General features: G+C 40.2%; 2 protein-coding genes across 2 annotated transcripts; both read left to right on the forward strand.

Moving 5' to 3' along the window:
• The first annotated feature begins 16,222 nt into the window (after positions 1 to 16,222).
• Positions 16,223 to 18,040, forward strand: LOC131474324 (uncharacterized). Its single transcript, XM_058652135.1, has 2 exons — positions 16,223 to 16,441; positions 16,802 to 18,040. The coding sequence occupies exon 2, from the start codon at positions 17,057 to 17,059 to the stop codon at positions 18,038 to 18,040; it is 984 nt and encodes a 327-aa protein (XP_058508118.1). The 5' UTR covers positions 16,223 to 16,441; positions 16,802 to 17,056.
• A 4,844-nt stretch (positions 18,041 to 22,884) lies between these two features.
• Positions 22,885 to 30,624, forward strand: LOC131474325 (uncharacterized). Its single transcript, XM_058652136.1, has 3 exons — positions 22,885 to 23,384; positions 23,757 to 23,887; positions 30,457 to 30,624. The coding sequence occupies exons 1-3, from the start codon at positions 23,057 to 23,059 to the stop codon at positions 30,622 to 30,624; spliced, it is 627 nt and encodes a 208-aa protein (XP_058508119.1). The 5' UTR covers positions 22,885 to 23,056.
• Positions 30,625 to 72,089: the final 41,465 nt, after the last annotated feature.

Raw genomic sequence — 72,089 nt, forward strand, 5'->3', positions numbered from 1 at the left:
GCATCTCCTCTTTTGTTCCCGTTTGATTAAAGGCACTGCGCAGAGAAAAGTCTTGATCCGTCGTTATACTGATGCTTGTGTGTGACTGTGTAGAAACAGAAAGGAATCTCTTCCGTCTACAGTGTCCACAAACACGGAATCTGCACACACGTACACACAGGTTTGCACAGCTGTTCTTTTTAGGACATTCTAAAGAAATTGCTCTTATTTTTTTATTTTTTTTGACTTAGAAGAAAAATAATATTGGCCACGAGTTTTACATCAGAGAAATAATGATCCTCAGAGGCCCTGGCAAACAGCTTAAAACCTCACTTGTCTGGCTTGTACTGCCTCAGGTTGCGGGCTGTCTTCACCTCATCCACACACTGGGATTCTGGGGTTTCTCACACATTGAAGAAGTTGAACAGTGGTCGGACCTTGAAGCAGCAATTATGATGTTGTCAAATGTCCCCAAACCAAAGTTATTCAGTTTTCATTTCTTTGTCATATGCTGTTGCCTGAACCTCTTTGATGACGTCAAGTTGGCAACGTGAGGCCATACATTTTGCTAGTTTTCTTGCAGTTTAACAAATCTTCATTCTTTTCGGAGACATTTTGGGTTTCGTACATAAGTATAAGAAGTTAAAATGATCCTTAAGTCCAGTTAAACGAGTCTTCTTTCTTGGAAGGTCAAGGGTTAGATTCCCTCTCTGGCACTGTATATGTGCTGCATGTATTTGTGAGTGAGTGGGTGTGAAAGGGTGAATGGCAAAACTGCAGTGTAAAGCAGCTTTGAGTGGTCATCAAGAGGAATGCTACATAAATTCAGACCATTTACCATTTATAACATAAATGCATTTACCATTTATATTGCATAATATATAATATATTATGCGATATACAGTTTATAAAATGTAAGTTTATGGAAATGTGTTAAAAGCCAAGTGGGTTTTTTATCTTCAATATTTTGTAATATGAAAAGGTAAGTGTGGAGTGGTGTGAGTAAATAAGCTTACATTTCATTTATTAGGGATGCAACTAAGATTATTTTCATAATCAATTAATATGTGCAATTAATTTCTTGATTAATTGAGTACTCGTTTGGTCCGTAAAATGTCAGAAAATGTTGGAATATGTCAGTGTTTACCAATCCTGGAAATGATGATTTTGCCAAATGTCCACAAACCACAGTTATTCAGTTTTTAATGATTTATTTGTTATATAGAGCAAAAACCACCAGAAAAGATTCACATTTAAGAAGCTGAAACATCTGAAAGCTTGTTGTAATTATTAAAAAAAACTCGAAACTAGATTAATAATTGACTTAACAAATGATCTTTGCAGTCATATAATTTATATGTTCTTCTGTCTTTGTATACATTGAATTAATATTGAAAGGAAAACTCAAACAATTACACAGTCAGCAAACCTGTTTGCGTGACCTGAGGACTTAGTCTTATATAAATGTCACTGTTATATGGACATTTAACTGTTAAGTGATTGTTAACCTCAGAGTGTTCATGTCAAATCCGTCTCAGCTGCCACATGTAAGAGCAGTCAACCACCTGAGCGACAATTGCTTACTCCTATTCTCATTATCTGTGTTATCCCACTATCTAGAGCAATGGATCAGGCATGACAAGATGTAATCTTACAGAAATGCATCACGGCAGCATGAGACGATCGACTCCTGACAACGGATTCTGCCACATTCATGGAGGTGTTGGTGCTGCTCCACTTACTCCTACATGGTTATACTTCTCATGCCACACTAGAGCTGAAATGATGTGTCGATGAACGCTGCTAGAGCAGCAGCAGCAACATCCCGTCAGCCAGACAGTATCAAGCTAACTCCAGCTCCCCTGCCAGCGTCTGCGATCATCCTGTTGAATAATGCAGAGCCCAGTCGGCTCCCTCCCTCCCTCCCCTTCACCCACTCTGTCATTCAGTCTGTGCGAGCACAGCTACAGCATCAAGCGCAGTGCGATGCCATCATCATGCTAATTGCATGCAGATAGGTCCTGCAATGGCAAATGGTATAAAGATAGGCCATCAGACAGTCACTGTTCATCGTTCATCATAAGCAGGTTATAGAGCTTAGGGGATTAATATAAGCGCCATGTGAGAATTTCCATCACTGTCACAATGAGCACGTTAATGGTACAGAACATTTACACAAGATCCCACACACGTGCTCATGCACATGCATGCCCACACACTCGCTCCTTCCTGAACCTTAGTTTTGAATCATAACTTGAGACCTGTTGGCACTGATGAGTCCTCCCCAAACAGACACACACACATTTTATTTTTTTATTTTATTCAACCTTTATTTAACCAGGTAAAAACCCATTGAGATCAAAACCTCTTTTCCAAGGGTGACCTGACCTGGTGACCTCTTTAGAAGCACACGTCACAATATATATCAGATAAGATATAGACAGGTTACAAACAATCATTTTGACACAAACAGTAATGTAACAGTGTACAATAGCATGCCATTAAAAGTGCAGGAGTTGAGACAAAGCTGAACACACTTTTCCCTAATTCTGTTCCAACAGTTGGAACAGAAAGATGGAGAACCTCACTAGAACATAGTGAATAGTGGCTTTTAGTTCTTTTGAATTAGAGTGTGCAGAGGAACAAAGCCAAGGAGAGCCTTATAGATTAATAACTGCCAGTGTGTATGTCTGCGTACACTCAGAGAAGGCCATTCAGATTAAATATAAAGTTCAACATTGATGAGTAAGTCGACCACAACAAGTTATAAATCTCAGGACACAGTGATACACAGTGTTCAAAGACTGTAAACATTTTGTCGGAGCACCCGTATACAGCACATTGCAATGATCTAGTAATGGCATAAAGGTTGCAGACACTAAAGGTTTTCTTGCTTTGAGTGAGAAGCAGGATTTATTTCTATAATAGAAACCAAGCTTTACCCTAAGCTTAGTTACCAATTTGGCAATATGTGCTTTGAAGGAGAGCTTACAGTCAATAAGAAAACTCAAGTACTTATAGTGTGAAAGTAGCTCTAAAGGTTTACCTTGGGAAGTTAAAATTGATGGGATGTTTTCTGGTAATTCACTCAAGTTAGAGACCACCATCAGTTTGGTTTTACCTGCATTTAAAAGTAGTTCTATTTTTTTGTAGACAAGTCTGCACAATGTTAAAAGCAGAGTGTAAAAACTCCAAAGCCTGACTAATAGATGACAAACAGCAATAAATAATGGTATTGTCTGCATAAAAGTGAAAAAAGGCATTTGTCAAGTTGTTACAGAGGTCGTTGATATGCAGAACCAAACCTTGGGGTACACCTTTAGACTTTCAAGAACAAAGAGGTGGTGCCAGCCACCTGAACACACTGTGTTCTATTAGTCAGGTAGTTGGTGAACCAGGGTGTAGATTGATTAGACATGCCCATTTGATAAAGAATATTTATCAACAACTAATGGTCAACTGTGTCAAATGCTTTTGACAGATCAATAAAAAGTGCCACACAATATTTTTTGCAATACAAAAAAACGTTAAAAACCTTGATGGCAGCTGTCACTGTGCTATGTTGTTTTCTAAAACCTGATTGTAGCGGAGATAAAATTTATTTGCTTCTAAATGTTCTTTGAATTGGTCACTCCTTTCTGGAATCCAAATTCTTTAACGCTTGTTGGACTTCAGAGGTAGACACAGGCATAAAATTAAAATTAAAAATGCAGTTAGTGCATTTTTTCGTCAAATCAGGGTTAAAAGGATCAAATAAAAATCCTGCTGAAATAAAATGCTCATTAAAACAGTTCAGTGTGTCTTCATTAAGAAGTTTGGAGTTCACGGTGCTAAAATGTCTTTTGTTGTTTCAGAGAGATATAACTCTGATTTGGTTTTATTAATTAAAGCAATGCATTTATTTCACAGAAATGTTAGCTCGTCTGTCTCCATTTTAGATGTTCTAGCCCTGGTCCATGCAGCATCTGTGTCTTTGGGGAGCATGTTTATCTATTTATCTTAAAAATTCATCATAGGAATATTTCAGGACACGTTCCACATTGCCAATGACAGATATTCTGCTCCTTTTAACGGAAGCTAAATCCCAAAGGAAAGACGCTCATGAAAATGTTTAAAATCTCTTTTCAAAAGAAGTGGAGGCTTAGATTTAGGAAGTTTTTTCTGATGGCTGAAATGGCATAATGATCGCTCATTTGCAAAAATACCAATGTCAGAATACTTATGAGGGGCATTTGTCAAGATTAAATCAAGCAAAGATGATCTTACAGGACGTTTAATTTTGGGACGAGTTGGAGCATTTATTAATTGGGTTCGATTAAAAGAGTCACAAACCAGTTTCAAGGTATCAGAAGCTGAAATCAACCAATCATGATTTAAATCTCAAACAAGAACAAGCTCATTTGAACTGAATCCTGTGATATAATTAGACAGAGAAGAAAGTGCTTTGTTACAGGCTGAGGGTTGTCTATAACAGCCCATAACTGTAAGGGACTGACCCTGAGGAAATCTGAGTTTCAGTGCAAGAGGTTCAAACTGTTTACTAATGGAAACACTGGTTAGGATGTCACATGAAACTTATTTTTAACATAGATAGCTATGCCTTCACCTTTCCTGAGTCAATCGCAGCAAGATATATTGTAACCTTTTATTTGAATGTTTCTGTCAGAGACTGCTTTAGTTTCTGACAACACGAGAATGATCGTAGTTGTCTGAATCCAAATTTTGACAGTCAAGTTTAGGGAGTAGGCTACAAACATTAGAGAATGATTCCAAGGCCTGACCTAACAGGAGAGTTAATGATGAGGGATATAAATAATTAATAATAAACAAAAAAGACTCAATATTGTGAACTGTCCAATATCTGACCACCACTGCACCTACTCTAGCTTCTGTTTCCAGCCTTGACAAGAGTTTTTGATCAATCCCAGGGCAGTTCACAGAGAAAGAGAGCTTCTATTGTAAAACTGAAACAAGGAAATGCTATAATAGAGTCAATCAAATAACACAAAATGGACTGCTATTTGTTTCTAGACTGCAATTTGTTCCAGGAATGAATGAGAAGAAAATTGCGTCAGACGATCTGTGATAAACTAGTCATATACTGTAGTTCATTGCATTTTTTAGTACACTTTTATTAATGCAATGAAACAAAAGTACATATTTGACCATTTATTTTATGGCAGAGCTTCCCCTTGCTGTCTTGAGCAATCACCTCTGGAACCCCTTTTCAGAAAGTTTGCTATTCTAGCATTGGTAACAAATCATTGAAGTACATGATTGATTCATTTTATTATAGTGTCATGCACCACAAAGGACGCGGGCGACATGGACTCCATTTAGCCCCAAAACTAAATATATGGTTATTAATGTAGATATGAGGTTTCATAACAGATAAATCTTATTGTTGAACTGGACAGCGAGAGTTACTGAAAGAGATCATTATTGTTCCCACACTTGCAAATGCATTTTGCAAATGACTAAGGAGACTTGGTTTTTATTTGTCATTTTACGACGCCGCACAGGCTCATAATTGAGAGTCCCGCATTCTGCCATTAAAGCACTTTGCACAGCCAGTGTCTCCAGCCAAGATAAAACATTCAGACTAGCCTGGCATTTAAATCTGCAGCAACTCCGCCAACAGGGTGATCATCGTGGTGCCAAAATCATGGGTCATTAACCATTTCATGCTGTGCAAACATCAGTGAGGAGGCACCTGCAGGGAGGTTGAGGTCCGGCCAGGATTGTGATTTTCTGTGGTTCTCTAGTCTGTTTTGGTATAAACCACAGTTTGAGGCCACTGCTAATATCACAGATTATATTTTTAACTTATTAGTCTTTTCTTGACAACAACACCAGTGAGGTCGGAGATCCCGCTATGGCCGAATAAAGAGGAGTCAGCTGTTTCTCTCCCAGTCATGGTGATGAATTATCCTTTCTACTGTGCAGGTTCCTAATGCTTTGGATATCTTTTCACTGGTGAGTTGTATTCAACAAAAAAGAGAATGAATGATCTGAGCTGTAGCTGTCAATGAGATGCTGATATATACTTGCAAATACGCCGGAAAAAAAGCAAATTCAAGAATTCACATGTTTACTCCGGCTGCCGTGAGCGCTTGTTGTGGATGTCAGTAAAAACACCACTGCTACTATGATCATTTTACACTTGACGGTCATCCTGCCCACTGGGGACGAGCTCAGCCGCATCCATTTCAGCTCTCTGTCTCCCTTTCAGGCCCAGAGTGGTGTGTCACCCTGCAGGAAGTTTTCTATACCAACCTTTTACGTAGCACTTCAGGGTCTAAGCCAGAAAAAAAAATCCTTTTCATAAAGGCAGAAATTTAATAGAGGGAATAACTGTGGTGAGCAAACAGAAAGTGGACGATTGGCTTTCTGACACAGTGAGCTGCAAATACACACCCGTAAAATACAGCAAAACCACTTGCAATAGAGACAGGCAGTAAACAGAGGCTTTGCAAAGACGGCCATATGGCAAAAAAATAAAACTGTCTTAGCAACAAGCTGGTGGAGAAGTAAGAAGCCACATGTTTTTCTCAGCAGTTGGTGGAAAACAAGCCGGAGAAAAAGAACATGGATTTTGGACATAAACATCTTCAGGTTTTTATGTTAAAATACAATAACAGCAGTGTGACAGCAAACTGTCGGGGCTGCATGTACGACGCCATTGGCGCTTGTTGACGTCGACAGAATAATGGCTTGATAACAAAATTGGCAGCAGGGTCTGTTGATGAGAGAAAACACTGTGTTTGGCTGTTAAGCTCCATCCAATCATGACATATGAAAACGCAAACAACTTCCCAGACTAGAAATCATCTAAGTTCATCCATCTGATTGATGACGGAGTGACAAGATACTGAAGAAATTGCTGGTTTTCGAAACAGGGAAGTTAATTTCAGGCTCAGTTATTTATACATAAAATCTGCCATCCGTTCCTTCTGTAGAAAATGCTCTGGAACCCTATTGTACCAGCAGTCTTTTCCAGGGATTTGGCCAATTCCTCTCAATGGCCAGCAGAGCAAGGTTGCTTAAACGGTGAGAAGCTCCTCTCTTCACCTGCTTGTTGTTGCTCCAATTGTTGCCACTTGTGACGACACAACTGAGACATTGCACTATCCAACTCCATGCTCCATCCAAACACCCGGAAATCACACAGCTTTCCCCTGTTGCCCTGCAAGTCATTTCAGTCTCCCTGAATCAAAGAAATTACCATAGGTTTTCAGGACACTTTGGAATTTCCTCCTTTGGAAACACTTGTCTCAGTCAAGCAAATTTTCCTGGATTGACTAATTCTAAGAAACACAGGCTTCCCAAATTTTTAAAGTGTTGCAGAATCTGGTCCATTAGATTGTTCAGGATGGCCATGCACAGATTTCTGTACTGCTCCTGGGGATCCTGCAGTTGCGACAAAAGGCATGTAGGGAATCAGTTCATTCAAGATGGAGCCAACATGCATCTTGAATGGAGACCACATGGCCCTGTGTTCTAAGAGACCAAGAGGGCCATAAAACTCAGCCCCTATCTTTCAGACATCAGTGTAAAACCCACCTCACTGGTCAGTTTCTGACATCTGACCCCACATGTCATCAACAATATAAAAGCCAGGCTGCCTTCCACCCCTTTGTTACCCTCTTCTCTGCCTAGGCCCTCTGGGTGGAGGAAGGAGACCAAGGTCCAGACATCGGCTCTTTAACTGAAGGCCCTTCAGTACAGAGCTAAACAAGCTCCCAGCAGCAAGACAACCCACTCTGCTGATCTTCAAGCAGGCTAGAAGCAGCCTGTAATCAGCACCCATCAGTTAGCTCCAACTAGCAAACCTTTTAAGGAGGAACCTGAGCAACAGACCCCAGAAACATGGTCAACCAACTCCAGTCTCTTTCAATGACTTGGTAACTTAACTGGTCCTAGCATAGCATCACACAGATTGACTGATTTACATAAATTAAATATTGTACTGAGCTTATGCGGTGCATAATGCGTGTTGTTGTTATGTGTAGATTTAGGTTAATATGATGTTAGTGAAGTGATTTTCTTAGCTTTCAGTTCTAGATGGGTATGCTACTAACCTCTCATCTAACCTGGCACCTCATCCCACAAAAGTGGCCTTAACAAAGAACAAAGATGATTGGTAGTCTAAAACACAGACATGTATTCATACACACACACACACACCAATTCATTATTAAATAAATCGGTAACTGACTAAATTCATGAGACTGAATCAGTGAATCTTTTAGGGGTGGTGCTCCAATTAACCTTATTAAGTAAAGTCATCAATATAATATTAATATGTTTAATGTTAATGTTATTATTATTAATCTTTGATAGTCAATAACTGATACAAAAGGCTCCATTTTATGGTGCCTCACTTGACACAAGGTAATGATCCCCCTACAGGCGCTTTTCTCACAGGCTCATCTCGAGGGTCTGATGTGAGATTTTGCTGCTTTTGCATAAACAGCTTGGGTAAACATCCTCTGTTACGGCCGCTGCTGGCTGCCATTTAGTGTATGTTCATTGTGTGTTCCCATGAGTGATTCTGCCAGGCATGCAAAGCAAGCTGTGTGATTCCCTGGTGAGGATTGGTCCTGCTGAAGCAGAGGCAGTCTACTTCCTGCTTCCTGTCCACCTGCATCTGTGATTGGTGTGGCTGTTTTCTACCAAATCTACCAATCGAGACTCTGCAATCAACCCCAGCTGCAACATAAATAGCTTGTGTGCCCTCAGTTCATGGCGGCTGTGAGTCAGTGATCAGTTCGCCGCGCTGTTGGTTGCCGTTCTGTGTTAAAACATCTTTCAATAGTGTGTTCATTTAGTTTTGCCTGGCTGGACCCTATCTGAGTGGTTTTAGCCAGTGTGCTGAATCTTTGTACAGTTATCTAGTTCAGAGAGTACCTTAATGGTCTCTCTCTTTCTTTTGTTCTGAGTTCTTTTTGCAGAATAGTTGCTTGTTTGTTTTGTGCTATTATGTGTGTAAAGCTTATGGGTGCTGACCTTATTTGGTGTTCCTTCTTTTTTTTTTTCAAGAGCTAAATAGCGGTTGATGTTACTTTTGTGTTTTAGTTATTTGTCAGCACCTGTATAGCCTCCTTCTGTTATGTTTCCTTGTGCATGTGCACCCTCCTTATTTAATTAAATGCCTGACTTTACCTTAAACCAGTCCAGTTGTCCCCTGAATGCAATAAGTCAGTTCAGGAAGGCCCTGTTTTGTTTTACTGTTTTCAATGTTTCATTATGTTTTGCCACATGAATGCGAACACTTTCATGTTCAACACTGACCCTGCCCAGACAACATGTACTCACATGTCCATTGCTCTTTTCATGCCTTTTGTGCGCCCTTTCAAAGTTAACCAGATCCCCGATCCCCACTTTTGTCCACACAATACATCACTGAGATGGTTTCGTGTTGTTAGTCACAGCACTTCCAGACAGCCAGCTCACTTTTTCATATCAGGAGAGCTGAAAATACCTGTTTCTTTTCCCCGACTTTTGAATCAAATCAATCTTGGGTGTGGATCTGCCCTGCTCTTTAATTCTAAGTCACTCAACATAAGGAAGACTCTCAAATGGCTTTGCCAAAATGTCCACAATATTAGTTTTGTCTGCCCCAAACTTAACCCATGTTGATAAAAAAAGAATGAAGATTTTTAACTATAAGGCAAACTTCTCCTTTAAAGATTTGCAACAGAAGAAAAACCTCAGGGCCTCAGCCAAGGTGAAGGCCACTTGCACAGATGCGATACTCGTGGACCCAGTGGTATACAAGGCCATTGATTAGAAGCAGGTTTTGGAAGGAGATGTTCAGCCTTTAAAAGATTCTGATAGATGTCAACAATGAGTGTCATCAGGGACACTTCACACCCACAGAATTAACCGTTCATATTGCTGAGGTCAGGCAGACACCTGTGCAGCCACGCGGCCAAAACTAAAAGATCTTTTCACAGACAGTTGCAGACTAATTTGCAATAAAATTCTCCTTATTTATCATCTTTAACCTTAATTTACCATTTCTACTATTCAATCCTTTTAGTATGTTTGCTCTGAATCCTCTATATCCTTGAAAATTCTTTGAGTGGACAGCTAAGAGAGTAGGTTAAACAAATCGTCTCTGAGCTCTGTATGCCAAGATGCAGCTGATTTACTGTGAGCAAGAAACAGACCTCGACAAATGTAACCTTCACTGCAATTATGCCTTCAAGATGGAAAACAAGGCCTTTATTAATCAAATGCAACAACTTATAAGGAAGTTCAAAAAGAGGGACCTGACCATCAAAGGGGTGGAGATGGTAGATTAAGACTGGATCTGAGAAGGTGAACATCAAGCTCCAAAAAATAAACATGAAAACATCCTCATGTAAGGAGCTGCAGTGGAAGCTGAATCTTAACGAGAGGGTTGAGGAGGAGAGAGATGTAATATGCACAAATATTATTATATTAACCTCACAATCTCAGAGCAGACAAAGCTCTGCACCGCCCATGTGATCCTTTGGACCCCAGTTTGGAAACCATGGACCTAGAGGTAGAGTGACCTGGGGCCTCATTTGTAAAACCTGAAAAGTTGGCAAATTGTAAAAAAACACAGGATTTGCTCATACAGGATTTGCAGCTGATGCTGGATCCAGTGTGGCACAGAGATCTAGCAGGATAACGCGTGGGAGTTGGAACTGGACCACAATCCATTCATCATCACTGGCCAACAGATCTGACTGTTCTCTGAAAATTCTCTCCCTCTGAAGCTTCCATTGGTCTGATCCTCATCCTCTAGCAGAGAGAAAGCAACTATTTTGCGTCATTGCACATTGTGATGATATTCCATTTTATTCCCTCCAATGTGATTGAATCCAACCCAATATCTGATGACTGTTGCAACATTCTTCACGTTAAAAAAAAAACTTTTATAACACAAGATTTAAATTAAACTCAAAACATAAATAAAAAAACATAATAAATTAAAAAAGAAACTCTGATTTTATCAGTTGAAGCACAGAAACCTAGATCCGTGAAAACATAATCTGTCCTCCTGTTTAACTTATTATCCCTGAGAATGCGTAATACCACTCATACCACTAAAGTGTTTAATAATTACAGCATTTATTGAAAAATGTATTTTGCAATAATGGATATCTTGTATTCATGTGTGTGTGTGTGTGTGTGTGTGTGTGTGTGTGTGTGTGTGTGTGTACGACAGGTGCGTGTTTAAGGGATTATCAGTCAAGCAGGTAATTGTTTATTTGTTTAAAAATATCTCGTCCATGTATTCAAATAAAATCTTGTTGTAAGCAGTAATATTTTTACACGGTGGTGTCAGTTTCTGGTTATTCATCCTTCTGCCTTCAGAGTCGCAGTTTCTCCTCTCTCCCATAAATGTGCGTACACTGGTGAAAGATTGTTTTTTATAAATCCCAAACTTTGCATGGAAAATGGCGTGCACTGTTTGTTGTGTGTCTTGTGTTTGTTGTTTCATCTTTATAAATGAGGCCCCAGGTGTCCCACTTTGTGCAGTACAGCACGGCATTTGCACCCCTTGTGATGTCAATTGGCTCTAAACTGATGATTATACATATGTTCCAATAGCTGTGAATATAGAAGGGGGACTTTCAGCACGGAGGTGCTAGGGTTATGTCAATAAACCTGTCAAACTCATGCACCACCTTTGTGTTGTCGCACTGGGAAAAGTCAAAGTCATTTGCAAATGATGTAGATAATTATGGAATCTACAGCAAAGTAAAGATGATACAGAAAAACAAAAGCTGCAAACATAGTTACACATACTTAATTACTTATTTATTTCTTGTTTGTTGTTATACTTTAATCAAAATTGTGGGGAAGGGTTCTTTATTTCTACTTTTTTGAAAAAGAAACCCAACAACCCTATACTGGTTCTGTTATAAGCCATAGCTTTTATGAAGTACCAGTAGCATATTTGATACACAGTCTATCAATATACAGTGTTTATTTTTTGAGTTAAGTAGACAATCTCTCATCATGTAACACTACCTCTCAGCACTGTTGGTAACAGGCATCCCACATTGTCCCTCATAAACATGATTTGTCCCTCCTTTAGTTTGTTGAGATCACCCTACCTAAGGATCACGGTATTGCCCGATGTGAACTTGTGAAACAGCTGTGCTCAAATGGAGTTGTGAGGACTGTAAATTATCTGACAGATGTTTTATCTTATCAAAACAAAGACCCCAACAAACTTCAAATCTATTCAGGCTGAAAGACTTCCTGCGTCTCCAGCTCTGTTACCATTTCTCTCCTCTGATATTTCTTTTAGTAGAGATAAAATAGCTGGCTTGTCTTGCAAGCATTGTACCTACTTGCTCACTGCAACTCTATAACTCTCTTGGGGCCCTGTGAAATATCTCCCTCATGTACCTCAAGCCATCTTTGGTCTACGTATGACCCTGAAACAAAAAAGTATACTGTATTTTTTGCAAGAGAAAAGAGGCAATGAGCGTCAGGGATGTCATTTCTCACTGTCCTCTAACATGCAATTTAAACAATGTGCCGGGCAGTGAACATAAAGTTTCTGTTTTCATGCATGCCGGTGTTCCAATCATGACTGAGGCTCCACCATAATGCTTGCCCTACTCTGTGTTTTTTTGCAGTCAAGACCGTACTTCTGCAATAATTGTACAATTTTCTGTCAAAGTGCTGCAGCATCCAGGTGCTGCTGCTTCAAAGGTTAAGGAAGCTTTCACATACTGTAATAACAGCAAAGTACCTTCTTCCTTGTGTCTTTCATTTTGTCTAATTATTGAGGTGCAGATCATTTCATGTACCTCACTTTCCTGGACCTCACAGTTGCCTTTGATGCAGTTGACCACAGTATCCTCCTCCATCGTCTCCAGCACAGAACTGGTTTCTCTGGCACTGCTCTGAATTGGTTCAGGACCTATCTCACAGATAGATGTTCCCCCTTGGGCTGGACTATTGTAACACACTCATTGTGATCCCTGGCAGGAGCCAAGGTTTTAACACATTCAAACAGTGCTACAAGGATCCTGATTAGGGTGCACAAGTATTAATTATTTACTTCAGTCCTCCAGACACTTCATTGTCTCCCCATCCAACTCTGTCTACTTGCCCGCCATAATACCCATCCAATGGCAGCGCACCACAATATCTCAAAGAATTCCTCATACCTCAATCGACAACAAGAAACCTCCGCTCTCGCTCCACAAACACCCACACCTTCTCTGTCCCCCCAGTGCAAAACCACAAAATGGAGGACAGAGATAAATTGGTGCAGGAACACGTTGCACAGTGGCTTCTGTGTGCGTTGGTGTTGCAGCCTGTTCCTGATCTACTGCAGTTTGGTGATGCTCTACATCCTCCTCCTCCTCCTCCTCCTCCTCACTGACTTCCTGCTGCTCCTCTGTCAGCTCCATCTTCCTAGTAGAGTTAAATTTCTTCTTAAAACAAGAGGATGTCTTTGGACTTTCTCTTTATCTGCAAATTCACCAGACACAGCAAAGTGACTAATCACAGCCAGGTACTGTAACTCAGTTAGCTGTTGTTAGCTAGCCGGTAACTCACCCGTCAAAAACACTGCAGTAAAGCATACCACCCTCTTTTTTTTACCTCCCCCACTTATGTGGGACACCGGGACGGTACAATGGGAGGAAGTGGACACACATTTTCCATCTTTATTCATCTATATTCATTAATGGTCCTGTGCACAAACTCTTACCTTCACACATATTTAAGTAATATTGTGCTATTAATGTATTTCTAACGGATTCTCTTGTCAGTGGAATGATAGAGACTGTAACATCAGAAGATTAAGCGATGTTTTGGAGTTAACAATCACACAGCTGTGATGTTTGCGTGTCTGTACACATGTGGCAATTATTCTCTCAAAAGCAGCCATTTTAAAATGGTTTTCTGTAACCTTTCTTGAGCAGCCATGTTAATAAGGATTTCCCTTGCAGAGATTAACAAAATATAATCACATGCTTTTTGCTTTGAAACAGTTTACCTCCTTCGTCTCATTTGGTCGAGGTTCTGCTTCCTGTCGCTGTGTCAGTCATCTTGATGGGCAGCCCTCTTCTCTGGGGTATCTAGCCTTAGGCAAAGGTAAGTTGTGCGGCTTTGAGAAAAGCAAATGAGAAAAGCAAAGCATGGACTGTGCAAGAAACCAAAAGTGATGCTTATGCCTGCTGCATATTTAACAGTAGCACCACTATAGAACAGTTGCCTCCGGCAAAACATCACAGGCATCACTGAAGAGCCAATTATGGCGCCATAAAATGGCAAAGACAAATAACATAATATTGAATTCATATTCCTGGTCCTTTAGTTATTTATTCCATACATCCATACTTGGATATCACAGGTGAAGTTAGGGAATGCTAGTTTGTACATGCAATCGTACAGCTGCTCTTGTGTAATTCCTGCTAGTGTTACTCGATTGATGTCCAAAAGAATCCCCTCCGTTCCATAGTGAACACCAGAAAAGAACAGCATTGTCTCAGAACTGTATACGTTTATGACTAAGGCCTCATACAGTCCCTTGCTATATGACAAACTGTGGAAGAAGGATTGGTGAAACATTTGGTCTAATTTAATTTCGTCATCTGGAAGTTCAAATCACCAAATGACACATTTATACTATATGCAAAAGACTGTCTGTACTTTGCATTTATTACGTCTGTTAGTATCGAGTCAATAGTCCAATCATTCAGGAAAATATGAACAACATCAGTCTCCCTCATCAGCAACACCAACGAGTAATATTCCCATTTCATGGAACGACTTATATTCAGTGGTCTTGTATTCCACTGCTTACGTTTTAGTCCATTTAGGATCAAACACAATAAAAGAACTTCTTCAATGGTCGCCATGTTAGCATACCTATAACTTGGTATTCGGCACTGCCCTCTAGAGGAAGTATTGGGTAAAGTCCATACAAACGCAAAAGTTGCACAGATGTATGTAGGGTAGTGTTGGAGATAATGTTTGGGACAAAAATTTAGTGTAGTATTGAGAACTAATCCTCAACGTAACTTTAGTCCAGACAATGAAATTGTCACTTCTATTCTGATGATTTTGGAAACATGTCTCAAAAATTGTGTCTCCTATCATTTAGAAAGCTATCCTTTACTCCTAGCAGGTGCTATTGCTGAATGATACCTCTTCCTTAGAGTTAAGCATAAACAGACGTCTCCTCTTGGTTGGTCTCACAGCTGCTAAAAGAATGCTAATTGGCCATTGGAAATCACCACACACACACACACAGGTGTGTCTGTGAACTGTGGCTCTCTTCCCACAGAGATCTTGCACAACTAGAGCTTTCCATAGGTTACACCAGGCCATGACACAATTATCTGCTCTTCAAAGCTATTAGAAGGAAAGTGAAGTGCCATCATGAATAACTGTGGCAAACTGCTTCATTCTACTGTGCTCTTATGTACCTGGTTGCTTACAAGTCGTGTCTGTTTATATATAAATATGATGCAGGTCTTTAACAGTTATACGATTATTGGGTAATGGGGGATAATGTTTGGATGAATGGTAGGTTATGTAACAGGATTTTCAATCCAACTTACTTTCAAGTTGTATTTTATTCACTAGATGTGTTAATGATAAGTTGAAACATATATTTAGTGTTTCTAACTGACCACTCTGTGACATGAAAGCATTGATTAGGCAACATTTGTTTGCCCTTATTGATTAAAGATCCCATAATAACTTCTTTGTATATTGTAAATGAAGTGATCTGAGAGAAAAAAAGACTTGGACTTGGCCTCGACAGCAGGCTTTGACCAATTAAAGGGACAGTTCAGAGCGGGAGAGGATGCTTCTACTGGCTGTTCTACAAAGCATCTGTGCTTACATGTCCCTTCGGTGGAGAGGACACTATCCCAGCATTGGTAGCAATTCAGTTAGCTTTAAAGCACTCTAAAAACAAGAAAGGATTATTAGACAAACAGAATAAAATGTGTAACTATCCAGCATAGCATTTTAGAGATGAGAGATTGACTTCATCAGTCATCAGTTGTGCATCAAGCGTTTGGACCTTGATCACAAATACGTGAGTATGTAATAAACCGTAGATGACACTCAGCAAAGGTAATCTACTATATTTCAGTAATCCAGCCTCATGAGGATTAAATCAGTTTCATTTCATTTATTTAGTAGTAGTTGTTTCGCCGATCTGCCGGGTATTGCCTACGAGCGGGTGCATGTGACGACGGGCTTGCAACTGCATGCGCGCAACAGCGAGCGCACGGCTCCGCAGCGCACGGCTCCGCAGCGCATCAACAGGTGATCACAATCGCACTCATTAGGAACGCACGGCAGAAACCCCGGAACAAAATAAGGAGTGAGCATTCAGTCAGTAGCTTGCAACGCAACAAACGGCAGCAGAAGAAACGAAAGCTGAATAACCACAGGAGTAAAACACGCATGGAAGCAGAAAGGATCAAGGAGGCTACCGGTAAGCTCGCAGCTCTTTTCCGGACAGAGATGGACTGATGTTGATGCGCTGTGCGCCTATTGTTTGTATAAAAAAGAAATAATTATGTTTATATTAAAATCGCCTGGATTGTTTTAATTTCGGTTAATGGTAATTGAAAATGTCATGATAAATATGTACAATAATCTTGGTTAAAATATAAAATGTCAGGTTGATTAAGGGCAATGGTTCTAAAAAGTGGAACTAGTTTATTTAATTTATTTATACAGTATTTGCCTAATTTAAATGTTTGAATTAAATGTGGGAATATTCATTTACTATTGTTTATTTAAATACTGTACTTCAATAGAACTTTATTTATTTAATGAAATTGTTTTAAAGGTTTTTCACCTACAACGACCACCACTTCGTTACTGGTCAATAAACTCAAGAAAGAGAGTGAAATCCTGAGTCTGGTCTATTTTCTTCCCTTATCAAGTGTGGGAAACCATGACGTTGAAATACACTTGCCAGTGAAAAACCGCCTGTGACCAGTGACCAGTGAAGACTCCACCTGCGGCCACAACCGAGAGGGAAAATACTCCACCTAGGGGCCTGGAGGATCGAGCCTGCTGTCTGTCAGCTGAAGGAAACAAAATGGCAAAGTCACTAGATGATCTGAAAGTGGAGAGGACCACAGCTAAGAGACTTTTCTCCCGTCTTGCTAACAGCATTACGAGGAACCACGCAGAGATGTCCATGGAGGAGTTAAAAGAAAACTTCAAGAAGCTCACATTGGAGAGCTCCAGAGTCATGGAGGCGAATGAAGAAATGGAGGCGGCCTACATAGCAGAGTCCGATGTAACTACTGCACAGGAGCTGAGCGACCCATTGAAAGCCGACCTGGAACAAACGGAGCAGCTTTGTGAGCAGAAGACGAAGGAAGTTAAACTCCTCATTCAAAAGACACTCTGGGATGTTTATGGAGAAAAAGAACTGTCCTTAGCTCTACATGTTGCTGAAGTTGAGTGCAAGAATGTCTCCTCCACCCAGCTAGATGTGACTTTGGAAGCATATGAGTTCATGCTGACTCACTTTGAAAAGTTGGTGCAGAAGGCAAAAGAAGCGCACCAAAACTGGAACCGCTGGGCTCCGTCTGCAGAGCAAAGAGACTTCAATGCCCGTCTAAGAGAGCTTGAGGTGCACCTTCCCCAGCTGGTGTCGTGGAAGGCCGCCTTCATCAAAGCAGCAAAGATAAAAGTGGACACTGAAGAGGAACCCCCAGGCCGCCGTGCAGTTGCAGCAATAAAGCTAAAAGCCACAGCCCTACCGAAGTTTGCTGGCAACCAGCGAAGCTACTACAGATGGAGGCAAGAATGGGAGGCTCTACAGAAGCAAGGTGAACCGACTGGCTCTAAAGAAGTGAAGAAATTTCAACTGCTTGATAGCCTCGATGAGAAGATGACCAAAGATCTATGCCTGTCAACATACAACTCATCAGACGATATCTTCCAAATCCTGGAGAACCGGTTTGGGAATCAAGCCAACATCGCTCTCGAGATTGTTGAAGAGCTTCAAGCAACCCCGTCAGCCAAGAAAGGTCATAGAGCTCATCCAAACTGTGGAAAAAGCCCTTTATGATCTAAGTGAACTGGACAATGCAGATGCCATAAAGAACCCGATGGTGACCAAATCCATTGAGGGCAAGCTCCCAGAGACTTTAAAAAAAGACTGGCTCACCTATGCTGCTGTTGAAGGAAATGGTGTTAACCGCCACAACCGCTTTGACAAGCTTATCACGTATCTGAAATCACAGAAGTCCATATATGAACAATTAGATCAGTTAAAAGATGTCGTCGAACCCGCCAAGGAGAAGACCAAGTTCCTAAAGCACGCCAGAACAAAAGCTACCAAGTCCAGCAATGAAACAGTAGGCTGCATCATTTGTGGTGACCCAAAGCACAGAAAGAAATTATACTTCTGCAGAAAGTTTAGGACCAACCTCAAGCCATCGGAGAAGAGGGACGCAGCACAACAACTTGGTGCTTGCAAGCGATGCCTTGAAGTCCACAACGACGACTACTGCAAGAAAACAACTTACCTGTGTGGGAATTCTGAGTGCAAAGACCAACACCATTACCTTCTCTGTCCAGTTGCCAGATCCCAGCTCCAACGAACACCCAAATCAAGTCCAGTGAGAGCCGAGGGCAAAAGATACACAGAGACTCAAGAAAAGTTCCTCTCCAAACTTACACCAGAGCTGGCGCAGCAGTGTCAAGACGCCTTCTGCAATATAGCGTCCAGGGCATACAACTCCACTGCAGCAGAGCGAGGCCTTCTGGAGGAGAACTTCTTAAGCGAGTACCCAGTAATCCTAATGCTCCTCGACGTCACTGCCAACGATGGACAAAAGATCGGGACCCTCATTGACCTGGCATCAGACACGAACTACATAACACACAAAGCTGCGAGCAAGCTGAACCTGAGAAATGAAGACGTGACGCTGGTGGTTTACGGTGTTGGAGGGATGAAGGTGTCGGTCGCAACAAAGCGCTACCTCCTCAGGATACGTGTCAGCACACCAAGAGGGACCCTCAAGTCACATCAACTAATCTGCTATGGACTTGATACAGTTGCTGAAGTTCACAGACATGTTCCAGCTGCCAAGTTGCAGAAAATCTTCCCAGATGTTGCTCTTCAAGACCTTGCAAGACCGAGGGAAATACAACTTCTGATCAGCCACAAAGAAGGGAAGCTGGTACCCCAGAAAGTTTGTTCAGTCGGTGACCTGGTGCTCTGGGACGGCCCGCTTGGCAAGACCGTTGGAGGCACGCACCCGGACCTCTTTGAAAAAGTCACCCTAATGGCCCATACGTCAAAGACGCACTTTGCAAGATCCATGAGAACTGCAGCAGTCAAATATACTGAATTCACCTTTAAGGATCCAGTCTCCTGTCAGTCTCCCAAACATCTGACCCAGTCCAATACAGCCACTAGCAGCAGAGACTTCCTGAAGTGGTGGAAATGGGAAAGCATTGGAGCCGCTTGTGAGCCGAGATGCGGAGGATGTCGTTGCGGAAATTGCCAACCCGGAGGGAAAGAAATGACGCTGGCGGAAGAAAGAGAGATGGAGATGGTGAGAGATGGCTTGACATACGTGAACGGAGACCATCACAGCTCTGAACCACACTGGCACACTAAGTATCCATGGACTGAAGATCCAGCATCTATACCGAACAATAAGAGAGCGGTCGAAGCCACATTCTACAGAATGGAGAAGCAGCTGGCGAAGGAACCAGAATGGAAGATGGCCTACGCTTCACAAGTCCATGAAATGCTGAATCGCAAAGCAGCAGTGAAGCTGTCCCAAGAAGTTCTGCAAAGCTGGACTGGGCCAGTGTGGTACATAAGTCACCTGGTCGCACCAAATCCACATTCAGTCTCCACCCCAGTGAGGCTAGTATGGAACAGCAGCCAGAAGTACAGAGGCCTGAGCTTGAACGATATGCTGATCAAAGGTCCCGACGTCCTGAATCCGATCAGAGGTGTCCTGCTGAGGTTCCGAACTGGTATCTTTGCTGCCCTTGGTGACATCCGCAAGATGTACAACTCTGTCTGGCTGGAGGAAAGAGAGGTCCACCTGCACCGGTTTCTGTGGCGTGACACTGAAGATGCTGAGATCGAAGATTTTGCCATAACAAGAGTCAACATTGGAGACAAGCCTGCTGGTTGTATAGCCCAAGTCGCCATGCGAGAGACCGCCAACTTGCCTTCGTTCAGCCATTTCAAAGAGGAGAAGTGTGCTGGAGGAAGACGCCTATGTCGATGATCTTCTGACTTCTCACAATGACCTCAACCACCTGAAGCGTCTCACATCCAACATTGAGCAGATCCTTAAAGCAGGAGGATTTTTCATGAAGCCCTGGGTCTACTCGGATCAAAGTGGGAGGAAAGGGAGAAGAGGTGAGAAAATGGAGTCAAAGACCATGATTCTGCCGAACCAGCTCACCGAGGAGGATAACAAAGCCCTAGGCCTCGGTTATACCATTGAAGACGACAAGCTACATGTCATGGTTGCAGTGAACTTCTCCAAGAGGAGGAGAAAAATGCGCCTCGGCCTGGACTTACTGAGAGAAGAAGTGAGAGAACAAACCCCAGACCCACTCACTAGAAGAGAACTGTTAAGCCAAGTCTCTGGTCTTTATGATCCACTCGGCCTTGTGGCTCCAGCAAAACAGAAGGGAGCCATCCTGATCCGAAGAGCTTTTCAAGAAGCAAAAGTGATGTACAACATAGAAGACACCTGGGATGCTGCCTTGTCCAAAGAACTCAGAGAAGATGCCATAAAGCTCCTCCAAGAGTATGCTGATCTGAGCCTACTCCGATTCACCAGAGCTCTCACGCCACCAGATCCAGGAGGAAGACCATGTGCCATCACATTCTCTGACGGCAGTGAGCATGCTTATGGCGCTGTGCTGTACCTAAGATGGAGTCGCAACCATGATGTCGTCGTGAGGCTAGTTGAGTCTAAGGCCAAGCTGACTCCTCTTGACCACAAGGGTGACCCTGTGAAGGCAGAGATGTGTGGAGCGGTCTTTGCAGCTCGGCTGAAGAACTACTTCCAGAAACACTGCCGAATCGATGTGGAGAGGTGGTACCATCTTGTCGACAGCCAAACCATCTTGGGCGCAATACAGCGAGAAAGTTATGGCTACCAGACCTTCTTCGCAAACCGAGTTGGCGAAATCCAGAGCAGCACTGACGTTCGAGATTGGTGGTGGATCCCAGGGTCGGTGAACATTGCAGACATCATCACCAGAGGGGCCAGTCCTGATGACCTAACTGAGGAATCCGAGTGGCAGTCGGGTCCGAAGTTCCTTCAGCTTCCTGAGAGTGAGTGGCCGAAAAAATCAGCAAGAGATGTTGCCGCACAAGCAAGAGACAATATCACAAAAATACAGAAGAAAACTTTTGTCGCAGCACTCACCCGAAGTCAACTGAAAGCACAAGATCAAATCACAATCCAGGAGACAGAGTCCAAGTCCAGAAGACCAACGGCAGTAGCAGCAGTCCAAAAGCTATTGGATGAAAAGCGCTTCAGCAGTCTAAGGCAGCTGGTCGGTGCAATAGCATGGACTTGGAGAGCAGTGGAGAGGTTCCTGTGTGCAAAGGTTGGAGATCAAGAAAAGTGGGAGGCAGAACATTCATCTGGCGTCATCATGGCCAAGGAAAGAGAAGATGTCTTCCGGACTCTATGCCTTGCAGCACAAGAGGGCGTACACTTTCCAAACACAACAACTGACAGACTGGTCGTTTACAAGGACCAAGCAAGCGGACTCCTGATGTGTGGTGGCAGGATCCAGACATTCAAAGAGGACGATAGAGCTGTTCCCCTGTTACCTTTCCAGGCCTGGATCTCCACTCTCCTAGCCCGAGAAGCACACAGTGAGGGGCATGAAGGAGTGGCAGGAACTTTGCTGCGGATGCGAAACAAAGCATGGGTCATCAGAGGAAGAATTATTGCCCAAAAAGTCGTTGACAAGTGTATCGTTTGCAAGAAAGCTAAAGCAAGAACCTGTCAGCAAATAATGGGGGACTTACCTGAAGAGAGGACGAATCCGGCTGCACCATTTCAATTCACGTCTGTCGACCTGTTCGGACCATACCTAGTAAAAGATGATGTCAAGAGGAGAGTGAGCATGAAAGTATGGGGCGTACTCTTCTGCTGTATGTCGAGTCGAGCTATCCATGTCGAACTGGCAAACACGCTATCAACAGAGAGCTTTCTTCTTGCTTACCAGAGGTTCACTTCTGTCCGAGGGCATCCTCAAAAGATCTGGTCCGATCCAGGTACGAACTTTATTGGAGCAAAACCTGTCCTGGAAGAGATGTATACTTACCTGAGACAACAAAACAACGACTCACTTGAAGAATATGCTGGCAAGAATGGTACAGACTGGACGTGGAGAATCCTTCCAGCCGATTCACCTCACCGAAATGGCGCTGCTGAAGCTGCTGTAAAGATCACTAAACGAGCTCTCCAAAGTCTTGGTAAAGGAGAAGGCCTTACCTTCAGTGAATTCCTGACAGTGCTCAAGCTAGCTGCCAACCTTGCCAACGAAAGGCCCATCGATGCCAGAGTCCAGAGCCGTGAAGACCGTGTACGATACATCACTCCGAACACCCTGTTGCTTGGTCGAGCCACACAGAGTGGAGATTTCAAGGCATTTGACTACACCACTTACCCCTTCAAAAGGCTACAAGAAATGCAAATGCAAGTGAGCCACTTTTGGAAGTCCTGGAGCCAACTTGCAGGTCCCAACCTGTTCATCCGCAACAAGTGGCATACTGAAAAAAGGAACGTTGCCATTGGAGACATCGTCTGGCTCTGCGACCAGAATGCACTGAGAGGGCAATTCAAGCTAGCAAGAGTCATCAGTGTGAATGCAGATCCCAAAGGCATCGTCCGGGATGTCTACGTGAAGGTCTCTCCGAGTGGGTGTGTCCAGGTAAAGACTCCGAAACCTGTGTCCGGATCGAAGGAAAAGGATTGCCAGGGTACCATACTGCATCGGGACGTGCGGCGTCTCATCGTCCTCATCCCAACAGAGGATCAAGTCGACTAGCACCAGCTCGCCTGAGAAGTGCGATCTTTCCATGTCACGCCATGACGCAAAGATCGAGCGGGAGGTGTTTCGCCGATCTGCCGGGTATTGCCTACGAGCGGGTGCATGTGACGACGGGCTCGCAACTGCATGCGCGCAACAGCGAGCGCACGGCTCCGCAGCGCACGGCTCCGCAGCGCATCAACAGGTGATCACAATCGCACTCATTAGGAACGCACGGCAGAAACCCCGGAACAAAATAAGGAGTGAGCATTCAGTCAGTAGCTTGCAACGCAACAAACGGCAGCAGAAGAAACGAAAGCTGAATAACCACAGGAGTAAAACACGCATGGAAGCAGAAAGGATCAAGGAGGCTACCGGTAAGCTCGCAGCTCTTTTCCGGACAGAGATGGACTGATGTTGATGCGCTGTGCGCCTATTGTTTGTATAAAAAAGAAATAATTATGTTTATATTAAAATCGCCTGGATTGTTTTAATTTCGGTTAATGGTAATTGAAAATGTCATGATAAATATGTACAATAATCTTGGTTAAAATATAAAATGTCAGGTTGATTAAGGGCAATGGTTCTAAAAAGTGGAACTAGTTTATTTAATTTATTTATACAGTATTTGCCTAATTTAAATGTTTGAATTAAATGTGGGAATATTCATTTGAATTGTTTATTTAAATACTGTACTTCAATAGAACTTTATTTATTTAATGAAATTGTTTTATTTTGTATGTTTAAAGGTTTTTCACCTACAACGACCACCACTTCGTTACTGGTCAATAAACTCAAGAAAGAGAGTGAAATCCTGAGTCTGGTCTATTTTCTTCCCTTATCAAGTGTGGGAAACCATGACGTTGAAATACACTTGCCAGTAGTTATATTTTAGCAATTAAATTTATAAGGAATGTGATGTTGAACAGCTGTTAAAAGTCGTCTTCTGTTTAGTAACAGGAATTTTGATACATCAATTCATTAATTTAAAGAATAACATCGTGCAGCAATCTTGTCAGGAGATTATGATAATTATATGATATGTCATTATAATGATAATGACAAATAATAATAAATAAAACAACCTAATTTCAAACAAAGGAAGACTATTGTACACTTGAAAAGTTTGTGCTGTACAATTAAATCTAGAACTGCTTAAGTCTATGATATTAGTCACTTTATCGCACAGTGACACGTGAGCTGCTGGTCTATTGCTAATTTTGTGTCAATTGGTTAAATCCAAATAAAGGATTTTAAACACAGACATTTACTGATGGAGGTAGAAGTGGATCAGACACATCTGTCTGTGTGCCATCATTCTAAATAGCTGATTCACTTTATTAACTTTGGTATGGGGAGGGAACGGCTTACAAAGTGAAAATAACATAATATATTCTTTTAATGCATGGAAAATGAAGAAAACAGAAAATGGACGTTAAAAAGGCTTTGCACGAGGAACGAAAAACCTTGGGGGCTTGTCAGAAGTTCCTCAGTAAAGTGAAACATTCAAACCACTGTAATAAAATTATATACATTAGCATTATATTTCCCCTGACATGGTTTTGCTGGATGTATTAGCAGTGGGTGTCGAGGAGATGCAGCTCCTTCGCCTGCATCACAGGTGGGATGAGTGAACAGAGGCCAAATCCCTGCTCTGTCATTTCAGAGCTGCTCAATTAATTTAGCATTAATTGTGATGATATTTTTTTCTTTTCAAAATCAATTAGGCTTGACTGAACAAGAAAGTGACATTTTTCATTTGGTGTGATTGATCTCAAACACATCAAATGCTCCCTATCCCCATTCAAAGATAATGAACCCATTTCAAGGCTCCCAAACACAGCTTTGGCTTCAGGCAAGAACAATTCACTACAAAGAAAATTTAAAAGCAGTGAAACTGTGTTTCCTTTGCTGAGAAACATCATTTTTATTCGCTTGCAGTGTGTGATTGTGTATGATTATTGTTGTGATTTTACATCAAGGAAGCATCATTAAAAATATCTGTAATCTTTGGCTCTGTGGTCACTCTGGGCTATTTTTTATTTTTTTTTTAGCTTCATCATAACAGAGGTTGCTGGAATTTAGGCTAGAATTTTATTGCATTCCAGTCCTCAACCAATAATCCATTTCAGATAACAACACCCATTGGTGTCATTTTGAAGCAACCAATAGTGTCGTTCAGAAGCCAGGTTTTCATATCCTGGTTTCTCACATACATCCAGCCTTCAGGAGGTTTAAGGAAATTACAGAATTCTAACTGAAAGAAAGGGGTAATTAGTTTTAAGTTGGTAGTAAATTGCCACATAGATTTCCAAGCATCTTATAGGGATAAATCAGCTTACAGATTGCTTTTTGTGTTGGTGTTGTACCGCTTTATACTCGTGAGGGTTCCAGGCGAAAGGCGGGGCCAAAACCAGGTCACCAGTCCATAGAGATGAACATTTGCTCAGATACTCTCACCTACGGGCAATTTAGAATATCCAGTTAACCTCTGCATGTGTTTGGACATGTGGGAGGAAACTTGAAAAAAAACACACAAAAACAATAACATGCAAGCTCCACCCAGAAGGGCCCAGACCGGGACACAAACCAGCAACCTCCTTGTATCAGGTTTTATTATCAGAAATGTTATGTACTACCCATATTTGACCTTTCAGCTTTTCCCCAATTGGCATATTTGATTTGGCAGATTTGTTTTATGCCAGATGCCCTTCCGGATCCAACCCTTCCATTTATTCAGGCTTGGGACTGGTACTAGGAGTACACTGGATCTGCCCAACAAACCAATTCAACCAATAAATGAAGGAGAACAACATATTGGTATGCAAAGGCCACTGCAGTTCCGTGTTTGTTCCAATCTCTCCATTAGATTCATATACTCTAAATGGCTGTTCAATCATACAGAGTTGATGTTGTTCAAGTCCACGAGCTGTACAGATGCTACTCATGGTGCAGCAGCTAAAGTTCTTAGGTTTTTTAAAAAAAACTGCTCCAAACCTGTGTAGAGGAGGAGTTGTATTTCTTCATATGTGAGCGGATGTCAGGCCCTGCTCACTATACACCACACACCGCTCTCATCCCCTGGGTAAAGCAATGCATAACAATGAGCGTGAGTGTGGTAAATTTATGAAGCAGCCAGCCTGGCTGTGCCTGAAGGCCTGGTGCAGATGACTTTCCTGTGCTCCTGGGAGGAATTACTCTGACGGGGCAAGAGAGTGATGCTGAATGGTGCACAAACAAACGGCAGGGGGAAGAGAAACAGAAACAGGGAGCTTTGGTGGTATTAGAATGACCTAATTTATGACAGTGACAGTTGACTTGTTCACTTCCAAACTTGTTCCACTTTGCAAAAAATGCTATTTGAGGATAAAAGTACAAGACAATTATTCTGTCTTTTTTTTTTTTACTGTGATAGTTTTATATGAATCAGCCTAAAGCAGTGATTTGTCTCAAACAGTGACTCAAGCTTCTGTGCTTAACATCTCAGAATCCTTCAGCTGTATCTTCGGTTTTGTAAGGGGCGAATTCTTAAGCCCGAAGTAGCTGCAATCATTTGGGATTTCAAATGGGTGTGTTTACAAACATACCGACATTATATGAGCAGGATACACAGCAGGCTTTGTTTTTTTTGTAGTCAGGAAACATTTTTTAACATTTTTAGCACTAAATCAGATTCATGACGTGATCCAATACAGAACCAAACTGTAATGTGAATTTATTTTTAATCAGTGGAAATATTTGAAACGACAGAACATTATGGTGTTTTCAGTTCGAGTCAGTGTTGTGCTTCACTCGATGTGTGCGTCGTGAATTCAAAGGTTGGCTTCACCCTTTACTCCTTGCATTCTGCTGTAAGATGAACCACGTGTCATTGCACTGGGAGGCTTAAAGGCAGAGCAACAGCTGTGGCTGCACAGTGGCTGGTCTGAGGAAGAAAGTACTGCTCTTTTACAGAAGAGGAACAAGGGCCACATTAAACAGCGACTGTCTGCAACACACAGAAACACTCTTTGTGTTTGTCTGCCAATCTATCTATATGATAGGAGAGGGTACTGCCTGACTGGACCCACAGTGCAGACAACTGAGGCAAAAATATGGCAACGAGGCAATGATCTATGATTTAATCTATCTACCTACATATCTACCTATTTGGGCAGTCAGTGGTGCCTCAGTGGTTATCCCTAAAAGGATAGATGTGATAGTGCACGTAGATCACTCACTCACCTTCTACTGCTTTATCCTCCACATGAGGGTCGTTGGTGCCAATCGCAGCTGACACAGGGCGAAAGGCGGGGTACACCCTGGGCAGGTTGCCAGTCCATCACAGGGCCACGCACAGGCAAACATTCACTCTCACACTCACACCTATGGTCAATTTTGAATGTCCAATTTGCCTCCTGACAGGCTCCACCCATGACAGTCAGCTGATTGGACGACAGAAAAAGTGCTAACCACTAAGTGGGATCAGTTTTGAGTAATTTGGATTTCCAGCAGTGCATCATTTGCACTATAACAGAAGATAGGATGAGTAGCTATTTGTTTTTAAAAATCAACCACGGCTGAAATTACTTTGGGGTTCCACATAACTCAACCACAATTTTGTTTGAACTTTATTTTTGAAACAACATCACAATGTCAGTGACACTGATTGGTCATAGCTACAGTGCCTCATGCGATTTTGAACCGTGAGTCGATGTTCCAATTTTTGACGCAAAATGCATCGCAACAAATTTGAATTGAATGCAATCTGTCCGGTGAGGGCAAACCTTAACCGAGGCCACTTAGTGTCCTACAGGGTCGATACACTCCCTGACAACTGATTTTTACTCTTTGAGTTATGCTGCTCGCTGACAAAAACATGACCTCTATGTGGTGGTGGTCGATAAATATCAAAGGCAATAAAAGCAGCGGATTATACGCTGAACAATAGCTATACAGAGATCATCTTGACCCCAGAACTAGGAAGGGATGTCCTTTCTGTAAGCAAAGGGGAGATGTGTTTAGAGTTCCTGCAGGAAAGTTCTGAGGGATACATTTTCTCTCCAATGTGTTTGGTTTGGGCCCAAATACACATCAAACAAAATAGTGACTTTGGTTCTCATTGACTTTCCTCATATACTTGGAAGACCAGAGAGAACGTGATGTTGACTCAGGGCTGGACTGGTATGGACCAGGGTTTGATGGGTTTAATGGCACTAGGTTTTCAACAACCTGAGGTCTGAAGGAGTCCAGACTATTGATCAAATAAGGTTAATGTGTGCTCACTGAGGAAAGATGGTGCAGTTTTCCCATAATATGTGAGTGTGTTTGCGAGACGGAGAGAGAAAGAAGGAGACCGGGCATGTGTGTAAATTATTCAATTGGGCTGCTTTAATGATGCTTGTTTTTCTATTTACTGTTAATCAAAGAGATGATAATGATTAATAGAGAAATATGTTGACATAATAAGTTATGCTAATGTAAAATGTCTCTCTTTCAGTCTTTTCTACTGAAGAATACCAGATAAGAAAAGATTTGTCTGTGACATGGAGACTGCATTCATTTCCAAGGGGCTCAGTCTCTCAGCTGTATATATGTAGGCCTGTGCTGTTCTCTTGAAATGGAGCAGAGATGTTCTGTTTAACTACACTGTTGTTTTAGGTGGAAAATCATTAATTAATTAATTAAAACCATTATTAACATTTACGTGATAGACATATTTTGACAATTTAGACAATTTGAAACAGTAGTCCATTGTTGATTGTTGTTTTTTTTTTTTATGAACAAAATAATATCCAATGCATCGAGTAATATAACTGACCCTTGGGGCCATTGAGCATGTAGTCTGGTCAGGAGGGGGCCGGTCAAGTGAAAAATAGTCCAACTCTTTGGGAGGAAGCAAGTGTTCAGCAGAGGCAGGTGATATGAGCTTAACATTACATAACATTATATTGCAATAGCAATTTTGTTATAATATTTCACAGAATTTAAATAAAAATTAAGTATTTTTTATATGGAACAATATATGGTTATAAATAAAAGTGATGATTATGATGAAAAATGAATCTATTAATAGAATAAAAACTTACATATTTTGCATACATATAGTTTCAGGGGTCACATGAATTCCATTTTAGGGCCACATGTGGCCCACGGACTGTGAGTTGAGACCTCTGACTTAATATTAACACATTTTATAAATTTCATCTCTTTTTATCTTTTTAATAATGACCATGGTATGGTCTGAATTAATGTAGTAACAATAATAATAATAATAATAATCCTTCCAGTTTCAATAGGGTTCTTGCAACCTTGTTGCTCGAACCCTAATAAAAGTAGACTTTTTTTTGTATAACACCAAGGATTGCAGCTGAAAGTGCTTCAAAATGAAAAGGAAAATAAAATTTAAAAAGCAAATACAACACAAAAAAAACACAATTTGAAAAAAAACACAACACAGGGTGGAAAGAAAAGGAAACGTCTAAAGTAAAACCAAAGATGCAAATAAAACAGAAAAATATATTGTATCATATTATATATATATATATATAATATCATATATCCATTATTTGAGTTTTGCATTTCAGTCCCCTCTGTGATTGAGTTTGATACCCTTGTTCTAATGCTACAAAAACTATAGTGTATAGTATTGTATTTAGAACAGCTGGTGAATGAGGCTCATTTTGTAAGTCAGAATGTGAGAGTTGTGACTTCCTCCAGGAGTCATTTGTCCTTGTAGCTCATTCTGTCATTCACTGCAAACACACCTGTATGTGAGGGTCACCCTGATTGTGATGCAGACAAGCATTCCACCATGAAGGACATGCTCGTCCTCCACTGTATCATTTTATTTGTATTATTTTTTTGTTTTGACATTTTTGTATTAATGAATTATCTTGTACACCACAGCAAATGTACTTTAACTCTGCACTACGTCATTCTCTGGAAATGTTTAATAGTAATGATTGTATAATTTATATATAAATGTAATAATCGGACAAAAATGTATTATTTATGATTGTTATTTATTCATTTGTATTTAACATCATTGTGTCTCTATCTTTTCTTTTTTTAATTATATACCAGTGGCAGTTGCTGGTCTCTAAGACAGGGGACCCTCATTTCAGGCCCTGTCATTTATACATAAATTCTTACATAAATGATGCAAAAGCACAACTAGAGCGAGGAAACGCTAATTATATAAAACTGAAATGCTAGCATAGGTGGAGGGTTTTATTTACAGTGTATACGTACAAACAAAAATGGTCTATATCACTGAGCAAATAACACATAACAACCAGCTATTTGTCAACATATTTCCTTCACAACATCCACACAAGAATGAGGCAGAAAAGGCTCCACTGTCATGTATGTTTCTGCAATGATGTCAATCAAATCTGGTTCCGCTGTTCAGACAGTTCCTCCAATCGTCACTGCTCCATTGACTACGAAGCCGTGTCCCATTTAAAGGGCTGGATCCTCCGGAATGTGTGGTTGACGGAGGACGCGACTCCATCGACTGCACGCTCCGAAGGACCCGGAAGTCAGGCGCTGCGAAATGAGACGGTCCAGTCTGCCCACCCCGCTGGTTACGTCACCAATCCTCCGGCTTCTTCTTCTAATTCCGGCAGGCCGTAGACGACACCTTGCCGGTTACGTCACCAATCGGCCTCTTGAAGCTCTACAGCTCCCTCAAGAGTTAACTAAAAGTATGGAAATCTTAATCATCCTACTTTTTTTGGCAACAGTCTGTTTTAGTTAGGTTTTGTGTTAGTTTTAATTTAGTTTACTGTTTGTTTATTTATTTCGATGGAGCCTTGAGATTTTGTAATATTTTTAATAATAATATATTATTACATATGAAGAACTTTCACCACAGAGACGTGGTGTGATGTTTCTCAGGCTGAAAGAAAAGCACGGACAGGTAAAATGAACATGGTTAAGTTCTGAACTCTTATATAGTAACCCTAATAAATCTGTCAGGACACTTTGCAGCCATACTACAAGACGCCCTGATGGTCACTGCTACAAGAACAAGAAACTGTTTGCATCGATTATCCTACAGGCAGTTTGTGACCATCAGGGCTGTTTGATTGACACCTACGTGGCCAGGGTAATCGTGCCTTCAAGAGGACAGTACAAGGTGTGGGAGTGCAGTCCATCATTCAGCTGGCACTTGGCATTGGTGTTATGTGATGCCTCTTTTTCCCATATACCCTTCCAGTATTGCCGGGTCTAAGCCCAAGGTGGCTCTGTGGTAATCTTACTGCCTTGCCACTGAGAGTAGACCTTGGATGGGTTGGTGGAGAATATCCTCTTTATTCTCCCGGCCTCTACCTCTCTCCGGTGGTAGGCTTGAGGCTGTGAGTCCCTCTGCAGCTCGGATGGTAGTCTGGAGGGTATTGCTCCTTATGGCTTCTGTTGTTCAGTTTGTAACCAAGCAAATCACGGACCACTGATGCTTGTGTATATTTGTATGTATTTATCTGTATATTGGTCTCGATAATGTCATTAGTTGGGTTTGTTAGCAGTGCTGTAGTAAAGATTCTGATGGTACCTTGTTATTTTGCCTCGTCAAGCGGGAGGAGTTCGCGTTCCTCCAGGTTACGATCTTCCCCTTGCTGTAGCATACTTGTACCATTGATGAGGCACATTGAACCTCGTCAATCTCTAACTGTGATAGGATAGTAGGTTCCTCTTCTGTACATTAGAACACTCAGCTATAGTAACTGTTTCTTTGTCAACTTGAAGAAGGAGCCTTGCCATCCTTCTCTCATCCCAATCCTCTGCCTCTCTCTGCAGCCTCATGTCTTCTACGAGGAGGTTAACAAGCTCATTCTCCCTTTCCCTCTTTTTTCGGCCACCTCCTCTGAGGTTCCAGTCCATGTTGGATTGCCCACATGGAGGGATGGAGGCGATAAGGACAAGTGGAGCTTCTGTCCAGCATCTCATCCTTGAGGACCTACCAAGGCCAAGTTGCAGCAGTGGGCTTCCCACTCACACCTTCCTCTATCCCCTGTACAACTGCAATCCTGAAACAGAGGAGCCATTCATGAAAGTCAACACAAACTACAATTAAATAATGTTTTAATTATTTTTATTATTGGTCATGATTATTATTATTTTTTAATAATAAAAAGGTCCATTCTTTCCAAAATAGTACTGATCAGAGACAAAACATCGCAAGGGAACTTGTATCAGTAGTTTTAACACAGGGGTTCAAATTACACATGGTGCTACCCGTTTAAATACAACACAGTACATATTTGATGAGATTTTAAAGGAAGCTGAGCTTCCCTTCCGGTCTTAGACCAACCTCGACTGATACTCGTCTCATGTATGTGTGTTTCTAATGTACTTTTTTATGACCAGTTTTATGCATATGCAAGCAATGACAACTTCCTGTATCTTGTATGCAAAAGAGAGACCATAAAGTATTTTTTTATTGTATTCTGTACTGAACTTTATTGTCCTTTGTATTACTGCTCCATATTTCACACTATATCTGCAAATAAAAACAAAAGAAGGAAAAGAAAATCATGCCAGCAACCACGAGGTACCTTTCACGTGTCCTGAATCAGAGTTTTAGACCTTTATTTTTATAGAAGCTATGAGAGAAAAGACAGAGGGAAATGTGAGGTCAGTGACGTTACAATTCTGTTACTGTTACATTTACGTTTTTTTTTACTTCTTGGTTTCATTTACACTGACATGATGTAATGGATTTCTAGCTAAGGCTGATTTTCAATCACGAGGCTCTTGTTGCTTGCTCTGAAACATGTGTAGACTTTTTTAATGTATGTCATAGTCAATGGTGTTTAAAATCCCTTTTAAGGTCTAAAATTACAGCTCTGACCACATTTTTTCATCTATTGCACTCTTTGTACTTTCAATGAGGTAACAGTTGGTGGAATAGCAAATAGTAAATATGTTCATTGCTCTCTAGATAACTTACTGCTTCTTCTGCAATAGCTTTTTATTCCCGAACCTTTGAAAAAACAATTAAAATATATAAATAGGGCAATAAATGCTCATTTGGTTTAGTGCTCCAGTATTAAACATTAGTGTGATAATAGCTGTTTTCCAGCTTTGTTGAATTTAGTAATTAAGGGTTTGATCAGAGAGGAGCTGTGTGTTTGAATAAGTGCAGCATCATCCAAAACACATCCTTTGAGTTGACTTTCTCTTGGTCTCCACACCTTTAATGAAAAAAACTAAACAAAAAAAATCATGGCTCATCCTAATGGCCTAACGCATCCCGTTGGGATCTGGGAACCCACAAATATGCCAAGTTGATGTTGATCAGTATATAATGTATGAGTTTTACGTTCTGCACAGGTCACAAGACGCAACTTAAAGCTTTGATATTTTCCTTCAGAATATTCTTAAAGACTGAGGACATTATGCATGACTGTGATTAAAATCCAAACATGATAAAATACCCAGTTGTGCTTTATGAACTGTTATAGAACACTTGCACATATTAAAGCACTGTGAACTTTATTTTTAGCAACACTGATTGAATGAGTGAGCCATTGGCCCCCATCTTCTAGACATTGCTAATAATGGTTTTCCCAATTACAGTATGATGACAAATTACCAGATTATTTTCAGAGTCAAAGTTTTCTCTCTTTTGTTCCGTGAATTAAAAACGACTTGTTGATAACAGCTGAGTCACCAACAGTTTTTTAGATGCTGAACACAGAGGTGAAGTATGGGTTCCTGCCCATCTGGGAAGAAGTGTGGTTTTGTGGCTGTAAGATTGAATACATGCAATATCAGCAAAAATAAACACAATATGTATTAATATATCCTCATCATTTGATTTCAATAAGCAAAATAGGTTGTTCCCTTCACAGTTTCTCATATACCTGGTTATAGCTGTCACGTCTGAAGTGTATGTATTTTACATGGGATTTTCTGTGTTTTGTGTTTATGTGTTTTTCCACATATAGTTAGTAGCAAGTTGCCATAGAAACCTAGACAAAATTTCCATTTGAAGCTAAAGTCTATAAGTCAGAAAATTATACAGTGTAAGTGCATGAGTAGTGTGCATGCAGGAAGGCAGACCTGCCGCCTAAGTGGTACAATTTTTTTATTTGATCCTCAAAGTGTAAGAAAGGTCACACAACATGTATCGATTTTGACCACATTTCCACCAAGCACCACAGTTTGGTTGAGTACATCATAGACTTATTTGTGTTTCCATTGTCCAATGTTGAGAAGAATACCAAAAAGCGTCTGACACCTTTCCGTTGGGGTAACAAGCGCAGTGGTGTGCTGACTAGTGGACAGAGAATCTTCACTTATGTCTGACACTGTGCAGCCTTCTCTCAAACAAACCTTGTCCTCTCCCGTTTAGAAACAGCCACATGCCAAGAAGAAAGACCCCGGCATGCTGGATGGCGCCCATTATTGCTCTTTGTTTACTGTGTCACGTTTGTCTTCTTTGTGGAGTTTATTGGCAAACTGTACTGCGCTGTGCTGATATGACGTCACGCTATTTACATAGGCGTAAATAGCTACATATGTTATCTAGCAGCCCACACACCCCACAGTGGAATCACAAGTCACATGAGGGTGTACCATTCAAAACCACTGTGTGGTGAGCTCACCTGCACTGTGTCGCTTGGTGGAAACAAGGTGTTTTTTGGGGTTTCAGGGTTGCAGTTGTCATGCAATCAAGTATGAGTTGGAGTTTATGTGGGTTGTATATTGTATGGACAGTATAGTCATAGTTTTGGTAAGTATGTTTTATCCGACAGTAATTATATATTGGTAACCATCGGATAAAACCTACTTAAAACCTACAGAAGTATAGAGTCTAAAACTGCAGATTCTTCTTCCTCTAATAATATCAGGCATGCTGTGCAGTGAGAGGCCCAGTGCTGCCCTCCACAGCTAAAAGCTCTTAAAGTTCAAGATTTCCACCACTCCTCTTCATCTTCTAATGAATTATTCAGCACCGTAGTTCTTCAGACTTACCTAAAAACACAGATGTAAAACTTGTTACCCAAACCATGTTGCATAAGGGCTTTTCCATGTTTCCCATTAGACTTTGCATTAAAGACTCCATCACAGGACTATTTACACTCTGAAGTTCCTGCTGGACTCAGCATGCCTTTAGAAGCCAAAGCCAAGTGGGTTTTCAGAAAAAGTTATCTCAACAAGAATTTGTTTTGAATTCATTACTACAAAGCTCCCACTGCTTTTTTTTTCTAAAACCCATCCGTCTGTCTTGTTTGCAGTTTTAGTGTCAATGCTAAACAATCGTGATTCTTCTGCATTTTATTTCATGAGCAGCAGTGCAAATAAACAATCCTATTTTCCTCTCTGAGTTTCTCACCCCGAACGCAGCCTTTTCGCTGCCTTCTCTCTCAACACATGAAGACTTTACATCGCGTGATTCAGTGGAGGCGGAGACACAGTCCCTCCAGCTCAGTCAGACCTGCCTGAAGGTGCTACTCCCATTTGTTTATGTCCATTGCCCCAAAGGAACAGTCTCCTGTTGTGTCCTGAGTGGCTGCCATCAACATCAACTCTGTCAGAAACAGTAAAACATACTGTTTAAAAAACCTACTAAATATCACAGGAGATGCCGTATTTCTACTTCTAAAAATATTAAAATGTATTTGAATGCAACACCTACCACCTACAGGTTTTCTGCAGTTTGGAACGTGTAAATTCAATCATATGTTTTTGGAACATGATAAGAAGCCTCCTGTATAAGGTAATTTTCCCATCTCTTAAGCATCTTGTTTAGCAGCTGGAAAGATCTTGGCTGTCCCAACCTCCCAAATTATACTAACTGATCCAAATGTATACCCCCTGAAGCAGCCTGAGTGCTGAAGTTTGCTGCCTTATTTAGGACGGTGGCAGTTTTATTTGAGTTGAATACAAAAGGCTGGGAAAGGTTTTCTTTCCTTTCCGATTTGTCTTGATAAAACTAAGAGAAATATGTGGCTCTGGACATTCACAAATGTTGCTCTCTAATATCCAATAAATCTGCCAGACCTGCGTTGATCATAGCTATACAATTGTCAATGTCAGGTCGCTATAGCAACCATTTTATTGAGCTACAGTAGTCAAAAAATAGATGGTAATAAATAATAGATGTAAACCCAGTTGCTATTTGGTTGCTCCTCATGGTCTGAAGTCTTGTGTTAGTCTTCAAAACTGTCTGGTTTAACAAGGCTGTGGTCGATGTCTCCCTAAAGACAGACAATACCCCTGGAGGGACTTTTATACATTACTGTTTGTGCGTGAGACAGAAAATTCACAGACACTGTTCTCAGGTGTGTTTCTGGCATCGCTTCCATTGACCCTTTGCCAATGTTGCCGGTTGTGCTCGGCTGAACATTAAATCTAGTGAAGGGCTGTGTTTATTTTCTTTGCTTTGAAAGGCCATATTTATCGTTTTCAATTATCTAAGATCCATAAAGGCCTGACCCCAGTTCCCCGCCACACTGTCTGAACTGCTGAACAGAGAAAGAGACCAAATGAAACGTCTAAACTGAAGCCTTTTCAGTTTTGAGTCTGTGTGCATAAATGCAGCCCTTTGAGCCCTGAAACTCATTTACTAATCTCAGACCTTGAAATCCAAACACACCATCTCTATTCTCCGCATATCTGCAAGTGCAACCCCGTTCTCTGAGCAGTGCTATAACATCAACACTCTTCTGATGTTAATAGTAAATTTATAACAGCCTTGATGTCAAACTCTCATTATCTCTTCATGAGACATGCTGTTGGCCTGAGGGCTTGCAGCTGATGACGGCTTCCTTTGAACAGGGTGTGTATCAGTGCCCCCCCCCAAAAAAAAAGAAATAAAACTTAAATAAGACTTACTTTCAGGGCTGAATGTAATCTCTTTATGTGGTTTGTCTTCACTTGTGAATAAGAGGTTTAACAACATGTCTTTATGGGGTTTAGATATCACTCATGTTGTGGGAACCTAAATCTGCCACGTGATGATGAATTTGTTTGTGTTGCAGGGACAGAATGTTTTTTCTCCATTATTTCAAACATATAACCTGAAGCTGAATACATGTTTGAGGGTAACATTAAATGTACGTAATGGTTAACCATAACCTCACGATCAACGACACACGATGGATCGTGGCGTCTCTTTGCTACGTGTGTCATACGTCGAGAGATCGTTCTAAGCGGTAGTTCAAGCTTCAAAGCAACACCAAATGGCCTAAACGGAGCTCTCACACAATGTGTTTTTAAACCATTGTCGATGTTTTTTGTCGGACAAAGTGCACCTAAAAATGGCAGACACAGGGGGGTCAGACGGACTCTGCTAACCTCTGATAATTGCCTCCAGCGTTTCACACATATAAGCCATGTATGTGGAACTGTTGCCTTTCTTAGAAGCTCAGACTGGGGACATGTATCTGAGGGTGTGCTTGAGACATAGGGGACAAACAAAACAATATGTTTGCTTCATGGTTGGTGTGACACACCATAAGGCTGGGACGATACATGCTATTAACTTTGCAATCATGTATTCATCATCGCTGCCTCATTTTTGATTTCCATGCCAACGCAAACAGATCCACGTTCAAATCGCAAGGGATTTGCAGAGGCAGCGCAGCAACGTGACATCTACTCTCCTTTACATTTACAATCTAAAAACACACATTTGAAAGTTGAATATTTACAGGAGGAAGTACTACACTTTGACTATAGACTATGCATTTAATCCAGAATAAATCCTGGGATTATGTGTAGCTGGAATGTTCTGGTTCTGTTCTTGATTCACAGGCTGAGACACAGCAAGACATTGACTAAAACAGTGGCAGATACACGTCCATATTTTTATCTCTGGCCTACAGTGACACTCATCCTCTCTGCGTGCAGTAGCTTTGGAAAGCAATCCAGCCTCCTCAATCTGTCAGAACGCAGTTTCCCATGCGCTCTGTCTTCCTCACTGTGTCACTGTCCCTGCTGGCTGTCAGCATCCGTCCCACGAGCAATCTGCAACAACACGACAGTTAAGCTGTTATGGGAGACTGGACCAATGGAGGGAATGACCAGTTATTTTCTCCTTACACTGTTTAATGCTATTTACTGTATATGTTCCTTTTTTGTTGTTGCTTGCCTGCAGGGAAAGGGATCCTGGGTAATTTGTGAGGGGTGTGTGTGTGAACCTCAGGGCAACAGTAACCTCTGCCAATTACCAAGTCCTGCTTAGTATCACCAAATACCCCCACCTACCATCATCCACCACGTTAACCCATCCTCTCTGCTGTCGCCATGGTTACCATTTCAGTAGCTGACAGATATAGCGGAGGCAGCACAAACTCAAGGATTACCATATGACAACAATGGCAGGTTCTTTTTTAATCCCAGGCAACCACCATGGAAGAAAAAAAAAAATACTTTTTTTCAAAGAAGGTCAGATTTTGTTCTCAAAGCAAAATTGTCACCGAGTTTATCTTTCTTAATCCTCACCAAAAACACAGGCGTTTATTTTGAATCAGCCTCCAAAGGTGGAATGGTGTCAACACAACAACAACTTATGCACAAAGGGTGAAAATACTGAAAAACAAGCTAAAAAAAATCAAAATACTGTAAAAAAAAAGAGGAAAATTAATTTCTTCTTGTCTAAAGATATTCAACAGTGTGAAACCCTAGTGCAATAAAAACAAAGTTAAAGACAGCCTTAAACCCACACCTCCCATTGGGATTCATAAAATGCTTTTTAAATAAAAATCAGAATCAGAATCAGAATCAGAATACTTTATTAATCCCGGGGGAAAATGTTTTTGTTCCAGATGCTCCATGCAAAGTGAAAAAGTGAACTCTGACCAATCAGTGGCCGGCAGTCTGACGACGTCACACATAGTATCGCCTCAGCTCACTTAGAATTTGCCAGAGCAGGTACTAAAAAAAGTTCCAGGTTCTATCGCTAACAGAAACGCAAAATAAAAAAGCAAAACAACCTTATTAGAGAAGGAGGGAAAATGATTTTAATTTAATGAAATGTATTCATTTATGAATTGACTAATGAGCATCTGCGGCATCCATAGTCCCAAGATCCAAAGCAACCCAAAACAGTGGCTGGCACTGTTGCCTTACAGCAAAAAGACCCAGGTTCACCTCCTGATCTGATCTGTATGGAGTTTGCATCGTGTAGATTTTACTCCGCTTTCCTCCAACAGTCTACAAACATCCAGAGGTTAATCGGTCACTCTAAAGAGTACGTAAGAGAGAACGGTTCGTCTCTGTGATGGACATGACGTCCTGTCCAGGGTGGACCCCGCCTTTCACCCTGTGTGAGCTGCGATTGGCTCCCTCCCCCACGACCCACATATGGAGGACGAAGGAGGTAGACACATGCCATAAACATAATCTATGGACCTTTGAAGTATGCCTTGTTATATATATAAGCATATATAGCATAAAAGTGATGGAAAACTAAATATCTTTCCTTGATGGTTTTTTTTTTTTCCCCACATCATATCTGCCCAACTCTCACCAGGCAGAGAAAGCCAGAGGCCCAAGTCATTACCACACCATCCCCAGAGACTCCGTCTGGGTAGTGTAACAAATGTCGTCAGGACTGGAAGGTCACACGTTACCTGCAGTAATATGGGATGGATGTCAGCTGGCAATCGAGCTCCACAAATCACCAATTCAGCTCCACAGCTCCACGCTCAAGGTCCCTTGAAAACCCAGGCAGAGCTTTCTCTTTTGCCTTGAAATTTTAAATACATACATGACGGAGCTTTAAATCGATGGCTCGTGTGTGCAGAGGCAGAAAATGTTTCCAATTTCTCAAGCTGTACCAGTGAGAGCACTATTGTGAGGCTTTGGGTGAGTGAGGGAGAAAATGTATGACATGTTCCAAACTTTGGTCAAAGTCAGTTTGTGGAAAATCTTAATGTTATCGGCCATCTGACAACCTTTACCTTTGCATGTGTTGTACGTGGATAATAACATTAATTAAGCCTGGGTACACAGCTTTTAGCATTTAATTAATTAGGTCAGGGAGAAAAAACATGACCACAACCTTCTATTATGAGATCATTTTGTGATGCAAGCAACATATTTGTCCTCTGACTCATAATGACCTATATTAGTGTTTTTCTTGTATTACTTCAAGAACAAATAGGATGCATTCTGAGATTCTTTTCGCTCACCGGGAAGAACCAGACGGCTGACGCATGGTCAGAATGTCAGGGTTGATATTTTGTTGTTGTTGTTGTTGTTGTGAGCTCAAGGCTCTGCTGGTGCTGACGTCTTTCATTTCCCATGCAGATGGTGCTGCTGATGGAATGTCAGAAGACCTTAGGAGAGTAAATAATAGGCAGCTGGACTTTCAGGATGTAACTAAAGTATAAAGAAATGTCGGGTTAATTCAAACCACTGTCAAATTAGTTCACACAGTGCCAGTTTGAAGTCTATCAGCTCCACACGACTGCGTTTTTCAGTATAGATGTCTTGTTACTCGGTGACATTCCTGTACTGCACACAGCAAGTGTATTTTATTATGTCAAAACAGACGGAGGCAACAGCATTGTGCTCATAAGGCAAGACAACTGTAAACCGGCTGGAGTTTGACTGAAATTACACAGAAGTGCACACAAAAAGTGTATTCTTCTGCTCAACAAAACAACACAAAAAAAAACACCCCTGTTGTAGGGGGGCAAGTGTAGAGGAAGCTTGGCCTCTCGAAGACGATAGGAATCATCTAAAATAATTTTTATTTTTCATGTCACAAACTGACCAGTAAGGTGAGTTTTACACTAATGTCTGGGGCTCTTGAGAGTTTTCATGGCCCTCTTGGCCATGTGGTCACTGCTGCTGCATATACACACAAACAATCCCTCAGTCAGGAGTCATGAACAACTCAAATCAAGAAACATTGTACACCGCAGATTTCACCTCTTTGGACTAAAAACTGTCAAGAAAGTTGTTATATTACACATTGCATGTTGTTCAGCTTTTGAAAAATGGCTTCATACAAATGACTCTCTCATGACCTTCATTTGAAAATGCCCCGGTGTTTTAGACAGAACAGAACTTTAAAAATACATCAGTCCATTTTCAGAACTCTGTGGCTTTTTATTTTTATTTTCTATTGTGAACGGAAATGGAGACGCAGTTGCCAGCATTTGCCTCCACAGTGACAGTAACTTTTCACCATTGTTGTTTCTAGTCAGCATGCTTACTGGCAACTGTAGAGATGAGGTGAGACCAGCGATGATGTATGGTCTAGAGACAGTGGCACTGAGGAAAAGACAGGAAGCAGAGCTGGAGGTAGTAGAGATGAAGATGTTGAAGTTCTCTTTGGGTTGGGAGTGACGAAGATGGATCGGATCAGGAATGAGTCAATCAGAGGAACAGCACATGTTAGATGTTTTGGAGATAAGGTCAGAGAGGCCAGAATGAGATGGTTTGGTCATGTACAGAGGAGGGATAGTGAGTATATTGGTAGAAGGATGCTGGGGTTGGAACTGCCAGGCAGGTGGTCCAGAGGAAGACCAAAGAGAAGGTTTATGGATGTAGTGAAAGAGGACATGAAGTTAGTTGGTGTGAGAGAGATGGATACAGAGAACAGGGTGAGATGGAGGAGGTTGATTCGCTGTGGCGACCCCTGAAGGGAGCAGCCGAAAGGAAAAGAAGAAGAAGATGCTTACTGGCAACTCATGGTGTAAGAGGTGAGTCTGAGCTTGAAGCCAATTTCACAAAATAAAGGACTGCAGTTATTTTGTTTTGTCCAAGCACTAACTCAGAAGCACTTATGACTAAAAAACACACTCAATAACATCTGTTCGAAGGCAAATCATATCACTAGTCCAAACTGTTTAATGTAAAATCTCCCAGTCATAATTATGAATAATATGTCTTGATTTCATTGTCTCCACAACTATGTAGCAACCTCCATATATGATCTTCTGACCTCAAGGTTGAGAATCACTGCTCCAATTTAGTGATAGCTGTTACAATATGAAGCTATTTTGCACATATTACACTAACAGCAAACCAGCAGCTTTATGTGTGGTTGTACATAATTACGGAAAATTGTTACTGATCTGTGAACCAATGTCTCAGTCCTTGCTGTGAGTGTTTGTACAGTACATTTGTGTTGCTGCCTCACCAGTGGCAGCAGTCAAGAATGGGTGGTGAATAACACACACTGTTACATACAAGTACTGCATTAGCGGGGGCCATTACCCCAATCTTTCCCTCTCCACTGAAAAGCAGAGAAAGACAACATTAACTGTGCTCTGCTGAGCTTTGGTGGCGGTTAATGCGACTGAAAAATGTGAGAACCTGCAGTGAAATCCTGGGAACCAGGGGTGAAGGTGTGGGGAACAGGAATTGTAGCATTGTGCTGGTTGAACGCATCTCATTTTGGTTTGACAATTTTGTTTTGAAGGCACAGAAAGCGTTGAAAGCATTACCTAAGGTGATCATGTATCATGTCATATACAAAATAAAGAAAAAGCTTTGGTAATTTGTTCCGTGAAACATTAGCTAATTAAACATCAAACTTCATTTGTAATGTAATGTTTATTTTTATTTGATATTAATTTGCATGTCTTTTTGTCTAGTCTTGCTTTTATAACCTCAGACATGATGCAATTGTAAGATCCATCTTAAATTGTAGAGATAATTAATTGTTTTGTACAGAAGCACATTGTATCAATTCGAAACAGAAACTCTTTTTCTGAGTAATTTATTTTTTGGTTTGTTTTTGAGTAATTTCCTTCCTGTTTTTCGTGGTAATTTTTTGCCCCTCCTGTTTTTTTCTGAATTATCGAGATACTTTGAACTCTCGCGAGAACCTCCAACCTGTATCCTTGGAGCATGACATATCTGTCCAACTGATTCCTGGATGGACTGTCATGCTATAGCCTCTTACATAAAGTCACTTACAGAAGGCAAAATTGTTCTGGTGTTATTATAATTTATATATTTCCATAATAACTTTTCAGCATAATATAAATTAAGTTTTCTGAGCGAGACACTTTCACACCTTCTTTGGGCTGGGTTTTCAGACAAATCTGTATGTGTTTACTATAATTTGTTCTTCATACAATTCCCTTTTGGTGGAATAATATGGTGGTTAATAGAGCACTGGTAACAAGTTATCATGTTGCAAAGAAAGCTAAAAACAACAAGGCATGGCATCAAGAAACATTTAAATCAAAGACATTTAAGCATGAGACAGCTCGTTCAAAATTAAATTGAATTGAATTGAATTGAATGACTTTATTCCTCCCCCAGGGGGGAAACACACATTCACAACAGCTCAGTTAAGAAAGGTGAGAATAGAATAAAAGTAAAAATAAGAATAAAAATATAGAATAAAAATAAAAATAAGATAAAATAAAAATACAATACAATACAATACAATAGTAAGACAATTACCAAAAGATAAAAAGTAAAAAAGATAAAATTACACTCTAATATAGAGTATTATCAGGGAAAGTGAGTGGACATTTACGAGGAGTTAAATATACGAACAGCAGTGGGGATAAATGAACCACAACTGCAACAAAACCTGGAAACAAGCATATGGTCAAATTGTCAATAGTGGAATGAAATTTGGTAGGTTGTCAAGGGTATATGGACTTAACTTTCTGAAGTGGTGGAGGAGCTGCTGGTCTCACAATGGACGCATGTGCGGCACGTTCCAGCAGCATTGGAGCTAATGTGCAGCTTCTGCCATGTTTCACATAGAGTTTTCCTTTGAAAATAATAAAGTGTACTTTTAAATACTGTATTCTACTACCCTAAATACTAGGACTCGTCATTTTGAAGCTGCACATCGGTAGGTCCTACACATATTTCATACTAGAGTGCTTTTATTGTGAAATAGGAACAGAACACTATTTGCGACATATGCAACAGATATGGACACTGAAATTGTGTCGAAAGATCATTTTCAATGTATATTTTTTGCTGTGACACAAACATGGCTTGTGGTAAAAATAGGCGAGAATTATTTTCCCAAAAAAGACAGTGGTTGACATCCATCCATCTATCTACCACTTTATCCTCCACATGGGTTTGAAGGGGCAACAGTCGCCAGTCCATCACAGGGTCAGATAGAGACAAACATAGAGTGTCCAATTTCTCTAATCACCAAATCTGCATGTTTTTGGACTGTGGGAGGAAACTGGAGAGGAAACCCACACACGGGGAGAACATGCAAACTGCAGTGGTTGACATGTAGAACTAAATCAAAAGACAAAGCTAGTGTGAAAGTGTTCTCAGGTGGGCAGTCAGTGGCAAACCTTTTATTTTTTTAATGGGGGCCAAAACAATGCACAGATCCAGATAAAACAAATATGTTTGTCCATGCTCATATGCTGTGCCCAGTGACCCTGAAACATGATGTTTTTACGTCCTGCAAATAAAACTCAAACAATGAACTATTTCATAGAAATCCTGGAGTTTCAGGACCTGTATCCTTTTGAGGACTTAAATCTTCACATTTACAATGTTTCAAATTGATGCACTGAAACCATCAAAACTATAAGTAAATCTGCCAAATTGCAGTCGGCTCACAGGTATTGTAGCCAATAGAAATCAATACAGTAGTAACTATGAACTAACTGAGTGCTCAATATGTCAGTGAGATCACTTGTCATCTTGGAAATTACACAGAAATCAATTTTCATTTGCTATTGAGCTGCTTCAGTCAACTTGTCAATAATCTTATTAAATTCTCTTTGAATGTGTACAGTAGAGCATGTAAATTGATGCTGAATTTACTCACCGGTGTATCAGTAATCAAGCGGTTCAAGTAATCCAGGTGGAAGTTGGGATTTATTGCTAAAGGATCGCTAAACTTTATTTGTAAAGCACTACTCGCAATATAAAAACTTGGAGATCGGCTCAATTTAACATGCAGTCCAGTCAACAGATGTTTATAAATGTCAGTTAAAAATCAATCAATCATCTTTTTCCTTTGAATGAATGGAAAGTCCATGGAAAAGCGTCTAACATTTGATTACATATTTCAGTAAGGAACACATTAGCAAACCAACCAGCCAAACTACACACAACAGAAGGACTTACATTCCCCTGAGTCACACCACTAGCAAGGGTGAAAATTAGCAGAGGCAGTAAATCAACAATAAACTAGGAGCCGTCCCGGACCCTGCCATTCGTGGCTCGGGCCCTAATTACCTTGGTACTTGTTACTCAGAGTATATAGCTCGTATTTGTTTATAATCTATCATATACAATGTGCCTGCTCTCTAAGATTTCAGGAGCACGGACAGCTACTCACACGTCATAATCTGTACAATTCAAGAGCATGTCATGGTTTTAACACCATGAGACACACACACCAACAAGAGCACAATGCCTTATGGTGATTTAAGAAAAGAGTAGAAGCAGAAGATAACCTAGATCCATGGTTCTCAAACTATGGTGTGTGTACCACCAGTGGTACGCAAACTTTTTCTGGTGGTAACTGACGGAAAATAATAAACACTGTTCTACTGTATACACTAGGGTATGTGAGCGGAGCAATCCATCTATCTATCTATCTATCTACCTATCTATCTATCTATCTATACTCGGCACAATTTGCCCCCTCTGGTCTATTTATATCAATTGTTTGTTGTTGTTTGATTAAATAGAAGCGTTAAGAAGCTTCAAATCATACCACGCCACAGCACGGTTTAAGTAGCGTTTCCACTAGCATAGTACCTGAATGAAAGTTACATCTGTGAACTTACAATTGCAAAACCTCCACATGGCGCTGGTCAAATTGGTAACCTAAGGGCTTCAAAATGATAGTTGAGATTCTTGTGGGTGACACCACGACCTGTTGAAACCTAAACAGTGAGCAGAGAGGGTGGACATGCTTGACAACTCAAAAAGTGTCAACCACTCTGGAGCCCGGAAGATTAGAGGACTGTGCAAATCTCTTCACCAGACAATTTGTGTTTCCACTCTGAAATGTCCGTCTATGTAAAATGATGATGAATTTACTGAGTGCTTCGTTCACTTTCATTTGAGGGTCCAGTGGGCTTGTAGCTAAAAAAAAAGTCACCACTTGTTAATCCCAGTATCTGTGGGGAAACTCAGGGCAGAAGTGAATGAGTAATGATCTCCTTTCCCTTTTAGAAACTCCTGCCAAGCTGCACCGAGGAAAGTGTTAACATTAAGTGCTGCAGTCGAGCAGCTCAGTTACAAGATGGACAGAGCAGCTGTGGTGTGACTGCCTGTTCCTGCTGGAGCTACAGCCTCCACTGATTAAAGATTAATGCCCTTAAAAACCTTTTCTAAGTAACAGTCCTCAGCAGTCAACTCTTTATGGATCATGTGTTTAAACACGGAGAAAACAAATGACCTTGTCCTGTTTAGGTTTTCTTGATGAGCTTCCTCTAATGATTTAAGAGAAATTATGACAGCCCTATCAATTAACCGTAACCTGGTTATTCTAATGAGGAAAATAGATGAGTTATGTACTGTCAACTGAAAGCAGCATGTTAACGAGGGCTGGAATGATGTGTTTTTTTTCATTTTCCCATTGTATCAAGATACTTAAGAGAGCCTCTAAATCCAATTCAATCTTACATATTATAGTTTCTGTAATTATTCTATGCAAGTCTGAATTATGTTTAAAGTGCTGCATTCTTTGCGATGCTGCTTTCACAGAAAAGTCATCACTCAATTGACAGCACCAACAAACTTTATTACCCAGTGCACACCCGCTTGAATAGCATTCATGCCAAGGTTGTGCTTTATGTTCGCGAGATGGGTGTTTTTCCACACAGTGATTCTTATTGTGGCAGAATGTATAACATGTGGCTTCCTCTGAATCTTTTCACATAGAACATGGACTCAAATGTATCTGTTGCCACAGGCCTGGAGTAGGAAACAATATAAATATACAAGCATAATCTTTGTTATGCCATGCATGATTTACATTAGCTATTGACTTAAAAGTGTCCATTCCTCTCCTCCTCTCATCCCAGTGACAGCTGAGCTGCAGCATTGCTGAATCTCTACACTGTCCTCTCATTATGGGCCAGCCTAATGTTTTAGTGTCAACATCTTGTGCCGACTACATTAGCTGTACAGTGGAGTATTTATAGCAGAACACAGGGAGCACCTGTGTGCTAAAACTATCCACTATCCACTCTTCTTGGAAGAATTTCCTCAAGAAGATTTTGAAGTGTTCAATTTGTGTCCATTTATTCTGTAAAGCATTTATCAGGTACTGATGTTGGACCTGAAGGCCTGACTCGCAATCTCTGTTCCAGTTCATCCTAAAGGTGCTCGATGGGCTTTGAGGTCAGGGCTCTGTACGGGCTAGTCAAGTTCTTCTATACCAAACCGCGTTGTTATAGTCTTTGCTTTGTACAGGGGCAGAGTCGAACTGCCACAAAGTTGGAAGCAGAGCATTGTCCAAAATGTCTTGGGATGCTTAAGCATTAAGATTGCCCTTCATTGGAGATAAGAGACTTCGCCCAATGCCTGATGAAAACACCTGTCAAATTAACCTCTCCACAGTCTTGGACTGTGGCAGTAAACCAGAGAAGAACCCACACCCACATGGGGAGAACATGCAAACTCCTCACAGGAAAGTCCTCTGGTTGTATTGGGATTCAGATCAGCGACCTTGCTGCTGCAAGTCAACAGTACCAACCACTTAACCACCGTGTTGACCCTCTACTGCATACTACAACACAATCAAGGGCTTCTCTGGTCTGCTGCATCACTACTCAAGACTTCCATCATGTTTTACTTTGCCTCATTGCAGCCTTAAAATAACAATTGACAACAAGTAGAGGAATAGATTGTGTCTATGTATGTGTGTGTGCATATATAGGATTGGTAGTAAAAGAAAAGAAGGGGGTGTAAACTATACCCATACAAATGAGCTGTGTATGAATAGGGTTCATTAACCTTCATCTTGATTTTCCCATATATATGAACACACACACTCACACAAAGGGCTGTGTGTTAAGCGGCTGATCATGATAAATGAGCACTAACTGTCTAATTAGCAGCTATAGCCACAATGTGCTGTGTTCACAGGAGTGAAACAAAAATGGTGTGCTCATGAGGGCAAATCGCCACAGCTGCCATTATTGTTTACGTCTGCTTATTCATGTTGTTTATGTTTTACAATCTGCTCTTGGGGGCAACATACCTCATTAGGTGCTGGTTATGTTGACTGGTTTTAAATATGAGGTTTAGTGATCAGTAGTGTTTCTTTTCAGATGTTTGCAAAGCCCAAATTTAATGCACAATTGTTCAAATTTCCTCAAGGGATACTTGGACATTTTCTTTAATGTTCCGGTCTGTAATATTAAGGAAGGTTGAAGATAAGATGATCCTTTAAAAGTCACACTATGGGGAAATTTAAAATATTCACTTCTATTTTTTTTAAAAAAACCTGCACCCATCAATACACAGTAAGCTCCATAATAGACCCGACCTTTAACCGTCATTCTGTCTGACACAATACCACACTCGCCCCACAACCCGACCTGCAACTGTGAAAACAGAAAATGCAAACAAATGTAAAATGCAGTCCATGTGCACACATAAAATAAAACAAAGCCTCTAAGAGATCAAAAGTCAGGAACCCCTCACACACAATTACTGTGCCAGTCCAGTATTCCAAATTTATCGCATGCGATGCAATGGAGCCATGCAGTGACACCACAAAGGTCTTTTTTCCTCTCTGTCTTTGATGCTGGCGGCATCTGACTTTCAAAATCGACTTGATAAGAGTGATTTTTTTTATAAAGCACATTTTAAAATCTGTTTTATTATGAAAAACAAATATATTTTTGTTACCACCGCTGCCTGCCCGCAAAGTGAGTTCATTTTCACCATTGCGGATATTTTTTCAACCATTTCACAGCGTTGCTGCGGATCACCTGTGTTCACAGCAGCAGCAAAGACATTAAAGGTAAAAGATAATAAATAATAAACATGCATTTCCACATATATGATTATATAATATAGAGGACATGGACTATGAACTGACGCATGAATTAATTTATTATTTGGGATTCTTTTGTTGTACTGAACTCCCAACACTGAAACACATGTATATTTCACTTGTGTTCTATTATAAAAAAATAGAAGAGACTTTACAGTATATACATTAAGTAACCAGAATAAATACAATATGGAGCAGTGCTTGTTCTACAGCTTTATTAGCTGAAATTGACTATACAACCAATAAATATGTTTTATAAGTATGGAATCACTAAAAACTCTGTTGGTTTCACTTTTGTATTCACTCTCTGAACTTGCAAGTAAACGGGTTGCAAGATACAACTTTGTGATTTTCGGTGCATAGACGGGAAGTAGAGAGCTGTCAGAAACAATCTACATGATCACTGCTTTTCAAATCCTATTTGACAGAAAGTTATTTTATTCAAAGCACAATTGACTGAAAGCTCCCTGAACCAAATTCCTCCAGCAGGCAATGCAGTCAAACATTTTACTTTAAGTCTGCACATTCAGGTAAGTGCAGTGGTTCATGATTAAAAAATGTTCCAGTCTGCATGTGTCATAACCACAGACAGACAGGACGTGACTTTGCCTCAAGGCCACTGTTGCATGTGAGACGTCGAAAGGAAAACATTTGAACATCCTCAAAAACAGAACAGAAGAGAGAGGAGGGGTAAAGGGAACATTAAGAATATATCTTATTTTAGAATTGTACAGTATGCAGGCTCACTAGAAAAAGAAGAGACTGTTGGGTTTCTACTGTACATTCTCTCAGATTAATTCTTAGACAGCATGGTATGTCATTCTATTGTAATACAGATGGAGTCAATAAAAGCATTGTTTGCAAAGATATGTTCTCTGTTTAAATATTATTAGAGGGACTCACACCAATCCATGGTTTGCATCCAATTATTCAAATTTGACAAAAAAAAAAACATGCATAATATAATATTGTTGGGTTCCAGTGGTGCCCATGATCCAAGCTTTCTGGACCTGGTTCCTTGGCACCTCATTTGAAATGTACTAACTTAACTTGGGCTAACTTGTGAAAATCGATTTTAAACTTGATAAACAGATTGGATTACTTGTGAAGCCAAGCTGTTCGCTAGCATTTAAACAGGAATTTAAATAGGAGCCACTTTGTCACAACTCGATTGGATTAATGCAATGCACTTTATTGTTTTTGGGTTTTGATTATCTGCCAGATTATCCTGTAGTGTACGTGTATTTGATATTTACAACTGAGCAGTGATTCAGAACCATGCACATCTTCTCAGCCATGACTCTATCCACAGTTTGTTGCATTTGTCAGCATACAACAGCACAGACAGCTATGAACTGATGCTGCTGACAGTCCGCCTCCATGTCTGTTTATATTCTGAAGTCACGTTAAATTTATGATTTAAAGCTGAAATCCCTGGAACCTCTTCCCTGAAATTGTTTGATTAAACGCCAACGACTGCTTTCTTGCGATTGAAACATTTACAAATTGGTTACAAAGTTAGTTGTGTCTGTGGTCTCTCATATTTTTAAAATCAAGTCAGATTTGAAAATCTGTAGCAGTCCCTCCTTAAAACACTCCTTTTCCTTAGCTTTTAACTCGCATGAAATATATCTTTTATGTTCTTATTTTATTGCCTTCTTGCTTTTTCTACTGACATTTCTTATGTTGTATCGCCTATATATTTTAAAGCTGTAGTTTATGACTTAATAAATCAATCTCTGTTACATTTAAACCATTGTCAACCATTGCCATTGGGTGATTGTGCCCACAATGTCTTGGTTATCACACAGAAATCCATAGGGGACAATAGAGGATCTGCACTGGAGCTTTAATATAACTATACAGCACTTTGGACAACGGTGTTGTTTTCATAAATAAATTTGGATTGGATTGGAAACCACTCATGTTTTTGGATTGCAGCTCTCTTTCCTGAGTGTCTCTCTTCAGATGAGCATGGACACAATTTTGTAATTGACAAATAACCCAAGGTAATCTGATCATCTCCAAATCTCTCTAAATGACAATGTGTTCACTGTGTTTTTTGTGGGGGGTTATTTGCAGCTTAGGAAGAAAAGAATTTGAACTAAGTGTGACCTGTAAGTGCCTGCTCTGTCTCTGAGTAAAATAATACAATAAAAGTAGTCTGGTGAGGCTTGGTAAAGCTTGTTTTATTCTTATGTATAATATCAATATCGTGTTGAAGAAAAAGAAACAGTAAAATAAAGTAAGAAAGACATTCACTAGGGAGCCCTCACATTTCTGCAGCTGCTTGTCTCCAAACGAACCATTCTTTTACCAATCTAAGGCTTTTTATACGGAAACAGCAATACAGAGACAATGAGGCACTCAAACAGATGGCTCACAAGCCGATGGAAATTTAAATTTTTTAGGAGCCACAGCCTTCAGAAACTCACAGGAACAACAGTGATAAAGAGAAGAAGTTCTCTAATTATCCCGTAACACCTCCGTGCAGCTGATTATCCTGTCAAAGAGAGGCCTTAAAGCTTATAATATCTGTAGAGGATGAAAGGATGGCTGTCCACAAAACTGAAACTATGGAATCAGGCAGGCAGACACAGCGAGTGGATGATCATTTTAACTCCTCCTCCCCACACAGTCTTTATTTCTTACACCAGATTTTTTCCTGCAGACTGTCTGCACTGTTAATTGCAACTGATCAAACTGGATTTGTGTCTCCAGACTGTGGCCTTATGTGAGAAGTCCAGAGGCAAAAAAGAGGAGCAGCACGGATCAGACTGGTAAAAACCCACTTTTCTTTTATTTGGCACAGTGATCAAACAACAACACACAAACACAGACTGACTGATTGTGTTCAACCATATGTCCTATTCCATTTGTTTTTTCATGATCATACACTAAATATTTACACAAAACAAGTCCCCTTAATCAGAATTCAAAGAGATGTTTAATTACACACCACTTAAATCAATCGCTTATGCAAATCAAACATATTACACCAATAAAAATCCAGCCTAACCCCAAATGCCCTTACCCCCTAATTGTTGCAGCAACTATTCCAAATTCCTCCAGAACTATTTATAAACACACAGACAAATGGGAAATTGTTTGCCCTTAACTCCCTTAGAGGCGGGGAACAGACGGAAGTTTACTTCTTGTGTGTCTATTGTAATTGTTCTGCTGTAACATCTTGCCGTTTCTAAACATTTAAATGCAGAAATGACATTGTATATATAAATGGAATTAGCTCCAAACTGTTGTGAAACTTGAGAATTACATCCCCAGTGGAGATTTTATAGTTTTATTATCTGAAGTGTTTTGTGATTCTTGAGATTGTTTTGCCTTGTAATCAGTGGCAGTTGCTAGTCTTTGACACAGGGCAAGCTCATTTCAGGCCCAGTTGTTTATACATACATTATTTCCTAATTAGAACAAGGAAATGTCATAATTATATAAAACCAAAGTCTTTTATTTACAGTGTATATGTACAAACAAAAATGGGCTATATCTCCAAGTAAATAATACACAACAACCAACTATTTGTCTACATACTTGCCAAAATCCACACAGAACTAAGTCAGAAAAGGCTCAGCTGTCGTGTATGTTTCTGCAATGCTGTCAATCAAAAACTGGTTGTGCCTTTCAGACAGTTCCTCCAATCATCATGCCGAAGCCCAGCATCCTCTCCCACCCACTGCTCCATCGACTCCAAAAGAAGCTGAGCTACCCTGGAAGTGAGATTCCAGGGTAGAAGACGATCCGACATGTGTCATAAACAGCTGATTCTGAACATGACATTTTAGAGGAGCTTCCCTTGCTGTCTTAGAGCAATCGCCGCTGCTTGTAATATGTCTCTGGGTTTTTTTTATATTTTATAATCATACTTTGTTCTCGGGTCTTAATGAGGCTGCCTCTGAACAAGGTACCCAATCCCCATTGCTCAAAGTTAGTAAGACACTCTAAATTGACCCCAGCCACATTGGCTAAAAATATGCTGATCATTCACTGTGGGGATGTACGCCTGCACTGTCACTTGGCAAGTTGAACATATCGCAACTTCTGCTGAATGCCTCACATACGGCAAAGAATATGATCAACAATGCAGCTTGGTAACAAATTATGCAGCCATTCAAAGTGAATGGGCAGCGTTTCACTTGAAGCGGCAATAGTATGTGAAATGTCTGTGTCACGGCCTGAGCCGTGGCCCCAAGCATCACTTATCAGTGTGCTGTTCAGCTTCACAAGAGGTCACTATCACACAGAAGGTAATCCGTCTTAAAAGATTAAAGGTGAAATGATGCTTCTGACTGCAAACTCATTCAGGGATGAATGTGTGGCTCTTCATTAAAGTCTGAGGGTTTTGATGTGAATAGAAATCCTTCATCATCAACATGTATATGTTAGCAGGATAAAGATCCAGCTGACAAAATATGTCACCATCCAAGCCTGAGTTAGTCTGTGTGACACCATTTGTTTTGTGTGCTGTGACATTTAAGGCCTTTGACAATGCATACACTGTTTATCCCAGACTACTCCTTCTTTGTCAAAGACAGACAAAAAGGAGGATAATTAGACATATAAAGGTTACTTCTCTACAAGAATATTATGACAGTAGCTTTTTACCTTGAGACAAACTATTACATGCTCCATGTTGGTATTTATCTTGTGTCTATGAATAATCGCAGATGAATTAACAGCACTTGGCAGATGCACTGCCAGCCTGGTGAAACATACCAGTCCAAGGAGGACAGTGCATACAACGTGTTATGTACTATTTTTCGAGTAAAAATAAACCACCACAGTCACAGGAGAGTTGGTGCCAATCACAGCTGACTAAGGAAGAAAGAAAAAAGGCATTTTCAGACATGAAACTGTCAACAGGGTCAAACATGAGGGTGGCAGATTGCCCACCGACTTTGCTGTACGGATTTGGCAGGAGAACACTTTCTAAAGGGTGTTGTTGTTGGTGCCTATGGGCTGCGAAGGATACAAGGCCAGGGATGCATGGATGAGAGGCAGAAAAAGTTGGATCACCTCTTAAAGAAAGTGAAATAAAGGCACTTAACCAAGAAACTCTGGCCTGTGTGTTTCCTTTTTTTTTTTATGAGCATGATTTTATTTATTTATTTTACGTTTGTGGCATGGTTTGTGTTACCTTCTACTGATGAAGACTGACAACACTAGATTACCACATGCAAGCTTTGCTTAGACCTATCAGGTTGGTACCTGGCCACCAGCAGCCAATGGGTTCCTGCAAGGTGGGACTTATGTCCCCAAAGCGGAAGACAAAAGTACAGCCAGGTGATGGTGAGCAGTAGCATGGAAAACACAAGCGTGTGGAGGATGTTATTTGTTTTATGTAGTTGCATCTGTTTTAATTAGTTATTTAGTTAATTTGTTAATAAGTATATAAAGAAAATCCTTTTCTCAATGATCTGACACCAAAATCAACTATAAAAGACAAGGAGAGAAATCAGGTTCCCAAGTAAAACCCATATCTTGTTTAGCTATCATAAACATTTCCTTTTAAGACTTTTTTTCAGTCTTTCTCTCCTTTTACTGAGGCTAATATAAAGTCTATGCACATACCGTTGCAGGTCATATGTGCTGAGAACAAGCTTTTACATGAAGTGCCTTTTAGTTGTCAGTTTTCTAACCCCTCTCTCCCCTCCCACACTTTGCTCTGTCTTTTTTAGACAGTCAGTGTGAGCTTTGAAAGCATGTGAAAGGATTAGGGAATCACAGTTAAACTTTAAATGCTGCCAAAGTGTGGGGGTGTGGTGAGTGTTCAAAACAACATATTTGGAACACAAGCTGAGATAAGCATTTGTTTTTTTCTTTAACTTGGGAAGCTTTATTGCTCTCTGGGAAGAAAAAAACCTTCAATTGAAGAACAATATTTTAAGACAGTTTGCGCTAAGGCCTGATAATTGCTTATCATGAGCAGAGTGGTATTAACACAGCTGGGAATGCCACACACATGGTGGAGAAATGATTTATTCAAGAATTATTAAGAAAACAACTGAAAAAAAGAGATGTGGAATTGGTTCTCAGGCGCCATACTAAATTATCCATATTTATATAGTGCATTTCTAGTCTTGTCTGCATCCATTCACTCAGACATTCACACAGCACATGTTTCAATACCCATTCACACGGGTATATTTTTCAAATGTCATGTCTGATCATGAGAAGAAAATTATGTTTTGAACAAGTCTGACTGTCTGCACCGGAGGTCAGTTTGTCTGTGCGAGCGACAGAGAGAAGAGAGGCGACAAGAAACAAGCTCAAGTGCATCAAGGCTCTACTTACACTGCCATAACATGAAATAGAATTTTAACCTTTATAAAAAGGTCTTCAGTAACAGAATGTGGCTCATGTGTGCCCTCAAACCACCTTTGGATACAGTAATTGTGATCAGTGATTAGCCCAGCAGCAAAGAAGAATAATCCTCAATGGTCATATTCAAATTTTAACTCATCCAGGGAATTCAGATCTTCAGTAATTCACATGCACGCACACGCACACATACTCGTTTACCAGGCTAACAGGGGACTGTCATTCTTTACTCACTAACAGGGGACTTGGGTTTCTGGTCCTTTTTAAACAAAAACAACAGCATAGAAAATGTTATTTAAAGGTCTTTTACCATATTATTACTTCAAATGTGCGTTTTAATTTTTTTTGAAGAACTTGCAAAGAGGAGACCTTAGCCTTGAGCAATAATGGAGGAGTGTTAAGAAACAACTTGTTTGAATGAGGTGTTAAAATCCCTGCTCCAGCCAACAGGAGTGCTGCTGAGTATGGGCTTTAACACTCACACACTTCCAAGTCCCCACTTTGCTTAATATTAAAAAAAAAATCACCAGAGCGTCTTAGACATGATTTTAGGTTGATTTAAAGCATGACAAAAGGGGACCTGAAAAATGTACCCTGTTCAACGGGGAGTCCCCTCTTTGTGTGTGTAACGACGCCAAAGTCCCCTGTTCTACTGGTTCACAAGTTCACATGCACACACACACACACACACACACACGAACACACACACTACATGATCTTCCACAAAGACTAGTACGAGTATGCAAGTAAGTTTGTGAAACCTTATGGGAGGACCATGGAATTGAGCCATTTAGACACAGGGGTGTAAGAGAGATGACGATGTCACACTGTGCAGAAGCAGCTGGCGGTCGACTTCTGCAAGCTGCTGATTGTAGAGTTGTGGGAGTCTTGTCAATGCTACAGTAAAATAAACTACAGTAAAAGAAAGACCAGGCCATTATTACATGATTAAATGAAAAAAAAATTCTGACTGTATGTTGTTTTTACGTTCCTGTTACTGGTTGCTGATTGGTTTGTTGAACCATGGGTAATTTACTCTGGCAGAGTCTCCAAAAACTTTACAGTGAAACAGTCTTAAGATGTCACTGATTAAGCATTAGCATTAGCATTAATGTGCATCAAATTGGGAGTTTGTGAATGCAGTGGTTTAAATATGTCTCCTTCATGTCAGGCCAAGCTATGTCTATTAGCTGTGATATGACATTATATCATAACCTGTCCTCAGCTTTTGTTTAAATATGTTTGTATTAAGGGTGGACAAACTGATAGGAATAGGAAACTATATTAAGCTATGCTGTTACGTTCTTATAGTGACACTTCAAACTCTTATAAAAGGGTTAGGGTTAGTGTTTTGCAAGATGTGAAATGCTTGTATGTTGAAACAATTTGGTTGAAGCATTAACTTAGAACACAGAGCATTTTTGCTGCTTTTTTCCATTACTATGTTTAAACATACAGTATATACAGAGGGTATAATAATGTGCAATTTAAAATCGGACTGAACTTGTGAAATTTGAAAATATGTCACAGTTCAAAGTTCTTAAAGGATTGGTGTTCTTAACTGTGAACCTCCAGGGCATTGTTTTTGAAAAAACAAAAACAAACATTCATTTATTTGAAGATAAGCAGTGATAGATTTGACTTATTCTAATTTGAAATTGTAAGTGATAAACGTTTTGAACTATGTTTGCATTGTTTAACTATATTACAGTGGACATTGTTCCATAAAATGTTGTGGTAACACTTTACATTAACAATGTGAAAATAGTATAATTATCAACAAGTAATCGCTTCAGTAATAATTAATGGAAAAATGTGCATGGGGCATAATGGAGGATGGATTTCAAATACAAATAATAATTATGGTAATTATCCATTTTGGTTCATAAACATTTACATGCGAAAGTATTACACTCAAATTAGGATGTGTCATTATTGCACACACACCAATTAGCATTTAACCCATCCAACACACAGCAGTGAACACACACAAGCCAGCCGAACCGTCGGTTACAAGACCAATTCCACTCCTTTTATATGTATATATGTATATATATATATATATATATATACATATATATATATGTATAGTATAGTATAGTAAAATCTCATAATTTCCATACAGATTTCATCTTCTGGTCGCTCCTTTCTTCGTTCTTTATTTTTTTGTCTCCCATTTCTTTCCTCGGTTCTTCCTAACTCTTATTCCTGTCACTGCGCACATCCACATTAACTCCCTCGACTTCTCAGCCCACAACTTGACAGTAAATAGAAAATGACTCACTTGGATATCAATACTCCTCCATGAGCACAGAGCTGCTTTGCTCTATATACAATTATAATACTGTTGAAAGCCTTCACGCTGACAAATAGCTTAAGGAGCAGAGAGGAAAACGAAGAAAATCCAATTAAATGAAATGTGAGCGGACAAGAAAAGGTGATGTAGACATTTCCTGACACCATGTTTTTGTTCACCCATGTGTCAGTTTGTTTGTCTGAACTCCATGAGGACAGCACAGACTTATGACAACTTGTCGAGGCGAAGAAGTGGCTGCTGATATTCCATAAGTACACCTCTTTCTGCTGGGGCCATGTTAGTCCACTGACATTATATTGACTGCTGGTGTCCAACCAGCTAACACAACTGGCCTAAGATATGGCAGTGATAGGCAATGTGGCAGCAGCAATCGAGCAGCAGTGACATGCTGCTGCCAGGCATCCAGTCAACCTACACTCACTGAGATTTGACTCACTTTGGGAGAAGTGGCAGAAATCACCAGTAGCAACTTCAGATTTAATCATTACTGTTCCATCATGTCCCTGTGAATTTCCCTGCACTGGACCTTCTAACACATTAGAAAACTGTGGGTCATAGGTCTAAAATCATAGTATTGACTCATGGTATTTGCAGCTATACTTTACTTGACAGAATGATAGCAGCAAAAGTGAAAGGGAAGGTCTGCAAGACCAGCTTTGACGTATGGTTTGGAGAAAGTGGCACTGTCTAAAAGACAGGAGGCGGAACTGGAGGTGATGTTTGTGATGGCGTTTTGACTGACAACTGAGGTTTTTTGGAGCAAAGTGTGATGCCCTGGAAAGTCCTTAAATGTACACCATACTGGGCCCCACAACACTTGTCAGTCAGGATTTCTTAGCATGAGCTGGCTGTTAAAACCTAAATCACCAGTCAGAGGTAACGAGTACCACAACAGTGGACATCCACTTGCTTTGTCAACCCAGGCTTTCTCCAGGTTCTGTGCACTTTGATGCATTATTTTACCAAAATGGATGAATCATGTGCTGGATGCCTACTTCAGGTTATCGACAGTATAGAGTATTGTCATATGTAAAATGATTCCAGATAAAAGCAGTGATGGTTCTAGCAACAATGTTGCTTCAAATAAGAAAATTGCTTATTTTGTAAAATGTGTACAGTATGTACATGCAGGCCATTGAACAAGTAAAATGGTATTCCATGCTCTGTAATTAATAATGATTTTTTTATTCTCATTTCTTACATATGACATGTTGATAAACACATCCTCTTCTTGTGTTTAGAGATTTTTTGGTTCATTCTTTCTCAGTTTCTGTTATTGCATACATTGCACTGTATACTTATGCAAACAAAGTACACAGAGCACATGTTTTTGGTGTACCTCTGTAGCAGTGTTACAGCACCACATACAGACCTGGCATAAGTGGGGCTTAACGTGGATGAAGACATTTCGTGTACATACATAAAAACGACAAAGAAAAAGATTGTACAAAGCGAGGTTATTTTGAGATATTTTTTCCACCACTCCTGAAGATGCACTGACTTAGATTTATTATTATTTTTACTCTGAATTCTTCCATTCAATTAACAGTCGATGCTGGGCCACCAAGAGCTGAGGTTACTTTCAGTTTTTTCAAATTTCTCTGCGTCAGAGAGACTTTTATTACAATGTCAAACATATTTCTTCACACATTAAGCCTCTAGTTTTTCTGTCTGGAAATAACAATCTCGTTTTTGAAATATCTATTGAAGATATGCAGTCATACTATTTATAGATATGCTTTATATGCATATGCTTTTATAGCATCAAATCATACAGAAACCAGAGAAAACGGGGAGAACATGCAAACTCCATGCAGAAAGGCCTGCCATCGGACTGAACCGTGGTCTTTTTGCTGCAAGGCAACAGAGATAGCCACTGCTCCACCGTGTATCCCTTGTATCAAATTGGATTGCTATATAGAAAAGAGTAACTTTCCTGAATCAAATTAAAGCATAAAGTATAGAGGTACAGTATGTAGTGAATAAATATGTTTTGCCTGAGAGCAAGATGTGAGCTTGAAGATGTCAAAAGTTGCTTGAATAAGTAATTGCATTTCAGGTGCGTGTGTCATTTCCAGGGCCTCTGTGTTCCACGTACATGCTTACTATTAAACCAAGATGGATCTGAGCCACCATCACCATCTCTGTGATTACACACACCTGTGCTTTTACTGCTACAACAAGTCACAATGTCAGCCACATAAACAGCCTCTTTCGTGGCAAAAGAGTTTTAATTTGCCAGTGGAGTCAGCGTGCAACATTAGTTTCACTAAAGACTTTCAGTGCAGTAATTAGCCAGTGAACTTGTGAAGTGTGACAGTTTGGATTTACTCGGCAGTAAAACTGTCTTGATGAAACTCGGCCCTTGTGTGGGTTCGTCTGTTAATACCTGGCGAGATGAGTACTTTCTGTTCTTCCAGGAACATTTTGAGAATGTTATCACTGTTCACGGCTGTGGTGTTCATGAAGCTTTTCTGTTGCCTGTATCTTGATGTATTAGCGTTATTACCAGTCCTGCCATTTCATACGTTGAAACTCACAGCTTCCTGTGCAGCTTATAAAACCACTTCCACTTACTGGAATTTGTGGATTTGTGTGCCACAGTAGTAGTCTAAGTGCTGTTCTAGTTTTGTCCTTTTTATTAAATTGTCTTTTTCCACTTCCTAGCTTTAATAAAGCTCTAGAGAGCTGGAGTAAAATTCAATAAAATTTACGATCAAATCTCCTCATTCAAAGTGTGTGTGTGAGGAGATTATGCTTAATTATGCTCTAATGAAAATAAATGGTCTTTTGTCATATCAATTAAAAACAAAATTAAACAAAAGAGCATCTTTAACCAAAATTACCATTTTGAAGGAGAAAAAGTGCAAATTTAGTTTCCTCTTTTTTTGTCTCTCCAGATCAAAAACTCTTTCTTTGACTGTCAGAAAGTCATGCATATGAAATTACTTTATTGTTGTGTTTATTCCTTGTCCTTTCATCTCTAACTGTGTGGCTCACTCCACTCCAAATGCTCATCAGGATTCACTCATGGAACTCATGGAGTTTTGTCACACGGTCATGTACAGCATCTGTAATCTGATGCTGTAAAGGCTGGAAAACACACAGAAAACATAAGACACAGACATTATTTAAGAATTATCATGTAGTTCTGGATATGGCATCATCACAGTCCACAAATGGTAAATGGTCTGTGTTTATTTAGCAATTTTCTCAACTTCATGACCACTTAAAGTTGTATTACATCTCAGTGATTCATCACACCTATTCATATGCTGCTGGATGTAGACTGGCGGAGCTTGGGACTGAACCAACACCTTCCAGTTGAAAGATGACCCACACTACCACTGATCCAGTCATCCAGAAGATGCTCCGGTTGTGGTATTTATGATTCATCTTTATTTCCTTTACTTCCCTTTTTTTTCCAATCTTAATTGTTGCTTTGATAACTTGGGGCCTGATCATCACTCACTCTCCAACCTTTTTACAGTCACTATCACTTTACTTGCATTGTTACTTTTGCCCATGTGCATCATACGCATGTATAGCTGAACACAGCTAAACTAAGAAACAGAGAAATTCAGCATTTGTGTGAACTTATTTGACAACAGATATTTCAGTTTAAAAGCTGTGCATTGTAATATCACACATTGAGAATAAAATATTTAGTAAAATGCACTTGTCTCTCCTGATTGATAAGTCTTGAGTGGAAATATCCACACATGCACTCAGATGCAGACGTGTGTCTTGAGTAAATCCCACACACTGCTCTGACTGAATTTATTGATCGCACTCACATATCAGTGTCTGTGTGGACCTGTTTTCACTTCCTTCAGAAAAAGGCTTTTAATGCCTCCTCGGATTTACCTCCCCTTGCAGCTTCCATTTTATTTTTATACTCAGAAACACTCATTAACCCCAACACCATCATTACTTTGCTGGTGCTGAGTCACAACTACTTGTAGTAAAATAAAATAAAAAGGAGAAAATATATCTGTCATATCTTGCAGAAATGGGATCAGAACAGTTTACACAACTGTTCTGATCCCATTACACTAATCAAATAGTGTATAAAAGAAATATACACTATTTATTTTATCTTTTTGTCTGTTTTGTTTGTTCAATGTCAACCCCTCCCTCTGTCCTGCACCCACTCCACCGGTCTGCACCTCTTCCACACGTCACCATTCTCCATTCAACCTCTGCCTTGTGCCACCCCCGTCTTCTCACGGGGCCTGTCTGTCTGTCTGCACCGCACATCCTGACACCTGTCCAAGTCTCTATGCTGTGACAGGATGAGGCCTTGGGTGGGTATACCTACAATATGAGAAAATGAGTCTGGACATTGCCCTTGCTTAAGTCCTCTCTGCTCCAGGTTGCTAAAACAGCCTCCTATGAAATCAAATTTGTTTTCTTACCCAAGGAAATTGCCTCTGTAGGTCCTTCAACCCCACTGCCATCAGACTATAAAGCACCAACACACTGACAATGGAGGACTTTCAGTTGTTACCCTGTTAAATATACCAGCACTTTGCACTTTTCCTCACATTCTGCTGACAATTCCCCATTATTCATCCATTCAGTCTGTGCCATTATAATATGTGCAGTGACTCTATGCCACTGCACCTTCTCGTGTTTAGTGTTCATAGTGAAATGCATACATTGCGTAGAAATATTCTGTTATACAGTATATTGTACTGTGTTTATGCGTATTCTATTTCTAGTGCCACTTGTACCTCCTCTCTTGTATTTGTTCTCCAAAAAATGTCAAAGTTGGCACTGCAGACACTGGTGCCTATGGAAACATATTGCATTCACTAGAAAATTTCTGAATTTATGAGATAACATAGCTTAAAAACAGACAGATGTCCCTTGCATTTATAGATACATTTATATTTTGCTTCTGTATTTTATTGTATCTCTTAATTTACTGCTGTGGCAAGTGCATTTCCCTACTGAGGGATCAGTACATTCAAATATAATCTCATCTGAAAAGTTGATTTTAGTTAGTTTAGTTATTCCTCTGCCTCCTTAAGTGTTAATGGTACGTGTAATAAGTGTAGTTCACTAGCAGCTATGGAGGAGAGGCTAGAACGTTTAGAAGCTTGGTTCCGCATCGTAGAAGCTAAGTCGATAGCTGTAGCTGCTAGCCAGCCCCCTGTAGCCGGTGTAGGTGGTGCTTCCACTGTAACTCCCCCAGCAGCTCCTGAGCATCCGGGAGACCAGTGAGTGACTGTTGGTGGCAAAAAGCACCAGTGACACCAGTGACCAATTAGTGACACCATTGTGTCACTAACCCCACAATTGGTCACTGGTGTCACTAATATTCCTGGGGCCAGAGTGGGCGTCATAAAATCATATCTGAAACAGCTGGCTAAAGATAAGTGTAAAACTGGTAAAAGTAATTATAGTAAGATTATAATTCAAGTCAGCAGCAGTGTTTGGAATAAAAAAATAACGCCGTTACCTAACGCCGTTCTTTTAAACGCCGTTAGGTAACGGCGTTATTTTTTCAGTAACGGGGTAATCTAACTAATTACTTTTCCCGTCGTTACAACGCCGCTAACGTTACTGGACGTAAAATGCGGTGCGTTACTATGCATTGATTGAATAAACCGTGTAATCCCAACGCACCCCTGGCTCACAGTTAGTGAGGAGGCAGGTTAATAACGAGGTAAGCGATTCCAGCAAACGCGTTTCACGCATTCCAGCATACACACAGCCCCACACACACACAACAGCTAAACAGAGAATCGATGAAGCAGCAGAGATGGCGAGTCAGGACTCCTATGTAAAGTTAGCATTTTCATTGTGATCAAAGCCAAGAATGTACATGTAATGTGTCATTATGTCCCAGAGCAAAAACTTTGTCGACATCCATTGTAAGCAATTCTAATTTTATGAAGCATCTCACAATGGCACACAAATCTACAAAGTTAGTTAGTTACCGATTATTGAGAGTTTGATTTATTTAATTAAGAATAAGACTACAGAGCAAAACACACTTGTTTGTTGTCTCAGGTTGAGAGAGTTTGATTTAATTTGCTAGAGTTAAATGCACTTTATATGGTGTAACTGTTTACTTTTCTTAAAAAGGTAATACTTGAAGTGCAGGATAAACATCTTGCTGTCTGTCGATGTGCAATAAATATAGAAAGTTATGTACAAACACCTGTCTGTTCTACTCATTTCAACTGACTTGTGAAAACTACACAAAAAAAATCCAAATTCTTTGACATATAGCAACTTTTTTTTTAACAGTAACGCAAATAGTTATTTTCCCTGGTAACAAGTTACTTTTATTATAGAGTAATTCAGTTACTAACTCGGTTACCTTTTGGAACAAGTAGTGAGTAACTATAACTAATTACTTTTTTAAAGTAACGTTCCCAACATTGGTCAGCAGTAATGACACCCGATTACGTCAATTGGAGGTCACTCCAACATTGTCTTGGCTTACGCCAAAACAATGTCGGACTCCGTAGTTTCCTCTGGGCCCCTCCCTAATGTATAGCCACTGGTTGGTGCCCAGAAAAAGATGTCTCCTTTGTAGATAACTGGAAAACCTTCTGGGGAAACCTGGGCTTACGAGGCTTATGAAACCTGACTAATTTTATTAGACAATTAAACCCCTGAAAATCCAGAGTTGAGACCAGGAAACAGAATTGCAGTCCTACACGCTCCTCAGTGCTTTTCATACAGCAGTCAGTCCCCCAGCACCACATATGGCGTATCTCCACCGGCTCTACTCGCCTCGCCTCGACACGGACCGGTTTAGGTTGTATCTCCACTACAAAAAAAGTACCTCACTGCACAGCTGCGTGAAACTGCGGTGACTTTGTTTTATACACGACACACACACACACAAACGACTGACTAGTGACTTTTAACCAGACTCCTGGTAGAGATTAACCCACGTTTTTAGGACTGTTGTTAAGTAGTTTTAACTGATCTACAGTTCAACACTGTTTGGCTTGATTTCTGTCCACACGTCTCCAGAGTACAGAGAAAAAAATGCCAACACACAAAAACAAAATATGTGCCTGTGTCAGTATGGATTAGAGTTTTCATGTTCATATTTGAACTGAGGGTTGGGAAAAGAGTCAATGACAGCAAAACAGCAGTTAAGAGAGGCTCAAGTCAAGAGCCAAGATATACAGGGCTCAACACAAGACAATAAAAAAAAAAAAGATCAATGCAGAAACAACACAACACAATCAAACCCCAGCTTGGCATCTCTCTCCGTCCCAATACAGTCAATAAATGGTCCCCAGTGTGTTTTGAAACTTAGTATGAGTATTGAGTGTACTGAATGTCTTCAAAGGTATTGGCAGAAAACCGAGTAATTTAACCAGTTTTTAAAGCTGATTACCATCAAAGTCATTAATTAGAGTACTCAGCACTGAATATTGGTTTGTGCTGTAGTGGTACATAGAAATGGCTGTTTGTCACTCCCACATCTCTTGTATTTTCTTTGCTTTATTACATCAGTGCATCGCTTTAGTCACAGGTACAGTATCTCACTGAATAGTTGTTGTTGTTTTCAACAGTTTTTAGTGGATGCATAAAGCTTAAACAGAGGGGGCAGAAAATACAAACAAGAATGCTCTGCTTATCGACTGTATGTCCACGTACATTTGCCATCATGTCCAGCCATCCCAGCCATCATGTCCATAAGGGTTATATTCAGACTGACAATATGGGTCCCAAGCAGGTACAGTATGTCACTGGTCTCCATGGCAGCCCCGCCCTTGTTGGCCCACTCTGAGCCCATGTCCAATTATTTTCCATAATACAGTTCTAGCACTTCTCGGCTCGGCTCGACTCGGCTCAGTATCAGTAACATGGTCCTCACATGGGATGCCCAAACAGGGGTGGGGCCAACATGGAGACCACGGACAAACTTAGACAGCTGTGTGTTCAACACTCTGCTGACATTAAAACATTTTCATTGGATAACTGTATGTTTTCATATGATCACTCACTACAATATCATTGATATTGTAAATAAAAGTGGTGACAAATATGGGTAAGCAATGACATTATTTATTTAATGTATAATATTCATAATGTAAATGGTAAAATGCTTAAAATACAAATATGTTAGTATGGCAGCCCTGCATATTATTCTCTACCCTTTGGGTGGCTCTCAATCTCAATATATATTGTGCTTGAACAGGATATTAAGGTGATTCACTTAGTCAAAATAGTTGTTATTTGCATCCCTAATTTCCCTAATTTCCGATACCAAAACTGGACATATATACATTTCCCAACAGCACATTTCCCATTGGCTGACATTACCAAAACACAGCCGATAACCTACCTCCAAAATCCCCAAACTGACTGAAGCAGCAGCAGCAGCAGCAGCAGCAGCAGCCAACCTCAACCTTCCAGGAAACCTGGTGGAATAAGATAGGAATGTCTGTCAGATGAGAAAACTAGCTCCCATATGTCAAGGGTTTTCTCAGAGGACAGATGTGTAAATTACCCCCAGAGATAGTGTGGACCACATGGTCTGTGTGAAACCTGTATCCATGGCAACTCACTGTCTACACTAAGCCGCAGTACCTGGGTGATCATAATTGTTGCTTTAATGCCTTCAGGGAGCTCGGTCATGAGAGCTGTGACAGCATGATTTGGTCAAACCTCATATTTGCCAGCTTCTGAAGGATATCCACATGCATCATTCTTCAGTTAGAATAATCGCCTCTTCTGAATCTCAGTTGTCAGTTCCATCTTGTAAGGCGTCATTGGAGTTACATCAGGCACAGGACGGCAAACTTTCAAGAGGGAACCCTCCAGGAATTTCTCAAGGACACATTATGAAATCTTCGTATAAGCGAGTCTCAGAGGCCGACATAAGGAGGTCATCAAATTTTGGTTTCAAAGCAACAAAGGTTTGATATGTGTCTATTGATGTATTTGCGCAGTGAAGAACAACTTTTATGTTAAGAAAAAAAAAAACGTGCCTTTGATGCCACTTTCCTGGTTACAGGTATTTCAAAATGAAATATGAAACATGTATTTACTCATGCTACCAATTGTTCATTAGCACTTTATTACAAATAACTAAACAGTGCAGTTATTTTCTGTATTTAGGTAAGATGCAAACGTAATTCAGATATTCAAAGGTTCTTGAAGGTTCTTCACACTAGATCAGAAGTAGGAGGTGAAACCAAAATATGAATCCTGGCCTCTTTTCATTGGATTTTATTAAGTTGATAATCCAAACAGGACCTTTGATTTTACTCATTGAATATTCCTTTACTTATTACCATTATCCAACCATCATCACTGTACACCTTCACTTGAAGAAGGCCTTGGTTGATTGGCCCCTGGCGTGTGTACAGATGAAGTCAAAGATGTGTACAGATGTTTGGATTTTTAGTTTCTATTTGAGATTCAGTTCTGATGATGCTTTTAAGAAATGAATAGGGTAGGGTTCCTTATATTAATCTGCCTGTTAAATGATATTTACAAATTGGAATCAAATTCAGATTTACATGGTAGTGTTGTGGGGTCACACGGTTGGTGTAGTGGCACTCTTGGCTCCTGCAGCAAGAAGACCCAGGTTCATGACCTGGTCGGAACGAGGGTCTTTCTGCATTGAGACTGCATTGAGACTGTCTGTGCGTGGGTTTTCTGCGGGTTCTCCGTCTTCCTCCCACAGTCCAAAACATGTAATATGGGGATTAGGCACTTGGTCCGAGCCTAATTCCGCACTTTTTAGACCTGAAACAAGCGACAGAGTTCATTAACTCCTCAGAAAAAAAAAACTGATGTTATGAATCCAGTGAAAGGTTTTTTCAGAGGATTCCGCTCAAACAGAGTTTATTTTGCTTGAAAACTTTTTTAAGAACAAAAAGAAAAATATCTTATCAGGAAAGTTGTGTTGCTGTGTGGATAAGGCTTAACAAACTATAATTATCTCACTTATTAAATGGGTAAGACAAACTCTGAGACCTTTCAACCTTTTCTCTCAGACTCTATTCATTATCTCCCACTGTGTGGATTTTTTCAAAGTGTGTGCCTTTAATGGAGTGACAAGATCCAAATTATGATAACAAATACTGTATCAGCTCTGTACCCACTGTGTTCGCTATTTCAAGTGAATTATAAATCCATTGCACACATGTCAATATTTGTGAGTCCGGATGAAGTGAAAAGAGACTTTATAATGAATTCAGTGGCGGGAGGGGTTTTTCAGAGTCTATTCATTCATCATGTGGTATTTAGTTTGGTATCAGTGACTTAAAAAGCAGCAGAGATGGATTATCAGAGTGAGCGGCTTCTTAAAAAAGATTGTGCTGTTTGCTCACTCAGAGTGAGAAAGGACAGAGGGAAAAAACAAAGGACAGACAAGCATCTCTCTTGTGCACACACAAATCTCACACACAGATTGGAAACGCAAGCCGACGCAAGCGCTGCCTGCATGTGACTGCAGTGAATCGTCACAGACGCAGAAGAGGCTGAATACAAATCTCAACACCAAAGTGATTTGTATGAATGACAGTCAGTGGAACTCAGTTGCTGCATCATCTCTGTGTGTTCATATCTGGAGCTCTACGACACTAGAAGTTTTATCTGTTTCAAAAAAGTAAACGCTAGGAATAAAGGCAGCGAGGGAGTCAGTCTACCTGGTAGATTATAGGTCACTAATAGACGGACCGCGGTCCAGGTGCAGACCCAGACTCTGTCCTGTCCAGACCTACAGTTGGATCCAACATGTCATTGAGTTTTAATCAGTTTTGGTGGAGATTACTTTTTGACTGGTAACTCTTTTCTGACAGTCTTTCTATGGTTTCTGCACGCTAGTGAAAGGGACATCCTGCCTGTCTCTGATTGGCCAGTACTAGTCAGCCAGTCACAGGCAGAGTAGGGCGGGCCTTCATTGAATAGAGGCGCAGAATGGAATGGGCCGAGGCGTTCATGTTCAACCTTCCCTTAGGAAGCTCGAAACCACTGTGTCTCATCTGCTCTGAGACGGTGGCAGTGGTTAAAAGTGGGAATGTGAAACGCCACTACGAAACCAAGCATAAAAATACATTTGATAAAAGTCACCCATTAAATTTGGCAGTTAGGCTCCAAAAAAAGTGATCTTAAAGCCAACTATGATCGGTCAAAGAGGGTTTTCAGACACTAATTTATATGAGGAAAAAGAAGGATAGTTTACGATAGTTTATCATCTTTAAAAAGTGAGTCATCAGATGAAGCCTGGTCAACAATTGTCAAGTATAGATACATCAAGTAAAAGGTGATATAAATGGGAAGGGTCGTGTCAAGGAAGGTGAATAAAGATTGAATCTGTATCTTGTGCTTGTGCTATACATTACATGTGAAGGCCCTGGTATACTTCCGTGCGCGTCATATATCACGTATCCTGATATACTCTTGCGTCAGGGTCCTGTAGTATCTGACTTCACCACAAGGTGGCGGTATAAGTATGGACGCCGGGAATATTCCTACCAAAGAAGAAGAGAACGACGCTTCAATTCCCTTGGACACGTCTGGTTCGAGCAGCTCATCAGCTAAAAGGTCTGTTTGCCAGGGGAGTCGGAGTGTCAGCCAGTTCGAGGGTCGTCAGGTCGAGGCTCGAATGACTATTTTCTATGTAGTAGAAATTCAGTTTGCACATGCGCCGTCCACGCACACTGTGTGTGCTGTTCCAAAATCTGGGCTGTGCACGTGCAGCCTGCATATTAAGTGTTGATGACGCAAATTGCACCATGTGCACAATGCGTGTTGGATCCACTGTGCACGGAAGTATATCAGGGCCTTCACATGTAATGTATAGCACAAGCACAAGATACAGATTCAATCTTTATTGACTCTGATTGAATCTTTATTGAGCTGATTTGGGTGTTTTATTTTGATATTATGGGGTGTGGATGGGTCAGACAGACTTATATTTATTTATATTTATTTATTTATTATATTAGTGTCAAATATGTTATTCATTGTTTATCGTTATAGGTTTCATAAGTTAGGTGCCTAAGTTAACACACTATTTTGGGAAACAACACACTACAAAAAAAAACCAGGACATGTTTTTTTTCTTTCAGGATATTGTGTTAAATAAATAATATGCATTTCTAATAATATGCTGTTAACATCGGAATTGTATTATAAATATAATTAGCCCTCCTTGCATCATTCCTGCTGACCTAGATGCGGTGATTACCACACACTGCAAAGAAAATAGATGTGAATGAAGATGGATGATGAGAAACTTACAAATATCCTCACATGAACTGAGTAAAAATCCCTTAGGGGCAACATTATGCAGAATATATCACAGTAAATAATAAAATTAAAGAGAGAGTCTGCAGAATTTAGGGGAAGAAACTTTCCGGAAATAACCAGGATAAAAAGATAATTGTGTCTGTCTACGTGTATTTATTTATCCACCTCTGAATTAACTGCTAATGAGTTGTAATTATGAGTCCTTGACTAATCTTCCACGGATTTCATCTCTAGCATGATCATGAATCTCTTGGTGTTTTTGTGTGTGGATACATTATTCATTAAATGATTAGCGATGGATGCAATTTTCTCTAAATATCACAAATTAAAAATTGCCTTCTATAGTGTGCATGAACAGGTCGAGGCACCCACCCATGTGTGTGGTTTATCCTCCCTATAAACCATTTTTACACTGCTACTTTAACTTTGATGATGGCTGTTTCACTGGCTGATTAATCAGCATTATCAGCTTTTCCCTGCTCCCCATTATCATTTCAAATTCAAAACTTTAACTTTCCCCCAGGTGGCTATTCAGTGGCTCATTAAACTAAATAAAATAAATACAAAACACACCAAAGAGCAGAGGCAAAAGAAAAATAATAAGGAAAATGTGAAATGAATAAATAGACACCGAGCACAACATTAAATGAGAAATAGTTCAGTAAGCAAAGTTAAGAAAATATGCATGTAATGAGGGGCACTTTGTTAGGTTTTATTTCACAGTATGTTTAACATTAATACACTTTATCTTACAGAATATTAGTTACACTTAATAGCAGGTAGTTGACCGCTCCTCCTGTAAAAGAACGTTGTAGTACAACAGAAAACAACAATGTGCGTGTAAATTTATGTCCTAATGATACAAGTCATTGGGTTCTGTGAACAGTCAGTTGTGTAAATATGTGTACTCGTGCTGCAATTAGCTATTAGATGTTAACTTTGTCTCCCGTTGTGTGCTGCTGCAGGGTGTTTGGGTAAAAAAGTCCCTAAAGGAGCGGACGCTTATTTATGGTTTTAGGACAGACCAAGTGGGGAATTATGAGCGGGGGAATTGTGGTAAATGTGTGGGTTTTTTTTATTGGGATTATGTGGTTTGGGACATTATAATCCATGTTTACAACACAATTGTTTATGTCTAAGAAATTGTGTGTGTCACTAGCTAAAGGTAACCAAAGAATTGTATTTTATTTTATTTTATCCACAATATTGAGTTTCATCACTTGCATAAGTTTGCATAAGTGCATGCTAAACAAACACAATTTAAAAACAACCTCCACACCAACATAGACAAACAAAAAAAGCTAATTTTATTAGAAATGATCTATCGATGTAAGAAACACTGTCCTCTCTACTCCAAAAAAATAAAAAAGGATTCACTACAAGGGTCATTATTAATTAACTGGTCATTATATCGCCCATAAAAATTGGAACTCCCATTTGAAGCCTCAAGATTTTTGACCAATTTTCAAAAAAAAAAACAGCTATCATTCACATTCATGTCCTCTCATATGTGCAATACTTTATCATCTATTTTCCTCTTCACTGGGTCATACTTTACACAATTTAAACCATGTTCTATTGAAGAAGACTCAAGCCAGTGATTGAGAACATCAACTCCTCGTTGAAATGTTTACTGACATAAGTTGAGTGGAAAGAAGGCTCCTCAATTTACTTGTCCATGCCTATGTCCATATTTTTATACACTATATGGCAATATACAAGGTGCTTATTGAGAGTAAATGAATGAGTGTAAATAAATATAAATAGATAAAATGCATACAGTGTACGCAAGCATAGGTAGAAGTAGAAGGGAGCACTGTGTGCAGCATTGCTGTTGTGTCCAGTGAAAGGACTGGACAGTTATATCAGCCACTGTGGGTCGACCTCTACGTCATACCTTATCATGACTGTGTTCTCTTATAAAACTGTGACACGTTTCAGCCACTTGTTTCCCTGCCGACATTATCGAACAGCTTTCACACTCGCACAAACACTCACAGGCCTTGTTGCACACATAAATCTCTCGTAGATATAATCTCTTTGCAACAGAGTCTCCCACCCTGCTGACCACAGTGAATTCTAATTTTTGAAGCCAACGTTGTGATAAAAATGCCACACATCTGAATTCTCATTTAAGTTTCATAAGAAGCAATAGTATCAAATTATTATTTACATGTCTATATTCTCGCATATGAGCATACTAGTGTGTTAAGCACTTATGGCTCTTTGGCAGAAATGTGATGGCAACCATTTCCTGGTTAT

Source organism: Solea solea, chromosome 15, assembly GCF_958295425.1.
Source record: "Solea solea chromosome 15, fSolSol10.1, whole genome shotgun sequence".
Classification (NCBI taxonomy): Eukaryota; Metazoa; Chordata; class Actinopteri; order Pleuronectiformes; family Soleidae; genus Solea; species Solea solea.

Coding starts and splice junctions, on each gene's coding strand:
- LOC131474324 (XM_058652135.1), top strand. CDS start 17,057: ATGGCAAAGTCACTAGATGATCTGAAAGTGGAGAGGACCACAGCTAAG.
- LOC131474325 (XM_058652136.1), top strand. CDS start 23,057: ATGTCACGCCATGACGCAAAGATCGAGCGGGAGGTGTTTCGCCGATCT. Junction 23,385..23,756: donor AAGGATCAAGGAGGCTACCG/GTAAGCTCGCAG, acceptor GTATGTTTAAAG/GTTTTTCACCTACAACGACC. Junction 23,888..30,456: donor ACGTTGAAATACACTTGCCA/GTAGTTATATTT, acceptor TCCCATTTAAAG/GGCTGGATCCTCCGGAATGT.